At 41.8% G+C, this 72,089-nt stretch overlaps 1 protein-coding gene across 2 annotated transcripts; it reads left to right on the forward strand.

Moving 5' to 3' along the window:
- Positions 1-261: 261 nt before the first annotated feature.
- Positions 262-59,117, forward strand: OGDH (oxoglutarate dehydrogenase). Of its 2 annotated transcripts, XM_063139567.1 has the most exons (24): positions 262-330; positions 8,308-8,553; positions 19,462-19,650; positions 23,413-23,515; positions 31,234-31,278; positions 34,828-34,943; positions 38,034-38,188; positions 41,021-41,167; positions 41,564-41,654; positions 42,460-42,639; positions 42,881-43,009; positions 44,480-44,659; positions 45,434-45,586; positions 47,222-47,324; positions 47,727-47,855; positions 48,658-48,808; positions 49,310-49,437; positions 49,552-49,730; positions 50,142-50,213; positions 50,582-50,704; positions 52,553-52,625; positions 54,459-54,622; positions 55,379-55,533; positions 56,122-59,117. In XM_063139567.1, exons 2-24 carry the CDS (start codon positions 8,332-8,334, stop codon positions 56,240-56,242), a joined length of 3,108 nt encoding a protein of 1,035 aa, XP_062995637.1. In that variant the 5' UTR covers positions 262-330; positions 8,308-8,331; the 3' UTR covers positions 56,243-59,117. The 2 variants fall into 2 exon arrangements, with proteins under 2 accessions (XP_062995637.1, XP_062995638.1); XM_063139568.1 differs by lacking the exon at positions 31,234-31,278.
- Positions 59,118-72,089: the final 12,972 nt, after the last annotated feature.

Raw genomic sequence — 72,089 nt, forward strand, 5'->3', positions numbered from 1 at the left:
GGTTTACAAAAATTAAAACCATTCGAAGTATAAAACAACAGTATACAACAGTATAAAACCATAATATAAAATACAATATTGTATTGTAAAATACAATATAAAATACAAAGATTTCAACCTCTTGGCAGCTCTCACGTCCAACCCTGGAAGGTAGGAAGAGCCCTCGCCTCTACACTTTTTAAATCTCTGTGGTCGCCTGTGGTGCGTGATGACGTAAGGCGGTGACGCTGGCGTGCGAAAGAGGCGTGGCCAGCGGTTGGCGCTGTCAAGCCCAGGGCTCAGAATCGTGGAGGGGGGGGAGGAAAAAAACGAACGTCGAGGCGCTGGCAGGTAACGGCCTGAGGGGCGAACTTTGGCGGTTGGGGCCGACATGAGGCGGCGTCGCAGGGCCTTGGCTGGAGCGGGGCGGGCGTGGACGCCGCGGTCGCGGTGGCCTTTGAGCCGCTGGGGCCGGAGTGTCCTTGGCGGGACGCGGTTGGGGATGGGATGTCGGGGAGGAGAACCGGACAGACAGACAGACAGACAAACGCTTCTCCCCCCCCTCCCCCACGAAAGCCTCACACGTGCACGTGTGGAAGCGCGAGCGTCCCCTCAGTTCCGAGCCGGCTGCCTCCTTTTCGCCTGAACTGACCCCCACCCCACCCCACCCTCAGTTTCATTTTTATCCCCTGTTGCCCGGGGACGCTGGTGAGGGGCCCCGCGGGGTTGTCTGCCCTTCATTAGGCCCAGAACATAAGTGCAGTGCAGTCTGTGTGGGAGAAAGAGCCACGCGACGTGTTTATTTAGACTGCCCTTTTGTGAACCGCCCAGAGAGCTTCGGCTATTGGGCGGTATAGAAATGCAATAAATAAATAAATAAATAGATAATAAAAATAAAAAACGAAGGTGTTTTTTTTTAAGGTGCTCGTCAAGATGAGGTCTTGAACTAATAAAATAACGCCTTCACTCTTTTTTTTTTTAGTTATTATTTTCATTTGTTTACTGTGCCTTTTTCCCAGGAAGCTTAGGGTGGCTGGGAGGTTATGGGAGTTGTATACCAGCACATCTGGAGGGAAAGGCCTGGGGAAGCCTTTCCCAGCCTGGTACCCTCCAGATGTGCTGGAATACAACTTCCATAATCCCCCCCCCCCCCAGATAGCATAGGATAGCACAGGCTTATGGGAGTTCTAGTCCAATGCATCTGCAGGGTACCAGGTTGGGGAAGACTGGCATACATAGCCCCTCTTTACCTCCTTCCACCCATTCCTCTTTTATCTTCACAGGTTGGGGAGGGGGTATGTATCTGTGATCGACAGCATACTGTTTTTGTAAAGTAGCTTACAAAAATTAAAACAAGTAAAATGGCAATAAATATATACAGGACAGCCGCTGGGTAAAAATGCAATGAAAAGAGTCTGAAATACTTAAGATAATAAACATTGTTTTACAAGCCTGGATAAATAGAAGTTTTGCCTGGCACGTAAAAGACAACAAAGTAGGCACCAGGCATTCTTCCCCGGGGGATGACATTCCATAGCTGGGGTGCCTCTACTGAAAAGCTGCTCCCATTTTTGTAACTACCCTTATCTCAGGTGGAGGGAGTATTTGAAGAAGGGCATCAGGCAGCCGATTTGGTGTGTAGGAAGGTTAGTATGGGTGGCTATATTCCTTCAAATTCTTGGGTCTCAGGCCACCTGGGACTTTAAAGGTGAATTACAGCACTTTGAATTCGACCATGAAGCATGTAGCCAGTGATGTTCTTTTCAGTTCTTTTACTGACTGGTCCAAGGTCACCCTGTGAGCTTCATGGTTGAGTAGGGATTTAAACTGGGTCTCTCCTGTTTGGTCTGACGCTTAACTACAGCACATTTGTTGTCACTCTATTTGAAAGTTCCCTATGCCCAAGATTCACATACATATGCACACAAAGGCACAGATAAGGTGGCAAGTACTATTTAAAAGATAATTATTTTACTTAATGTGCTACAAATGGGCGTAGTGTTTTGTAAAGTGAATAGCAAGAAGAAAATTCTTTCTCCGAAGAGCTTACAGTCTAATATTTGACATAGAAGAGGCAATAGAGGAAGTTACTGGGTGAGGGGAGGAAAATGAGATGTGGAATGCATTTGGTTCAGTTACACATAGTTGGAGTTTAATTTCAGTAGCAGAAGAGGACTGGATGGCAGGGAGTTATTGTGCCAAAGGCTTCATGGAAAAAGGAAACTACCTCAAAATGCTCTACATACACAAGCTGTGATCAGCTGAGACTTCCTGCTTTATGCTTGTATGAATTGCTATCATGAGTTTATGTTTTTTTAAAAAATTCAGGAACAACTAAATTTGAAGTATCTGCTACTCCTGAGTTTGTGGTGATAATTATTAATTCAATATAGAGTTTCTGTTGAGCTCACAATATCTGTAAACCTCCCAGAGAGCTTCGGCTATGGGGGGGTATATAAATGTAATAAATAAATAAATACGGGAAGGGAAATGTCAGAAGAAGAGATGGTCACAATGCATTTATGAATGCACAATGTGATCTTCAATTCAGGTTTTCTTTAAGATATTGCTGACTCTCTTATCTATGAACGTTGATACCAGAGGAAAGGCTATAAACTCCTTTTTCAACTACTTTGTCCCTGGACTAAGTAGTTGAAACATTATCTACCAACAGGTAGCATATTATCTACCAACACATTCCCTGTACAACTCTTTAGATAGTCATGATTGGAGAATTCTTTCTCATACAAATTGGACTTTCCACCTTGGACTGAGATAACTTTTCCAGTCCTCTTGACACACATTTGGTAAGTGTACTAAAGCCTGCGATTGACCCATATTTTCTTCCCTTTGCATGAACGTCATAAATAGCATCTTTAGAACAAATGCGCTGAAGAATTTTCATCGCAGGGGCTGATGCACTATCAAATGAATCCAGCAACTGTACTTCATTAAACTTTGTTTAGTTGCTGGTTGCTTAAAACAGAATAATTCCCAACTAAACACGTCCATGGATGGCTTACGGAAGCTGTAAGAATATGCTTTGAAAGATCAGCATGAAAGTTAGATACACTACAAATAATTAATTGTCCTTTGGGGGCAGGTGGGGGGGGAAACTAGATTGAGAATCAGAATTCCAATTCTCAATCATTTATGGGTGAGAAATTATTTTTTGTTAAATGGCTTTAGAAAGTGTTGATATTTCCAGCTTTTGTGAAGCCAGCTGGAAACAAATGTTTAAGGGTTGGGATGCTGCTCAATTAACTACTAGTTACTTGATCACAGTAAATGTTGTCAAATTCCATGAGATTAAGAGTTAGTGTTAGCCTATGTTTTTAATTGCAATATGCGTCATCTGCTAGAAATAGAAGGATTGACACCCCTTGCTTCCTAAGACTGCAGAAGTAAGGGGTCACATGTTCATAGACAGTTTCATTTAGGGTTGTGTGAAACAAATTCACACAAGCTGATATTTCTGTGGTACAACTTACGAGTATCTTGGTCCCAGAATTACCACCATCAACTGCATCTGCAGCCAGGAGGAGGGGCTTCTGCATCATCTGGTGGTATGAACTCCAGTATATGTAGGAGGACCTGGTTATCTTCTAGGAAAAAATGCAATCAGGCTTCCTTGTACACTTAAAAAAAAATCCAAATGTAATAGTGGTATATGTATCAGGGCCAATTAAAATAATGAACTAGCTTTTTTAGTTTAACAAAACGTTTCCCTATAGTAGAAGATATTAAAATGAAAGGGGTGAAGAAAATAAATTGATGGTAAAACAACAACAACAACCACACACATGGCGGAAGCCCTGCGATCTTAAAATGGTGATTCTAGAAGCAATTCGCAACAAATGGTGCAATCCTATGCATGTTTAGGAAGAAGAGAGTTATACAACTCCCAGCATTCCCCAGCCAGCGTGTGTGTGTGTGTGGGGGGGTGTTCTGTCTAAACATGCATAGGATTGTGCCCTAATTCAGTTAGTTTGCGCTCAGTGTAAATGTACCCAGTGTATACTGGGACATGAAAAGAATGATTGCTTTCTTTCAAGTCATAAAAGCCTGCAATTATTCAACTCTATCTGTAGTAGTAATTGGAACACAGATCCTCCTTTTATACAGCTTTACGGAAATGAATGAGAAAGTCTGTAGGACTTTACCCTGACATTTTGGTGATGGGAAGTTCCAGATTGGGAATGCAAGGCAGCTCTTCTTCCCAGGATGCTTCTATTTCTAGTCTCAGCTATTGAGAAATTAGAGGTCACTTTAGAGGCCTCTGTGATGACAATGAGAGAGAGATGCCTACCGAGCTTTTCAGCTTGGGGATGGGGAAGACAGTGAATTTTTTTCAACCAAGTGTAAAATGGAAGAATAGTGTCATGCCAAAAGCAGGCTAAAGAGGTTAGTCATTGCCATTTTAGATTAATTCCAAAGAACCTATCCAGGAAAATCACCAGAATAAGCATTCTCACTAACATAACCAGTTAGCATGCTCACTAACATAACCATAAGAACAATGAAAACAGATTGCTGTGCATCTAGCAGAACATTACCTAAGGGCATATCCAAACTATTTGATCACACAGTTCATGTCCTTTTTGCTCTATGGCATCTGAGAATCAACAGGGCAATTGTTGATTCTTAGATGTTTGTGAACCACCCAGAGAGCTCCGGCTATTGGGCGGAATAGAAATGCAATAAATAAATAAATTGGAAACTGTATATGCTATATCATGTATTTAAGCTCTAAGAGAATCTTGAAACTGCTTCCATAATCTCAAGGGAACTTTAAAGGCTGTGCTCTATAGTTCATTCTTTTATAGAAAAGTAGAAGTATTATAAAATCTGAGCAGTTTAAGACAATGTATTTGGTTGTTGGTCATGTATTCATTTTAAGAAAAGTGTTGTGTTTTAAAGTGATACCTGAATTTAATACAACCACATCGTATTTCAAAATTATCAATTATAGTTAATTATCATAAACTGTGGATCGTTGAAATGCTATAAATAAGTACTGTTCTGTAACGAGAAACAGCAGAAATGGCAATTGCTGCCTATAAGCACTAGTAATATTTTCAAACCAGAAAGTCCTGGTTAGTGCCTTTCAAACCTAATGCAAACATTTTTTAAAACTGATCAGACCTAAAGGGCCAGGATGCACTTAAATGCGTCATCTAGAGATACATTTGATTTATTTGAGTAAGAGGGGAAAATGAAACATCAGTTAGCCTACGCCTCAGGTGAATTGTATTGAGCTGTTGGCTATTGAATTGACTTTTATGCAACTTTGTATATCTCTTGCACTGCTGAAAAGTTCCAGTCCTTTGGCTCTTAGACTTTGAACTGTCCTTCCTCACTCTATAAAAATAACTTGTTCTTGCTATGAGCTGATACATCTTGATACAACACTGTACAGCATGATATAGTACTAATTGTTCTAATGCTGAGGTTATTGGTACAATATCCAATGTTGCCTTTACACCATCAGGACCTACCGCTAGTACAACAGGAAGCCAGCACTTTCGAAACAATTGGAAACGAGCCAAAACTCTTGTTTCTGGAATAGAACAGGTCAGCAGAGCTCGTAGAAGGGATGTCCCATTCCAGAAATGAGTGTTTCAGCTCGTTTCTGGTGTTGGTCTAGGAAACGCTAATTTCCTGTTGCACTAACAGTGGGTCCTGCTGGTGTAACACAAACAGCAGAGGCAGAGCAGTAGTTTTGCATCCTGCCCCAAGCTTATATTGGGCAATCCCCCAGCCTCTTCATGGAACTTCACATTGGGGGGGGGGGACACAATATTATCTTCTACTTTAACCCTCCCATGTTTCCCCACCACTTCTTTTCTTACCACAAAAAAAATTGAGGAATAGCTGCGCAATGCCTTTTTATTGATAGCATTAGGAGCCATCATCTGGAAGCACCAAGTGAGTTAATTAAACTTACAGAGGTGTCCTCATTTAACCAGTATCAATATAGCCCAGAGTGAGAAGCACTCTGGTAGTCTTTTTTTCTTTTCTTTCTTCTGTCCATATGCTTGTATCTTCTTATCAAAGGAAAATGTCTCAATCTTTCAGCCCGGGGTTTATTTCTCCTTCTTCTCCACGCATGCGCCATCCTTATTTCCCTTATTCCTAAAATTCACTCCTTTCCTAAGATTCCACATTCACAGTCTGAAATTGTAATTATATACAGCTTGCCTAAACCATTGACTTGCTTCCAAATACCTGTTGTTTTTTTAATAACATCTCCCAACAATAAAATTTCCTAGATCCAACTTTCTTTCACATAATTTAGGTAAGTTCCTGGTAGGGGAGACATTTTCAGGAGTGGTTGGGCATGTTCTCTTTCATTATGACTCATCACAGGAAATGTTGAAACACATGTAATAGAGAAACAATATTTCTCCATATTGCTGTTTGAAAGAATATTCTTGATCCTCTTTTAACCATTATGTTCCATTAGCTTAGTTCTCATAGTTCTGTGAAGTGACTTAAAAGTACAGCAAAAAGGGATACCGTTGCTAGACCAAACTAGGCCATGAATATAATTAACTTGGGTGAATTATACAGCCAGAATTGATTTTAAAGGAAAAGGGAAGCACTGTTAATAAAACTTGCCAGTGTTCTCTTACTAGGAATGGAATAATGGATAATGTCTCCAAGATGGGTTTCTATAATTGAGCTGTTTTGTAGTCAAAATTCCGGTAACAGAGTATTGTGCAATGTTTTGCATTCATCGGCTTCACATTAGATTGATATGGAAACAATGATGCACAGCATCAGAATCCAGACTATGAAATTATTGGAAGTAAGGCTTTTATTTTGGAGTTTATAAATTACTTGTTTGGCTCTGATCTTCTCCCAAAATTGTATATTAGAATTTACTACTTCATAGCACCAGATTTTTAAATCCTATAAAGTCAGAGTGCCGTTTCTTCATGTAATAGTCAAGCAGAGTTATTGTATAAAATAGTTTGTTTCATGATATTCTTTATATTGCCTTGCATTATGTGACCTGATGGTGTTGCTTGCCGATTGCACTGTAGAAGCTATTAGTGTTAATCTACTTTGAGACCAGCAGAGAGCTATTCTGAAGGAGAAGATCTTCAGAATTAATCCGTATGAAATTTGGGTTGCTTTGACACTTTACACCTTTTAGTTAACCGAGCAATAGACAATGCAGTTCAAGAGAAGAGCTGAGGTTTTTAAGTAGTAATTAGTGAAATGTAGTCTTGTCTATGCCAAACTTCCCCATTCCTCTGGATTCTTTTAATCAAAGTTTTGATAAAAACTTCTACTGTATTTAGGCTCCCATAATTGTAACTGTATCTTCCAAAGTGTGACATTGGCCTGATTCTCATGTTACAGCAACCAGAGTTTAAAAGAACCTGGATTACCATGAACAAGCCAGCATTCTAGTTCACACAGCTCTCTTGACTCCTTTTGCAGGTGGGAGCAGCTAAACAACCCATGAATGTTCTGACCCTGGGTTGTGTGAAGTTTGAACTAGGAACTCTGGCTTTCTGTCCACCAAGGAATAGCATATTATTCCACTGATTACTAGATTTGTAGTTTCTTTGTGGGAAAGCTTGGACTGGTTATAGTGGTGAAAGTTGGATGCAGGGTGGCCAGCAGTCTAGAAAATACAGCACATGTTTCACATGCAGAAGATCTTGGCTTCCGTACCTGACTTCTTCAGTGAAAAGATAGCAGGACTTGAAGAGGTAGTGTAGACACGCTTAGACTGATTCAGTATAAGGCACCTCATTATTTTCCAGGAAGCAAGTGGCAGTCCAGCATGCTGAACTCGATGGATGTTTGATCTTATCCTTTTTATTTTTCCTGTGTAGAAATTGATTAGGGTGTAATTGCCACAGTTCCGGTTAGGGCTTATTTTAAAAGAGGGCTTAAGTTAGAAGTGGAATGACTTTTCTACCAGGTATCCACCATTGTAATTCTTAACTCTGGCTAATGATGTTTGCCACTATCACAATCCAACAGAGATTTAAGTTCATCAGAATTATTGGCCTTTGGTATACTTAACTGTGCATTGTATCTTATGTATTGACTTCAAAGATTAATATACTGTCCTTCAACTGTTTATATAAAAAAAGCTAACATTGAAGCTGTCATTTTATTTCTCCAACGGCAGGTTTCCCTTGGTCAATTTTGTTACTGGTATATAAAGTAAACATTGAAGAAGTAACTTAATTATGGCACTCTAGTATAGACTTCAGAACTGATAGTAAAATCAGATCAATTTTATTATCTTTGCAACATGTTGATCTTTATCAGCTAAATCATTCTTTGTTCTTCTCCCAACAGGAACCTGTCACTACAGAACAAAAAATGTTTCACTTAAGGACTTGTGCTACTAAATTGAGGCCACTGACAGCCTCGCAGACTGTTAAGACAATTTCTCAAAACAAGCCAGCAGCGCCAAGGACGTTTCAACAAATCAGGTGCTATAGTGCACCTGTTGCTGCTGAGCCATTTTTGAGTGGGACTAGTTCAAACTATGTGGAGGAAATGTACTATGCTTGGTTGGAAAATCCCAAAAGTGTACATAAGGTAAGGAGCAGCCTCACTAGAACACAGCCTTTTCTTCTACATTTTGGTGCTCGTGTCTTAGAGCTGTGACTTCTCAGGTAAGTGCAGTTTGCCAGAGTAGGGACTCCAGCTTGAAGAAGATCCTGGCATCCTTATGAATCAACTTCAGTATCAATTTTACGGAAACTAAAAGCTCTTGCTGACAAAGGACGACACTGGTGAAAGAGTCAACGCTGGAATGAATTTAACAAATTTATGGCCACCTTTCCTGCTGAAGAATTATCTTCATGGCTCTGGCTCCAGACACAAAGAAGGATAAGCTGCTCTCCTTGGGTGTTCCGCTGAGGAATTACTGAGCTGTTGTTGGTTTTCTTTCTAAAGTAATAGAGATGTGTCTCCTCTTCAGTAGGAGAAATGCATTCAGATTGGTTCTGTTTATATCGTTGTGTAAACCCAAACCACATTCAAGGACCAGCATGAGGTGCAGTGGGGAGGTGATTGCTAATCTTTTTATAGTAACCTCATTTCTGTACTCCATGAACACATCAAAGAGATTAAATTAGAGGTCTGAGGTTTATAGCTGATCCTGTTTTTCTCGTGCTTTGTTTGTGCTAAGAAATATAGGCCCCATCTCAACTAGAAAAGGTTTCTTCCCTGTGTTGGAGAAATACTATGTCTTGGACTTGAGGCCTGTCATTTAAACATGTCCATGTTGTATGCTCTCAACTTTGAGCTGCTGTGTGTTCACAGCTCAGGATGGTTGCAACACCACATAGGACCTAGAATCATAGAATAGTAGAGTTGGAAGGGGCCTAAAAGGCCATCGAGTCCAACCCCCGCTCAATGCAGGAATCCACCCTAAAGCATACCTGAGAAATCGTTGTCCAGTTGCCTCTTAAATGCCTCTAGTGTGGGAGAGCCCACAACCTCCCTAGGTAACTGGTTCTGTTGTACTGCTCTAACAGTCAGGAAGTTTTTTCCTAATGTCCAGCCAGAATCTGACTTCCTGTAACTTGAGCCCATTATTCCGTGTCCTGCACTCTGGGAGGATCAAGAAGATATTCTGACTCTCCTCTGTGTGACAACCTTTTAAGTATTTGAAGAGTGCTATCATGTCTCCCCTCCATCTTCTGCAGGCTAAACAGGCCCAGTTGTTTCAGTCTTTCTTCATAGGGCTTTGTTTCCAGACCCCTGATCATCCTGGTTGCCCTCCTCTGAACACGCTCCAGCTTGTCTGTGTCCTTGAAATGTGGTGCCCAGAACTGGATGCAATACTCAAGATGAGGCCTAATCAGTACCTCATGCGATTTGGAAGCTATACTTCTATTAATGCAGCCCAAAATAGCATTTGCCTTTCTTGCAGCCACATCACATTGTTGGCTCATATTCAGCTTGTGATCTACAACAATTCTAAGATCCTTCTTGTTTGTAGTATTGCTGAGCCAAGAATCCCTCATCTTGTAACTGTGCTTTTGGTTTCTATTTCCTAGATGTAGAACTTAGCATTTATCCCTATTAAATTTCATTCTCTAAACCTTTCTCAGGGAAAGTAGTCCCCAACTCTTGAAATAAGACAGAATGAAAGCCAGGTGACTTATCTGAAGGTCAGAGAGTGCTGGCATACAAACTAGATCTGCCAGCTCACTGTTCAACTAGCTAGGACTGGACAGAGTTACCAAGGCAATGACATAGCGTTACTGGGCAAAATGAAGGTTTGGCACAATGCCAGTTTGAGGTGGTTCAAGGACAAGTATTATAGCAACTTAAATTGTATTTGAGTGCTAGTTTTAGTGGAAAGGCAGGATATAAATTAAATAACAAATGTGGGAGTGAGGTAGTCAAGAAGTGCAGAGAACTTGAATGTAGCTCAGAACAATGCAAACATATATCATTTACATTGACTTAACTTTTGATGACTGTCCAGTTGAAATAAACTAATCCATATTAGTCTAGTAATGGAATCCTAGTAAAGAAAGGAACTTAAGGCAACACTAAACATGATTGCTGCAGGAAACCCTGATAATATATTGGTGCACAAACATGTGAAGTGTGTACATGTGTGTTAAACACTGATGCCGCCGGGTCTGGAAAACATGTAAACATGGGCATTGCTTCTGGCATGATTGCTACAGGAAGCCTTAGCAGCAGTGTGTAATGTGGTGCCATGTCCTTAATTGCATGTATAATTTAAAGCATTGTGAGCAAAATAAATGCTCATTTTCAGAAGCTGCATCTGAACTCCCAGATTTTTTATACAAATCTTTCTGGTAGTAACAAGATAACCATTTTGCAGTTTCACCAAGAATGTTGTTTAGTCTGGTGTACGTGCAGGGTTGGGCATATATCCTTCAGAGCTATTTTGAAAAAGATTTGCTGTGGGATAAAGTTTAACCTTGAGCTATTTTCTTGCATGTGTGCTTAAATGGCAAACAGGTGAATGCTCATTCATGAGCACAGGCATTGTCTAGTTGGCACCAATAACAACTGCACAGTCAAAAGTGTATCACTTTCAATAAAACAAGTACAAAATTGGCTTTCATCTCTCAGGAAACATGTCCTTTATACACATCCTTAAAGTGCTGTGGAGAGTAATCATTAAAATAATCGCTTATCTAGCCATCCATTTTAAATATACCATGCGAAAAAACAAAAGAAATGGTGCCAAAATAAGCTATGAAGATGCAAAGAAATTAAGGGGTATTTTTTATTATTATTATTATTGATTGATTGATTGATTTATATAGCACCATCAATGTACATAGTGCTGTACAGAGTAAAACAATAAATAACAAGACCCTGCCGCATAGGCTTACATTCTAATAAAATCATAATAAAACAATAAGGAGGGGAAGAGAATGCACCAAACAGGCAGTATAAAAGTCAGAACAAAATCAAGTTTTAAAAGCTTTAGGAAGAAGAAAAGTTTTTAGCTGAGCTTTAAAAGCTGCGATTGAACTTGTAGTTCTCAAATGTTCTGGAAGAGCGTTCCAGGCGTAAGGGGCAGCTGAAGAAAATGGACGAAGCCGAGCAAGGGAAGTAGAGACCCTTGGGCAGGTGAGAAACATGGCATTAGAGGAGCGAAGAGCACGAGCGGGGCAATAGTGTGAGATGAGAGGGGAAAGATAGGAAGGAGCTAGACAGTGAAAAGCTGTCTATTTCTTTCCGGATGCTATATTTATTCCTAAATGAATAAATAAATCCTATTTACCTTGAAAGTTAATGTTAGGTTTGTTGGATTGTGAGTTGTCATTACATGCAAACCCAGAACTATGGGTTAACTATGAACAACTCATGAAAAGAACCTATGGTTTGTTGTTGGGTTGTGAACTGTGGGGTTTTTTTAAAAAATCATTCGTTATTATGTATGAACCCAGTATCATGAGTTGTTTTGCAAGGCTATAGAGGTAGCAAGCAAAAGACCCAGCCTCTTTACATGCCAGTTCTGCAATGCTGCAAAGACAGGGAGGAATCTGGTAAGGGAGAAGGAAAACGGGTCAAGAGGGCTAAGAAAATGAACCATGGTTTGTTTGAACATTTGCCAGACCTGTAAGGCAACAAACCACTGTTTAAATAACCCATAATAATCCAACAAAGCAACCAGAATACTTGAGAATGTTCAAAATACTTTGCACACATTGTCTTGTAATCTTTACAGCAACACTGTAGGGTAGGTCAGTATATGATCCCTGTGTTGCAGGTGGAGGCAGAGGCTAAGAGGTGATGGCTTGGCTAAGGCCACCTAGTGAGCTAACAATAGAGGTGATTTTCAAACCAGAGATATCTGATTGTAACTCAGTCTATGACTCACTGCACTATATTTTGTAACTTGTCTTATTCTATCATGTTTACCCACAAAGTTGTAATTTTTGATGTAATTACTAACAATGTATGAAATGTGTTGAAAGACATTTCTAACTTTAAAGTTGCCATTAGAAATGTTGTGTTACTTTCCAGCAGCAGGTGCCAGTTAAAGTGAAATAAGAGAATACTCTCCAGAGGCCTCTGTGATAACATAGTGTCCCCTGGAGCATCTTGCTATTTAGTGATGGGAAGGGTCTTGGCAGAAGATGTCCAAGGAGCATTGTTGCTCAGGCCAGCTGCTTTCAGTTAGGGATGTTGCACAGACAGGGCACAAAAATGAAGACTGGGTTTACTGATAACCTCTGCCTTCTTCCCTTAACCTTTTCCTTTGGTTTCTACCTTTCGGCTGACTTTCTCGCCCACTACCATTGCCACACTCATATTTATTTAAGAAATTTCTTACCCACTTTTAATTATTTTCAAAGAGGGGAAGACAACGAGATCAGGAATGCTCATGGCAGTGGGTGCAGTTCAGTGAAGCAGCAGGTAGTCCAAAGATGAAGCCAAAGAAGATAATGTGCAGGTCAGAAAAAGGGAATTTCCCATTGAAGGGGACACAAAGAAGAATCTTTGAGGTTCTAACATTCCAGTGGGGAATTCCCACTGCCTGATTTGCACACCCTTTCTCTACCCCGCTCCTAGTGACTTTGCTTATTGTTGCTATGATTTGTTTGGAAGGATCATTTCCCTACGTCACTTACTGTTCAGACTCTGCGGTTTCCTCTATCAGTTCCTCCATCTCTTCAACTTGACTTGTTTGTTCTACTGCTTCACTGAACTGCCCTCCTCTCAAATTCAAGTTACCTTAATATTAGTTCTGTTAATCTTGCTAAAATGTTTGGAGGAAGGAAAGACCTAAATGGTAGTCCTTTATAAAATAAGAACATAGCTAGATCAGACTAAGGTCCATCTTGTCCAGCATTCTGTTCACACAGTGGCCAACCAGCTACCCATGGGAAATCCACAAACAGGATGTCCCTGTTCCGTTGCAAGTTCACCACAGACTTCTAAAGCAGGAACTGTTCTAGATTTTTACCCTAGCAAGTGGTGTACATAGGCATACTGCCTCTAATACTGGAGGTAACATATAGTCATCAGGACAAGTAGCCATTGATCTCCAGGAATTTGCCCAATCCCCTTTTTAAGCCATCCAAATTAGTGTCCATTACCTCTTCTGGTAATGAATTCTGTAGTCCAGCTATGTGCTGCATCAAAAATTGCTTACTTTTATTTAACCTGAAGCTCCCTCCAATCAGCTTCATGGGATGACCATGAAATATTATGGTCTAGTTATGAGAGAGGGAGAAAAATGTCTCCCTGTCCATCTCCACACTATGCATAATTTTGTACACCTCTGTCATATCTTGCCTTACTCGCCTTTTTTTTTATGTTAAGCAATCCCAGATGTTGTAACCTTTCCTCATAGAGGAGACGTGTTTTTCTCTTTTGCCACCTGGCCAACCAATGTTGTTGCAAAATCCTGATGTGTACATGTTCTAACAGTTCTTGTGCCTCTTTTTTATGCTCTAACAAAGCTCTCATATGTTCAGCCCAGGATATAGCTTTGCCTTTTCATGAGCAAAATCCATCTACCACAATCTCTCTACCTCCCCTCCTCTTTTTGCCAGTATTTCTTTGTCAGACAACTGCCCTTCCACATCTTCCTTTGACCCCTTCTAAACAACAAAATTGCACCATGTTTTAATTTCTCCCATTAATAGTTTCTCCTTGATCATTCCAACAACTATCAAATCTCTTACTTTTTTCTTCCAAGCTACTATAATGTGCTATTTATTCCTGCTGCCTTGATTTTGCTCTCTTCCAACTCCTCTTTTGTTGCTCTAAAATTGGATTTCTGCCTGCACTCTCTCCCCCTGAAACTACTCATGATCTCATTATCTTATAGAAATGTCTCTACTCCCCTTCTCTCCTCAACCTCTCTGCCACATTTGGTACTATTGACCATTCTCACTACTCATTCCCTCTGTGCCCTGAGTTTCTTCAACCCTGTTCTCTTCCTATTGACCTGGTTCACACATCTAATCTACAGTGGGTTCTTATAATGGGTGGATGCAGGGAGGCTTAGTGTGACGTCCGAACCTGGAGCAGCTTTTCTGTCATGGCTTGCTTTTGCTTTTGAGAACCTGTGGCTTATAGTTCTATTGGGTGGTTTGTTGTGATGTCCGAACGTGGCTGGACGATCTTATTGTGGGTTGTTGGGAACATCTAGAGAGCCACACAGCAGGAGTGACAAAAACACCTGTTGCTCCTTGCGATCTGCTGCCACTATTCACCCTCATCCCTTCTTAGCACCATTGACCTCAGGATAGATTTTTAAAAAATGTTTTCTTAGAAATCTTTTAAAAAGGACACCAGAGTGTTCTGAGCAGATTCACAATTTGTAAATAGTATTTTTTTAAATTTCTTTAATTTTAATTTCATTCCAGTGCTAGGAATTTTGCATAATTTCCCCATCTGTTTTACTGTTGTGCCATGAAATTTGCATATTTTTAGTGATCCATTTCACTTGTCTGCCTTGAAATTTGCATATGTTTACCTAATCACTCTCCATTTGCCCTTGAAATTTGTGTAGGTTTATCCACTCAGTTTCTGCTGTGCATTGAAATTTGCAAGTGTGAAGAAGGGCAGGGAATGGCAAGCAGCTGATGGCTGGAGGAAAGATGGAACTTTAGGGGCAGGGAAGAAATTGAGAAGGAGGGCAGGGAATGGCAAGCAGCTGATGGCTGGAGGAAAGATGGAACTTTAGGGGCAGGGAAGAAATTGACAAGGTCATTGACAAGAGGGGGATATGGCTATGCTGGGTTCAATAGTGGAGAGGCAGCCTGCACACTTGCGCAAGACCCCTTTACAATAAAAATAAACGTTTGTGAATATATTCCCATATTCATAAGGACTCAAAAACGTAAATTCTTTTGGGGATCTGATGCAGGGGGAAGGGAGTTTCCCTCGTGAACCGGCAACCCCAGCGGACCAGTTACAGAAAGGATGCTGGCATAGGGAACAAGGATTTCTGTTGCAAAGACTAAAGGATATGTGCTGACAGCAGCCAAGATGACTGAGAAGGACTTATTTCTCAGTGTGGGATTTAGTAATTGGAAAACTAAACTTTCTTATAGCTTTTTAGGCATGGTCAAATTGGCATGTGATTCAGTCATAATTATTGTCAAAATCCATTTGTTGAAGGATTAACACGCAGAAGAGTAAGACATAGGCACTGTGGACTCTCCCAGTCACTGTATAAAGATGTTTTCATTAAAATGTGCTGCTTTGCTTTTATTTAACTTAGCAACTGCGTAGCAGTTACAGTTGTTATGGTATATTTGATTATTACAGGGGCATACAAGAGTCAGCTTAGCCAAAGAAGTTGTCAAGTGTTTGCAAGTTGCATTTGTCCTTTTGTTCGTGTAAGCCAGAAAATATCTAGAGCACGCTTTTGTGTCATATTAATTCCTATCTGCAAGCCTTGTGTTACCATCCTTTGTCCACACATGAAGGAAAGGGGTTATTACCAGTTCAATTTATTGGGCAAACTCAACAGATAACATGTTTATCTATTGGGATGAGACTATACAAACTAAAATCCAGCATGGTTTTAATTGTGTGGAAAGGCTACAAATCTAATATGATTTGTAGAGTGGTGATCATTTAACAGTTGTTTGTGATGGAAAATGTCAGCCTTCTCCTACTTGAATTAAGTAGAGCATAGGTCATATATTGGCTTTCATTTGCGCTGGTATATTTATATGTACCAGATCAACAGCCCTTCACAAAAGAAGTGCTTTCAAATCTTCATATCAGTCATATATTTGAACAATATACAGCAGTTAAAAACTGCACATTTGTCTTGTTAAAAGTTTTTAACAAGAACTACTGAAGGGTTGTCCTCTTGTAGGACAGCTATATCTCCACTGACCCCCTTGACCCTTTTTTCCCCTTCAAATGTTCTAACAAGTGAGTCACACTTTCCACTCTGCAATGACATCAAGTGCTGTCAGGTGATGACAAAACGTTTTTGGTCTTTCTTAATCTTCTGTGATTGATTAAAGAAAGTGCCCTGCCCTGCCCTGCCCTAGCATGTGTTTTAATTACATACTTTTTTGTCTTGAAAAATATTGTATGCACAAGACCTGCTGTATTTCAGGTTATCTTAAACCAACAATACAGTCATACATACACAAACAACCTAGATCTCTTATACTCCAGGTGATACTGTCATGACTGAGCATTGTTTATTGTGACATTGTATTCTATTAAAACATTCTGCTTGTTTTGGAAATCTACTACTTAGCACTGTTATAACCATGAGTTTATCATACTAGCAAAGGCTGTTCTAGGTATAAGAATGTAAATACAGCTATAAAACCTGCCTTTTCAACCAAGAAAGGCGAGATGGAGAGGCTTATTGGAGAGATTTTAGAGAACTATGCTCTTTGTCCTCTGGGTAAAGAACATGTAACTTATCAGTTATTACCACATTCATGACTGTCTATTGAGAAATGTGTGTCAAAATAGAGGATAAAGATTTTATGGTAAGACCGTTGTGAGTCCTCCTCATGAGCTATGGCAAAAGAAATAAGATACATCCCTGCCAAAGCAGCTATATGTGAATTGTTGTTTAAATTGCCTATGGCCAGAATCCAATGAGCTGCTTCAAAGAAGTCTGAACCTTCAGCAAATCAGTAGAAGCTTCTTCTTTTTCCCCCCCTTCGAACAGCAGGCCACTGTATCATCAAAAAGGGTTTATAGAACTTGACCTCCATTTCAAAAGAGGTTTGCTATCTGGCATGGCAAGGCTTATTCAAGAAACACATCCAAATCTCAGTGGATCCATAGAACTAGTCATGTAGTCCTTTGTTATCAAGGCCTGTGTTGCTGCATGTCTGGATCTTTTCCAAACACTCTCCTTGTGTAGTCTCGTGGCTTACAATTTACGTAAGTAGAAGATGCTGGAAATAGATTCAGTAGCATTTGGGCAGGATTGATACTACAGTATTAAATGGACATGAGCTCCAAAGAACCACTTGCCAGGGAATAATGTGCTTTCTTCCAGGGCTAGTCATATATCCACATTGAAGTTCTTTTTGTCTCCCAAAATGTGTTGGATGACTATCACTGTAACCACTGCTTATGCTGTACTTACTGCTATCATTCGCTCCAGTACTCATCCTGGATGACCTCCATGCCTATCGGCTTGAAAGCAAAACAGGATGATAGTTTCTGCATACTCATGGGTCTCTAGATATGGAGGAGTATATTCATTTGTAGAAAGAAAGCTTTTAAAAAATCTTCAAAATGGTATAACATCACTATTCCCACAAGTCTCAGAATGCCTTAAAAGAGTCAGGGATACCACTTTATTAACAAAATTGATTTGACTTTGCAAGATGTTTTAAAAATGAAACAGGTTTATTAAGAAGCTGACTCATTTTCAAACATTACAGCAGCCTTCCCCAACAGGTAGTCTAAAATATCTGGAGGACACCAACTACCATCAGCACTTGCTGAAAGATTTGGTTATTTGATCAAAAAATGGAGCTCAAGATGGCTAAAAATCATAAGAAAATGCAATAAAACTTGATTAAAATAATAAAAAACCAAGTACATTAAAAACAGAGTTAAAATGCACAATGAAATAAAACAGCATCCACCCCAACAGACCAGGTTACATGCCTAATGTGTGCTTGAATAAAATCATTTTTTGCCAGCCAGTAGAAGGAAAGAAGAGTAGGAGCCACCTTGGCCTCCCTCAGCAGGGAGTTCTATAGCCTCGGAGCAGCCACAGAGAAGTCCCTTTCTGTCACTGCCACCAAATTTGGGATGATGGGAGTTTTAGTCCACAGCATCTGGAGGGTACCACATTGGGGAAGCCTGATTTACAGCCTTATGTCTTTTTCCTCAAACTTACAATTGTATGTACATTTGCTTTTGTTGCTTTTTATTATTATAATTTTAAAACACTTTTAAAAACCAAAACTGTCCTATATGTCATGTGTGGTGCTATGATATGGGCAGGAGGCACAGTTCCTCTGTGTTTAGAATGTATTGCTAAATATCTACTAATACTGGTCGCTGAATGCACAGAACACGCACTGCCATGCTTGCCTGAGCTGGTCTTCTCATCAGGCCTGGAAACTCTGTGTCTTCCTGGGCTAATACTGACTAGGGTGACCATATGAAAAGGAGGACAGGGCTCCTGTATCTTTAACAGTTGTATTGAAAAGGGAATTTCAGCAGGTGTCATTTGTATATATGGGGAACCTGGTGAAATTCATCACAACAGTTAAACCTGCAGGTGTCCTGCCCTCTTTTAAATCTGGTCACTCTAGTATAGCTCCTGCACTTTATCTGTTGTGATGAAGAGGGAATTTCACCAGGTTCCCCATATATACAAATGACACCTGCTGAAATTCCCTTTTCTATGCAACTGTTAAAGATACAGGAGCCCTGTCCTCCTTTTCATATGGTCACCCTAGTACTGTTCCCCAATGAGCTATCAGTGAGGCAGGGCATCTGGGAGGAAAGGCCTGCATTGCTGCCTAAAGTAGTTCTGATTTCCTATGCTTGTTCAGGATCCAGATTTTTACTCTGAGGATGGCGTCCATGCTGGATGTTCATAGCCTATAGGGTTTCTTCTTTTTTTAAAGGAGAGGTATAGCAAGCCTTGAAGAACGAATCCAACTTTTTTTTCCTGGTCTTGGTCATGTGCTGGTTTGTGCACTGGCTGGAGCTTTATGTATTTAAGAAGGGATGCTGCTGTGTGCCTGGTGAGGGCGAGGAGGGTGTGTGTGATGGCAGCAGGCTAGAAGCCTGCTGGGAGTATTCAGGAAGGGCTGAGCAGTCCTCTGTGAGTAGCTTTGGTGTGTCTGTGTTTGTCACTGGGCTAGAGTTCTAACTGGAGTGATGTTGGATGCTTGGATTTCTCCCTGCGGTGATTTAATTCCTCCACCCTTTTTTGCACTTACATTTGACATGTTGAAAAAGGTATGTAAAGCCGTTTGAAGATGTGATTCCCTAAACTGAACTTCTCTTTTTCTTTTCTTTTTTTAGTCATGGGACATATTCTTTCGCAATGCCAATGCTGGAGCTGCTCCAGGTACCGCTTACCAAAGCCCCCCTCCATTAAGTACTAGCCTATCAACACTGACACACGCACAATCTCTGGTTCAAGCACAGCCGAATGTAGATAAATTGGTGGAAGATCACCTTGCAGTCCAATCTCTTATTAGAGCGTATCAGGTAACGTTATTTTCTACTTTTCTCACAAGTATGTTTCTGCTTCAAAATAACCTTGAATCATCAGTTCAAGAATTTAAGATTGGTATGACTTAGGGGAAGTATCGACCAGTGTGTGCCTCACTTGTAATGTCTGCTGATGTGAATATTTATTTATTTATTTATTTATTTAGAATATTTATATACCACTTCATGGGTTAAGCTGAGCCATATATATATATATATATATATATATATATATATATATATATATATGAATGATACATTGAAATCCATTACTAGGTCTTAATACGCCAGTGAACGGACAAACTCTATAAATGTCAACCCTTGGCCTTGAACAGTAAGATAGCTATTCACCATGCTGAAATGAAACAAAATGTAGAAAAAGCCAATATGACTCTTTATGGTAAGCCATAGCTGGTCTGTGATGTCAGAAATGGGAAGAAAGACATTTGTGGGTCCACCCTCTAGAATGAGAACTAGTGGCTGCTGCAAGTCTGCTCCTTTCATTTTCAAGAAGAATTGCATTACGTAAGTCAGCTGGACTGTGGCTACTGAAGTGTGAGAGGATAGCTTGGTCCCCTGCAATTGCCATAAAACTAATAACTGCTTGCAACAGCCAGCAGCTGAGGGCTCCATCTCTTTTGCTAGTTGTTTATGGAGAGCCAGGGTTTGGGAAGAATTCTAAACTTTTCCTTAGCCAGAACACTTGGAATAAGATAGACTAAATAGTCATGTCAACATCTTGTTGTGCTCTCAGCATTTGGCAAGACTGCTGAAATGCTGATCAAACTTATTAATCAACCTTCGTTTTATTTTAGAAGCAAAGTAAAAGAAATATATAATAATTCTTACTGACCAGAGAGCCTTGGCTATGGGGTGGTATACAAATGTAATAAATATTATTAATATTATTATGAATAATAATATATCTTACATGCTTGTAGGATTACAACTAGATAATGTATATGAAGCTCTTTGAACACTTGACAGCATGTAATATAATTATATCAGATTGGTGCCATCATTGGCATCTTACTGCTTAATCTGAAAGAATGGAGAACAAGAATGCAATGTATAATGGGGCTTATGAAATGTATTTGGCCATTTCTAAAGCTTATTGCAAGCCTATCACATAAGGTAAAGGCATTTCTATCTTCGTGTTTAGACAACATGGACCATTCCTGATCTAATTCACAACCTGTAAGAAGTCTTCATCAGTAATGTTTTGTTACTTGAATTTTGAGCATATTTTTTTTAAAAAAAATCTCCGACTTTTTAACCTCAAACCATGTTCAAAATTCAGTGAATTGTAACAGTAGCAACAGAAATCCAGGCAACCTTGATGTATCTAGCATTTGTCAAAAACTGAAAGTATATCTTGGCTTGCCAAAATATACAGTACAAATATCATCAGCCTGACAAGTTAAGAACTCACTTGGCCAGGTTTCAGGAAAAAGAAAATGTTGTATATAGCAGCAGGCACTTGTGTACAACTGCAACTTCTGCAACAGTTCCATTAAAGATAAAGCAGACTTAAATTGTTTTAATAGCTGGATAATAGCTATTATCTATTATCCTTCCCCAAGAGGCTAGTCTGATGGTGACATTTGTTTTTGGAGAATGTTTTCCAAACAAGTAATCATGGGTTATGTAATACCCATTGTATTCAAAGCTTGGTAACACTTTTCTTTGATACCTATAATGTTCCCTTGATGAAAACAGGCTTCCTGCTATATGGTGTTCACACAATCGTGTGTTCTTACTGAAATGGTTTAGAATGTGTTGGTAAAGGAATGCATTAAAATTATGTCATGTTTCAGAGAGTTTTACCCTTGAGACAACTTTTCCCCATTGCAATCCCTTTATTTTGACTTTTTCATGTATCTCACTATTCATGTTCTGCCAAAAAGGAAACTGGTAAGTCTAAGTGCATTCACTATCCAGGAACTATAATTATTTTCTGCATAAGCTAATACTGTACTTGAAATTATTCACTGGTTAGAAAGAGACTCTGAATGAACAACTGACTGAATCTAAATCTGAGCAAGTTTATGACTTACATTACTGAGGAGAAAGTGATAGACAGGGCAGTGTTTTCAATATGCAGTTTCAGTCAGTTGAGTTCATCATTCAGAATGTACATTTGCTGAGACCAAGATTTTAAATAAAACCATTCATATGTGATATTAATGTGTCAGCATCTTGGGGAGAAACAATAAACCAGACCTTTAAAACAAATGTTTATTCCAGGGTGCAAATAAGAGTTGCCACCACTCCAGTGGTTAGCTCTTCTTCCCTTCAGGCCATCAGGCATAGTCTCCTTTACTCAAAGGAGGTTTTTCAATCCTGCCACAAACCTAGATCTCAGTTCTTTAAGTTCCTTCAATAACAATACTTACGTTACATGGGTATTGTAAAAATGTATTTTGCTTTATATATGACGGGAGGCTTAAATCTGTCAAAGCCATTACTTCTAGAAAAAAAACCTACAAACTGAGAAATGGTTCTTAGACATAAAAGGAAAAGGGAAAATGTTAATAAGTAACTCATGCATGTTTCACATTAATCATATAGGTTTATTTAAGCCCCAGAAGTTAGAGGTTACTTAAGCCATACTTCTGGACAGAAATTTGTAGTGATCTGTCTCCTATTTTGCATCTCTGTCCTGTCTGATTGAATAGCCCACAATAAAGACACTTGAGCCCAAGGAAAAAATTACCAGGCAGCAAGCTTGTTGTTTGAGAGGGAAAATTAAAAATAGTTTATTCTCTTGGGGCTTGGACCTAATGGGTTTTTTAAAAATCCAAATGAATAAATGTAGGGAAATAGAAAAGATACCTTAATGTTTTGTTTCAAACAGAGATACTTCCAGACAGATCATCATGTCTTAACTAGGTGTGCCCAACCCCTGTTTGGTTGAGGAAGCTTGTGCATCTGAATAAACAAATGAATCACACTACTTCACCCAAGATTTTATCTAATAAATATGAACTTCAAAATTGCATCAGATATGTAGAATAAGGACATGTAGCCAGAGATGACTGGGTTTTATCTGTGTAGATATAATCCCCAAACATCAGAAAATTCAAAAATTGTAATAACATCAAGGGATCTAATCTGAACCTAAATAAAAACAGTCATCTTCTCTGGTCAGTTGTCTTCTGGAAATTGTTGTTGTTTATTCGTTCAGTCGCTTCCGACTCTTCGTGACTTCATGGACCAGCCCACGCCAGAGCTTTCTGGAAATACATTTACAAAAATTAGCTACCTGTTAAAAGATGTATTAGGCACCGAAGAGCAATTACTTTGTGCCCTTTCCCCATTTCTAAATTAATATATTTAATCACCTTTCTATCCCTAAGGGTTTGTAGCATTAAATATTTTCACTGTTACTTTAAAGAACAATTAGATTTGGCGTTTGGATTTGCTGTTGAAATGGAGCAGCATAGGTCTAGGTAAACTTGATGCCATGGCCTTGAAGAAACACTGCAATGCGAAAGATGCTTTTAAACCAACTTTCTGACTAATTTTGTTGTTGTTTCTAGGTCAGGGGTCACCACATTGCCAAGCTTGATCCTCTCGGCATTAGTTGTGTAAATTTTGATGATTCGGCAGTAACTGATTCTCCAAACGTCGGTGAGAATTATTCTGCAAATTAATTCTAATGTAATTTTAACTTTTATACCCTTTTCCTTTCCATCCCTCTCCCCTCACCCCTCTTTTGGTATCCACTTTCCTTTTCATTCCTGGCCCATTTCATAGATTCGAGGGCATCATGTAGCACAGCTCGACCCACTGGGCATCTTGGATGCTGATCTGGACTCTTCCGTTCCAGCCGATATTATCACTTCCGCAGACAAACTGGGTGAGGGCTCGAAGAGCAGTTAGTGCCGCATTGCTTGAGCTCCTCTGTCCCTTTCACAGCTTCTAGATAGAATGCTTCACTAAGTCTGAAGGGAAAGGTCTTAAGTTTCCTTCATAATGATCACTTTTTAAAAATTAAATGGCTGCAAAGATGATCTATCCCTTGTCACTTACATTGTAGCCTCAAGCTGTTACATACATGGTACAAGACAGCTTGCTCTCTTCTTCTATCAGTTCTTATTAATTTAAGTTTTGTTGGAAATGGCTCTAATTAGACTAGTGGTGCAAATTATTTGTGTTTCTGAGAAAATGAGGAATATTTGGGGGTCATCTGTAGCTTGGGCTTCCTTCCTTGCCTTTAGCATCTCTTGACCTCCGGTGTTACAAAGACCAGAAGGGCTCTTGCTTGGAGCTTTGGTGACTTGTTTCACCAGCTTGGAGCTCTGCTGTGATCTGACTGTAGGGGGAAAGGGTCTGGGGGATAATTTTCAAAAGCCTCCAGGTACGTTTCATGGTGGCATTTCCTCACTCAGTTAAGTTGCAATCCTTAGGATTTTAGGGCAAGCTGCTTAGCTAAGAAGAGCTGAATATTTGGTTTCAATTCTAACCAATGGCTCTGTCAGTGATCATGACAAGGAAGCTTTGGAATGTATTCCCACATCTAATGAGACTGAAATTATGGGAACCTGGGCTGAAAAGTGCATGTGTGTTCAGATGAGGATGTGTGTTCAGGTGAGGATGTGTGTGCTGAGCAATATTTGGAATTTGGTTCTTTTAGTACAACCCAATCTGCTCTTTAAATTTTGATCACTGTAGTGTATTGCCACTTTTTCGAGAGTAGTACAGGTTATGGTGGCTGAGCTCTATTGATTGCTGGTGCTTTCCACAGGTTAATCAACCTGGCTCCGCAAGCGCTTCTAAGTAGCATGCTTCTAACTTAGAATAGAGAAATAATAATGACAACTAACCTCTTTTAAGGTTGAAGTGTGATTAGAATTTTTTTGCATGTGATGATGTAAACAATTTTTCTACTGTTGAGACATTCAGAATTGACCTGATCTTAGACTGTGTGTTGGTGAAATAGAAGGCATCCAAGGAAGTTAACAAAACAACTGTGATGAATGTTGCTTTACCCATGTCTTTAAACGATAGAGAACACGTGCAGTGCAGTTCAGCTGATTAGACAGCAATCTTTGAGTAGCAGTTGTCATTCTGCCCTCTCCGTTAGGCATATGTTCATGCAGAGGTGTCAGCCATGAGGCCAAGGGGGTCTTATTAGACCTCAGGGGATCCCCAATGTGGCCTGTGGTACTCCTACATTCCACACAAACTACTGAACCCTCTTCAGCAAGCATGTCAAGTACATGACAGTCAGGTACAGCACGTAGTACAGTATATTGTAGAGCATAGTACTGATGGAATGGACATTTTGGTGAAAAAATATATAAATGTGGCTCCTGTAGGATAGAGAATCCAGCTCTGCAACCCATTTTACTTCGTCAGTGCTTGAGAGTAATTATATTTCTATAGATTACTGTTAGTGAATGAATGAATGAAATCTTTATTGCTAACAGCGAAAAGCCATCACAACTTGATATATTAGAAAGATAGAATACAAGTAAGATGATGAACTGATATAAACACGTTAGTAGTCTATCAGTAATACTACACCTTGGTAACAAGGATTTATTTAGATTAGTGTTATACTATTACTAGTTTCTTATCAGTGTTCATATATGAATCCTACGATTTTAATTAATATAGCTGTGCAAACTCAGTTTAAGAAGTGATATATTAAAGAGTAGTACAGTGTTTTTTCCTTCTATAGAACAGTGGCAATCAAAGTGTTTTATTATCCATGATGTAGCAGTGTCTATTTCTGTCCATTTTTGAATAATCAAGGCTGCGTGTACTCTCTGCACCACCAAAATAAATAAATGGGAACTTCTGTACTAAAGCGACTGCTCCAAGGAAAAACTGAATTCTGCAACTTCTATAAGTTGTTCACATTAAAATTATATAAACTGCAAAACATACAAATACATGCAGAGTTTTGTTTTGCTGGGTCATAGGAAAGGGGAGCGTGCCATGCAGGTCACTGTTAACTGTCTTCTCCTTTCCTCCTTTTTCTCCTTGTGCGATTTCACCAGGTGTTGTCTACTAGCTCCCAGATTTGCTTTCACTGCTATAAGGTCTAGAAAATTAATTTTAAAACCTGCCATTCTCAGGATGCTTAAATTTTATGCAGGGGTGACACATCATGGAGTACATAGGGAGCGGCCTTGTACCATATCAGGCATAGTATTTTGTCTGGTAGCAGCTCTCCAGAATATTAGGCCTGAGGTCTTCCCTATCACTTGTTACCTGAGCCTTTAACTGGGAAAGTCAGGGATTGTTGGCAAATCAAGTGCTCTGCCACAGAGCCGTATTCTCACCCCCATTGCTAAACAATGAATAACCGTAAATGTAACTGGTAAGGCTTTATCTTTGCTAGACTGGCTTAAAACTGGGTATTCTGAGACAGTCAGAGTTCCATCCTGCTGTTTCAACTGTTGGCAGGATGTTACTGAATTCATATAATAGCAGCAGAGCTTTGGTTCAGAGAACGTTTTTCTAATTTCAGGATAACTGGGCACAACTGAAAACCCTGAATCTGTTGCAGAAATAAGAATTGTTCATAGAATCATAGAGTTAGAAGGGGCCATTTAGGCCATTGTGTCCAAACTCCTGCTCAGTGCAGGAATCCAGTTTAGAGCATCCCTGACAGATGGCTGCCCAGACTCTGCTTGAATATCTCCAGTGACGGAGAGCCCACCACCTCCCTAGGCAGTTGATTCCATGGTCTAATTGCGCTAATCATTAGGAAGTTTTTCTTGATGTCCAACTGAACCTTAAAGCCTATTATTTCGTATCCTATAATGTTGGATTAATAGAGAACAGCTTGCGGTGTCTTCTGAGTGACAATCCCTTGGGTTCTTGAAAAACAACAACCCATCCCCAGTCTTCTCTTCTCAAGGCTAAACATACCCATTTCCTTCCATCTTTCCTCAAAGGACTCAGTTTCTAGTCCCCTAATCATCTTTCTTGCCCTACTCTGAACTTGTCCCACTTTATCTGTATTCTTCTTAAAGAGTGGTGTCCAGAACTGGGCCCGGTATTTGAGATAGCCAGCACAGAGTAGAGCGTTCTCAATAGAATAGGGCTGACCTATCTTAGTGATCCCATTGCATTCATAGTTGATACTCAAGCAGTTTCATCCTCAGTGTTTTCTCATCCTTCCATCAAATCTGCAGAATTGTTGAAATGTTTATATAAGCATTTTAGTAGGATTTTTTAAAAAGAAAAACTATCTACAATGACTTTTTTAGAATACTGCCAGCAATAGATTCCTACAGGATGCCCTTTAGTAGACCTAATACGACCTAATACACACATATTTTGTCAAATATAAATTGGGTGGAGAAGTGTTCATCCCTTTTTCCTGCCATATATTTGAGTGGAACTCAATACTTTCCCTGCTGCCATTTGCATGCATTTTGACTAAAAAGGTGCTAACTCATGTGCCATTGACATTTGTTGCAATATGTGCTTTGGTATATGTACTCAAGACAGAATTTAAAAAAACATGGTAGTTTGCTGCCTATTGTTGGAAACCTGCAGCAAGCTAATGACTTCAAGTGCATGCACAAGCCAGGTGTTTTTCCTGGGGTGTATCTTGCAAATAGCTAGTGCACTCTGCCCTTCACCCCACTTTATTTGGTTTTCAAGCTCTAGTTCATTTTTAGGAAAGGGGGTACTTTTTTAGCACTTCCACATAGGATGTTTGGACAGAAAAATTAACATAAGGAGACCTACTTCCAGGCAGGAGTTGCAAAATGCTGTGTCAAGGGATAGAGTGGAGCCCTTCTAATCACATCTGATGGTGAGGAAGGAGCTCCTTCAGTCAGCTGTTCCACAGAGATTAAAAATAAATGTGTATGTAGTACTGGAGTCACAGGGAGACTAACGTAATTTGTGCCTCTTGGAAGATAAGCCAGCAATAAACTAATCTTAAATAGACCTGTTTCCCCCTGGGATTTCCTTTTGAAACTAACTAGTGTCTTAGTCACATATTTAGGATGATACTAGCTGATCTGAGTTATACAAGGATAAAGGTCAATTTCATATTCTTACTGTAGAGTGGTTCTAAAGTTACTAAAGTCTTTGTCTGCTGATTAGCAATACTGAAAGAATGAGTTAGTTACTATTGTCCTTTAACACCGGGAAGTGCTGTGGTAATGAGATTTTTATGCTGAATACAGGCTTGCTGCTGTAAGCTAGATAATGTCCATTTGGGATTTATCAGCTAGTCGGGTAGCTTCTGTGAAAGATGTTTGTATAGGTATTCCTCTTTTGTGTAGCATTGCTTCAGATCCTAGCAATAAACGCTGTGATGTGTGCCACAAATATTCCTAACGTGCAGTTTGCAGGAAAAAATGCTGACTTTGCACTGACTTGCTGTTGTACCTGCATTATAAAATGTGAATTCAAACAGGTAGAAAGTTATTGTACTCCTAGATATGAAAATACTAGGGGCAGTCACCGGAGGAGGGGATTGATAGTATCGGCTGAAATGTGGCTCATATTTTAGTTTGAAAAATGTTGACTTTAATTTTAAATATTCTAACAGTAGAACTTCAGTGTGATATATTTTATTTTTTTACCTCTTGGGTAGAAGTATTTTATTACAGATAAGAAAATGTACTTTTGCATGTTCATGTCTAATTGAAAATATTGACTTATCCTGTTTTTTCCTTGTGTTCACACAATTTTTTTTCTTGTTAATGGTCTTCCCACTGTGCAGAGATCCTTTTTAGAACAAGTGTAGATTTCTGCTGCTATAAAAAAAATATACATAGATTTGTTATTCTTTTTCCAAATTGTCTTAGGTGCTACGCCACAAGATGTATTACCCACTTCTCAGGCCAGTAGGAGGTAGCTTATATAATAACAATTGATTGGGGACTATCTGTAGGCACACCACATCCCTTTCTGTATCCTCTCAGATGTCTTCTGCCTCAGCAGAAAGTGACAGAATGGTTATTTGTTGGCTTTTTTCAATCAGCAGGCCTTCAAGGTCTAGTGAAGATATAGATGATTCCATTTATATAGCCCAATATATATATATATATATATATATATACACACACACACCTTCCACTCTTGTGAACCAGTGCTTAGTTGAGCTTTAAACAAGATGGTGGTGCTTTCAGCTGCTTTTTCTTGCTGCCAGCTGTTTCCACCATTCCTGGGACCCCATCTCAACATTGCACAGAACACCAAGACTACTACACTCCATCCCAATCCTTGCATGCTCTAGTTTACTGCATGTTGGTCTCTAGTCTACTATAACAAATCTATCTTAATTCTTTTGGCATCCTGTAAGCAATCCACCAATAGGATTTGTAATCCAAAGTGGAGCCCCTTAGTAGAATGTTGAAAGGACCATGAGTTACATCCAACCAAAATGAAGATTTGCTACATTTTAGATTTTAATTTGCAAGTTGGTCCTAAGAAGTCTTGAAACTAATCTTCTTTACAGGTGGGTGACTTCAGCTTCCTAGGCAGAGGTATACAAGGCCACTTAGGAATATGCTGTTCTGGACTAAATTGGTTTGTTCTGTTTGGTAGGCTATCATCAATTCAGTCCTCCCACTGATGCAATTTGTCCCACATAGAGGTGCACTACTTTATTATGAGCCAACTTCTGGAGTAGCACCTGAGACAGTCTGCGTACTCACCTGTGATTTGCTTTCCTCAGATTCTCTCAAGTGCCTCTCCAACCCACCATCTGCAACAATGGCAAGGAGCAGGGGCAGCCTATGCAGACCTTGCAGTGAGAGGCTTTGACTTGTTCTGATGTCATGGAGTATAGTGTCTTTCACAGCATTGCTCCTTTTACCTATCAAAATGTTTTATCTTTTTATTCATTGCTCTAGATCTGTCTGTCTGGGGATCCTGGGGTGAGATGAGTGTCTATCTAGAATACCTGTGGTCCTCTCATTCAGTTCATAGTTAACAGTGCTTGCTGCTTTGGAAGTACTTATTTGGGAAGCTGCAGGGCAGGCCATGGTGTTCTTGAGGTGGTCTCCCATCAATGTGTGTGTTAATTCTCCCACTACTAATCTGAGAGGAGTATAACTCATCTTGTGGACTAACACTTAAGAGAATCTGAGCAGGACATCTCACAGGTGAGTAAGCAGCTGCCTGCTCTCTTCACTGATGGCTGTTAGCTGGGGGAGGGCGAAAGACTTCAAGTCTGTGGCTTACTCATGTTCCACTTTGAACCCCAGATTCCTCCTTAGAGTCCATAAGCAGCAGATTCTTAAAAGCTATTGCTCTGACTCTACGTCTTCAATTGGTCTTAATACCCAGAAGCATCCTCTGCATTGAAAATGGCCCCTCCCTGGAGGAAACGATCAAAGCCCTCTCCTCTTGGAGCTGAATAGAAACTTCCCTATGAGTAAGAACTTAGCTGGTCTTGAAATCCAGACCTTTCTCAAACTGCTCTGCAATATCCATACTTCCCCGATTCATTCAGCACAGGATGGTCATTAATTCAGGAGTTAAGACACGACTGAAATACACTTTTGCACAAAGAAGTCTAGATACAGTTGCTTACAACTGCATACAGAGGACAGTGTTTACACTTGCATTCTGATTTAATGATCATCCTGTGCTGAAAATTTTCTCAGAGGGATAGATGAGTATGCTTAAGGAGATGCCTACTCAGCTCTATGAGATAAAAGGACTTCAGTGTTTTTCTCCTAGAAAGGTACATTGTGCTTCTGGGCATTAAGGCCAAATGAGAAAGGTGAGATACATCAACAGTGACTTCAGTGGTACACAACCAGCTGCTGCTTGGTAAAATCCTGCCAGTAAATTGTTCCTCCTTAGGAGTTGGCCTCGAAATCTGTATTACAGCCAAGCAAAGTTTAAAGCAAAGCCATGGACAGCAAATCCCACCTTCATAAAACTAACTACGAAGATGAGAGGAAAGCCAGAGTTGCTGGTGACTATTTCGTTAAATCTAGGCTACACAGACTCAGTTGTGAATCTGCTTTCAGTATCTTTGTCCAATCTATCTCACATAGCGTTTTGAGGATAAAGTGTGTGAATGTTATGTATGCTGCCTTGAGCTACTTGGAGGAAGAGTGGCTTACAAATATGGTGGTAAAAAAACACGTAAGGGTAAGCTTCTTCACCTAGGACAGATAAGAGATTCTTTAATAAAATGTTTCACTTGTGATTTTTAACTAGGAACCTACCTTAGCAACTCCTCATTTTCTGGCTTAATCTTGATGTGCTGTATTATTTTTCATTTGCATATTTCACTTAAGGAAACAGTGAGGAGATCTTAAACCACGTAGCTTAACTGCTATCTATCCACTGTAACTTTCATGCTTTTTATTCTTTGTACAGTTTATATAGCTGGCTCCAAACGATTCACTCAAGGATTTCTTCCCCCTCTATTAGTGTAGGCATCCATCATTCTAACCCTCTCTTCTGTGGTGGATTTAACTGTTTATGTGTGGGTACTGTTTAAAAAGTTGACTTTCTCTTATATTACTACTTTCACAATTCTTGGGGTTGTTTGTTTTTTATAAAAAAAAACAACTAACTTTGACTGGGTCTCTCTGTCTTCTCCTTTCTGCATCCCACCTTTCCCTCCTTCCCCAGATCTTGCAGTATTCAAGGAGCGGCTGAGAGTGCTAACAGTAGGAGGTATGCAAATAATGAGCCCCTAACCCTTCTGGAGACTAGGACTCTCTGAATAGTTGACTCTGGGCAGGTACAGCTTAGGTAAAGTTACAGCTTGCCCCATGTTGCAACAGTGTTATGCCTTTTTCTTTCCAAAGTGATTTTCAGTGTTGACAGTGAAACAGATGTGTGTGATCAAAGTACTTCGTCAGTCATGCTCCCAAATTATTTACCCTTTGTTAGCCATCTTCCCTATTGTTTGCTTGCCTTTGTTTTGTTGCCTTGAGTATTTCGGAAAGCATTGTCATTCTTTACCATGCTGGATTCCACTAAAATGTAATCGTTACTGGACGTTCATCAGAGCATATGTCCAAGTGGCTGATACAGTGATACTTAGGCAGATTTCTGTCAATTTACTTTGTTGTGCAAGATGATCCACGCAGGTGCATAACTTTAGGCAGTGAGATTCATCTAAATAATTAGGGTTGGTTATTTTTTCGGCCATGCTAAGAGATTGCCATCCCCTTGTAATCCTGCACTGTATGCTTGTAGAAGGGTTGGGCAGTTAGGTGCCCAAATTCTTTATTGTTATCTCCTAGCTGAAAATATATATATTTTATCTAATGATTGAAGGGAGCAATATTAGTGAAAAGAGTGGGGGTGTCCCACACAATATTGATCAACAATGTTTAGAATTGATCAACTTCTCTGGGCTTCTTCCTGGCAGACTAATGTGTTATGATGGATAAATAACACTTGGGAAGTGAAGCGTATTAAGAAAATTCTCCCTTGGTGCATGTATAAGAATGAATATTCTTTGACTTTGCTCCTGTCACATGACCCTTTATATTTCTTTGAAAAAGTACCGAACTTTGACTTTGATCTGGATTTGGCTGTAGCTACTGTATTTCTTCGATTGTAAGACGCCATTGATTGTAAGACGCACACTAATTTCAGTACCACCAACAGGAAAAAAACCCCTAAGACACACCTGCGATTCTAAGACGCACCCCATTTTTAGAGATGTTTATATGGGGGGAAAAGTGTGTCTTAGAATCGAAGAAATACGGTAATTGGATTGCAGTCCCACTGATGCGATTCTAATTCCCCTAATTCAAGGGGGGGGTATGTGTGGCCCTCCAGATGTTTTGGCCTACAACTCTCATCATATTTATATCTTACATAAAAATTCCTGGGCAGTGATATTTTCTCCCCCATCAGCATCTTTAGTATGGGATGGGAAATGCACAGCTAACTGACAGACAAAACACATTTACCCTAGCCCAATCCTATGTCCAGGTTGTTTGCAAAGTGATGTTCTTCAGGCTGAGGGTGAGTTGCTTGTGAACTCCTTAAGTATTTCAGATATCTGCTCTTTAAAAAGGGGAAGGGCAGAATGGTATGGGAATTAACCAGCCAGATGTTTCTCCTAAGGACAGAACTCCATGTGATAAGAGGCTGTCACCAAAAATGGCAACAATGTCTCCAGCCCTCCAGATGTTGTTGGGCTGCAACTCCCATCAGTCCTAGTCAACATAGCCAATTGCGAGGGATGCTAGGAGTTGCGGACCAACATCTGGAGGGCCACAAGTTTCCAAGCCCTGCTATAGTGTTTTACCCTGTTTACCCCATTTTGTTTCCCTGCCCCCACTCCTACATCATTGTCTACTGCTAGTGGGAGAGCAACATGGGGTAAATGTGACTAAACATTGCAGAGAAAGGGAGACAACTCAGCATTGGGTGGCTGTTTTTCATCAGGTATCACATGAAGTTCTTTTTCTGCCAACCTGCTTCCAAGATTACATAATCGTCTACTACAATGGAGCAGAAGTGTGTGATAAAAAGAAAGAAATGCTTTGGAATTGGCCTATTATAGGAAGAAGAATGGAATGGCTGTCTATATGACCCTTCCCACCCATTGAGATCAACAATAGAAGCTGTTCCGTGCGCTTTGGCACCAAAATGTTTTGAATGTTAGCTGTTTTATGGTTTAAAATTTTGTATATTGATTTTTAATGGTCAGTCTTCTAATCTTTGTAAACCGCCCAAAGAGCTTCGGCTATGGGGCAGTATATAAATAATAATAATAGTAATAATCTGAAGTGTAGTTGGCAGGAACAAGAGAGAAGGGCCTTCTTCACTGTGGTATCTAGAATGTGGAGCTCACTGTACCAGGCAATCCATTTATGCCACTCATCAGCAGGCTTTTACCATCATCTTAAGGCATTGTTTTGTCAGGACTTTAGCTGGTCTTTGTTTTTACTTTTATCTCCCCTCTGGAATAGGTAGTTTGTTGATTTGCTGTTTTTTATTGTTTTCTGTTGCGATTCAAAGACACTATTCAGACGACAAACTGAGCCAACAGTGGTTAAGCATTTTGAACCAAACATTATGGCTTAGTGTGACATGTAAACCATGACTTAGAGTGTCATGTAAACCATTCCTAACCGTGGTGGCTACATAACCACGGTTTAAACACGCTTACCAACCATTTACTGCAAAAGAGTTAGTGGCCTAACCGTGGCTGAGCATGTTGTCGGAACAGGACCATATTGTCATCCTATTTGAAATTGTTCCTAATTCTTTTTAGTTATCTACCTTGAGTACATAATTGAAGTGGAAAAGTGAGAAAGGAATTTCAAAATAGATAATTTTTGTCTGTTGTAGTTGCCAGACAGTCACTAGATGTTAAGTTAATAGCCATTAAGGAGTTTGTCTTTAACGTTACAAAGTTCTTGTGAGGCTGCTGTGCAGAATCCACTCCTGTCAGTTCCTGCATCCTTCTTATAGACATCTTTCTGGCCCTTGGAGCTATCAAATCTTCAGCTAAAATATCTTCAATGTTATTCGAGCAGCTGATACTAAAGTATTTTAATAGCAGTGATAAGATGGTGGGCCTGGTGTATGGTAGTAAGTGTATCTGGTAACTTTGCCTAGTAGATATTTAAATGGATTTTTGAGAAATAATTTCAAGATTTGCAGGAAGTAAAGCCTTTTTGAGGCCTGTAGAGTGAGCTTTAGTTGCATAGAGACTTGTAAAGTCTTTCTTCCCCTGGGGTGAGCTATTCAGGAGAGTCCTCTGCAGAACCCTAACTCCAGTACATAATCTTGCTGCTTTTCAATCTTTTGGTTCTGGGAATTGGTCCTTTAACTCCTTTATTTCCTGCTTCAGTTTACTTTTAATTCTGAATACGTGGTGAAATGTGGTATCAATGTACGTTCGCGATACCTTTTATTTGTTTCCTTTGTTTATGTTCTAAAAATGTATGCATATGGGTCTAAAATTCATATTGATTCCTCTCCTGGATTTAATTACCAATTTTCATGGCAAGTATATTACTTCATTTATATCCTATGTGCCTTATAATAACTTTTTTGTTCTTGCTTACCTCTCTGTCATTTTAATTACTGCTTCTTTTTTTTATTCATACAAACCTCCTTCATGCTTATTTTGTGCTGCTTTCTTGTCCCTTCCCTTCTTCACCAAAACCTGGTTCCTGTGCTGCGGCTGTCTGCATTGAACACCCTCCCCCACTTCTTCTTTGCCTTCTCCTATCCATGAAAATCCTGCAGGGTTTTACGGCCTGGATGAATCGGACCTTGACAAGGTATTTCACTTGCCCACTACCACGTTCATTGGAGGAAACGAGTCTGCTCTCCCACTTCGGGAAATCATCCGCCGTTTAGAGGTAAGAGACTGGAGGCCTAAAAACTATTCAGACATAATTCCTTTCCTCCCTGCTCCTAGTCTATGCCTAGCAATAGACTTGTGTGCTTCTTCCTTGCTTCTCCCACAGCATATTTAAAATGGCTGCACAAGCCACATTCAATTAAATACAGGATCTCCCTATTTGGCATTCCACCTCTACATGCCAAGAGTGGGGAGGAAGATAACCAGAGGCCCAATCCCAAGTTCATTACGTGTCAAGTTTGCACGGGGAAGTAATGTAAACATCCTTCTAATCACGAGTAAAGTTGTTATCCTAAATAACATTTTCTGCAACTGCTTTTGTAAACATGTTAACAGTGTAGTCCTGAAAATGTTGTTTTAAAATAATGATCATCTTCAACAGCAGGGCAGAAGCGATATATTTTTACTGGTAGGGAGTCTAGGAACAGATCTGATACTGCAGGGAGAACATGAGGCTCAGTACAGAAGTTCTTACTACATGGAGCTGATCTCCTTGTAAGAAAAAATGTCCTACTATCATACCATAAGTGTGGCAAAAAAACAAAAAAAATGACACCATACATGTACCCTATTTCTTCGATTCTAAGACGCACGTTTTTCCCCATATAAACATCTCTAAAAATGGGGTGCGTCTTAGAATCACGGGTGTGTCTTAGGTTGTTGTTGTTTTCTGTTGGTGGTACTGAAATTAGTGGGCGTCTTACAATCGAAGAAATACGGTATTTCCTACATCTTTCGGTAGGAAAAATACTGTCTGTGAAGCAACCCTCTGAAAGACACATTGCTTAAATCAGCCTTCCCCAATGTGGTGCCCTCCAGATATTATGGACTTCAGCTCCCATCAGCCCCAGACAGCATGGCCAATGATTAGGAATGCTGGGAGTTGTAGTCTGAAACATCTGAAGGGTGCCAGGCTGGGGAAAGCTGGTTTAAATCCTCTGTCATAATGCCAACACTAATAATAATGTACTGATCCTAGTACAATTCGCAGGAGAGCAGACCTAATAAACTCATTTCTCAAATAGTTTCATTCCTTGCATTGTGGGGAAAACTCTGCTATTGCCATTAGAAGCAATACTGCCATCAGCTGCTTTGAGTGATCCCTTTTTGTGTGAAGAACTTGAACAAACTGGTGCCACATTAAGCAGTTTGCTTTGAGCCCTTCATAGGGCTGGTGGTGGTGCTTTTGATGACATCTTCTGGAAACCACCAGAGGAGCTACCTCCTCTTAAGGAGCTCCTTAATTAGGAGCTACCTGTTCTCAGAATATTGTGGAAGCCCAAGTATAGAGTCACCTGCTAATAACAAGTTATGTTGTATCCATAAGAATTCAAAGCCTATGTGAATCCTTCTTTGAGAAAGTAGATATATGGCCAAGGCTTTGGAGAGGTAGGATGTTGTCAAGAATAACCTGTCCCCGAGGTACTATTTTAGGGAAATATACTGTGGAGAATTTGATCCCTGGTCTGCCTTTTTTGGAAAGACAGTAAAATAGTAACTTAAAATATGATTATCCAGATCTGCAACAACAGATGGGAAAGTGAGAGCAGACTTTTATAGGTGCTCAACTCCCCAAACTGCTGAATTGTGAAAAGTATGTAATATGAAAGCTTAAAAGTTTTAATGGCCATTCCTGATGGAAGCAAGTATCTCCCTCTGTTTTCTGGCAGTGATACAGTTTTTCTTGCCAATGTGGGTGCCTCTTGCTCAGCAGAGCAGAAGAACAGCTGCTGCTGACTCTTAAAAAGAAAAGGAAGGGGGTGGGGATGAGAAAACCCTCAAGGGCAGTAACACTCATTCCGTGTTCCTGCTGTAACTATGTTCAAGCAGAATAGAGACGAACACCCAGTCACGTTACCAGCAGTGGCTTTTTCCCAGTCCACCATTGTCATCTCAAAATACACCTCCCTTCATTCTGGGCTTTAGGGTTGCCTTCACCCCCCACTCAATAACCAGGTTCTAATTTACATACTTCATAAGGCAGCACCACTTTCTGGTGAAGGAAATAGAACCTTGTGTCCTCTGCCTGTGTTAGTTCTCAGTGTCATGCTTGTGCCTAAAAATAATTTCCAACAAGGCTGCTTAAAGGCCAGGCTTGCCACCACTTGCCAGACATTCCGTTGATGCTCTGCTTGCATCTCATGCAGTCCCCTTGCTTGGTATTAGAGTTTGAACATAACAGATTTAAAGTGCAGCAATTTCTGGGATGTTTTAAATTGGTGGTTTGCAACCGTCTACCTTCAAGGAGCAGTTTACACTTCAGCTTGTCTATCAAGGAACCTCTGTGCATTGCAGAGGATTACGAGGCACGCTTTAGGATATATACTCAATTTACGCAGGGCCTTAACCATTGCGCCATGTAAACTGAGTGAACTCCAAAACACACCAGCAGTCCACTGTAGTTGCACATTGCAGAGACAGGTTAGTAGTAATGATCAAGCTGTCTTTTTCAGGGAAGCTTGTTTGATCTTCTTGCTTAGGTGCCCCTGATAAATTTCCAAGATTTGAAAATCAGTGTCTTAGCTGAAGAACTTGGATATATCCTACTTCTGGTGGCAGGGTTTTAGTCCTATGTTTGAATGCAACCACATAGTGCTTGGTCACGACTACGTCTACTGGAAAGTAAATCTAATTCCAGAGCCAGTGCAGTGCATAGTGTGTTACATTTGGATTGTCAAGACCTGGGCTCAAATCCTTGCTTATCTGTGAAGCTTCACCAGATGGTTTTGGGCTGCTTTGTTGGTCTAATCCAGTGGTGGGCAACTTGTGGCCCTTCAGATATTGTTGAATCACAACTCCTATCAGTCTAGCCAATTTAGCCCGTGGTGAGGGATGATGGGAGTTGCCATCTAACAACATCTGGAAGGCCTCAAGTTGCCCACCCCTGGTCTAACCTGCCTCACAGAGTGTTTGTGAGGGTAAAATGGAATATGCGCCATCCCAATTTTCTTAGAGGAAAGGAAAGATATAAATACAATAAATAAGGTTACATTTACACTTGACTACTTGTATAAAGTAATTTAATTTGTGCTTGGAATTCGTCAGAACTCCTCCTGTAACTTGCGTCCTCCCCTTTTATATTAAACAGATGGCTTACTGTCAGCACATTGGTGTAGAATTCATGTTTATTAATGATCTGGAGCAGTGCCAATGGATAAGGCAGAAATTTGAAACACCTGGTGTCATGCAGTTCTCTAGTGAGGAGAAGCGCACCCTGCTGGCTAGACTAGTCCGATCAACAAGGTACTTCTTCATCCTGATTTAATGAAACTTATTGAAATTATAGGCGGCGGGAGTGTGTGTGTCTGTGTGGTAGTACAGGCCCTGAAGTCTCCCAGGTTTCATATTTCATGGAAACATATTAGGATCCTACCAGTTTAGGTGCATGTCCCAGAAGAATGAGAGTTTGTTCAAGTGTTGAAATTCTTGGCAAATCGGAATGTAAAGAGGCCAAGACATTTTGCTCCATACCGCATGCCTTTCAAAGCACATTTCTCTTGGGAAGTGTCCTTTTCCTTGAGCAAATAACTGTTGCTCCACCTAGGATTAAATTGTATATTATGGAGATCTTCCCTATCAAGAAGTCTAAAGACTCTTAACCAATAGTAGAGAGACAGAGATTTTTCACTGAATAGGAAGACCTACACTCTCGCCAACTCAGGATGACATTCCATGCATCCAGTGAAATGGGCTCTGGTCCACAGAAAAGTATGTCTTAAATTGTTTTAGTCTGAGATGTTGGTGAGTGATGCCGCTCCTCCTTCTTCGTATACCATTTTATAGCTTTGCTGTTTTAGGCTGCCATCCCATACACACTTACTTGGGAATAAGTGCCATTGAACTCAGGGGGTCTTGCTTGTAAATAGCCATGCATAGAATTGTGCTGTTAGAGATTAGGCACTACTTATGTACCACTCAGAACTGGAGTACCCACCTGGTCTTTTAAAATGAAAACAAAAAGTTACACAGAACCAAAAATTGGACACTAAAGGCATCTCCTCAAAAGCAATTTCCACCTTGTTGTAAACCTTGTAGTTTAAAAACATTTTGTGTTATTTCTTGGAAGGCTATGCACCTTATAGAATCATAGAACAGCAGAGTTGGAAGGGCCCTACAAGGCCACAGAGTCCAACCCCCTGCTCAGTGCAGGAATCCACCTTCATTGATGCTGCCACGTACATCCTTCCTGATGATATTTTTCCAGCTAAAGCACAATCAAGAGTATGACTATCCTCTTCCCCCTTCCCTCCAACCAATTACGGGGGATAGATTATTGCATTGAATTTAGTAGCACTGAATTTAGCCTAACACGAAAGGAAAAGTCTACTCTTTATTTAGGAAAGCCCTCAAGTGTTGGCTTTTTTCTCTGCTCTAAGTCTGTATGCGTGTTTTCTGCTGACTCCCTAGATGACTTGCAAAAATACTCTTCTGAATCTTTATGATTTTTCCGTCATCCTGTTTTTACTCTGGCCTTCCATACTCTTGAGTCATAAAGCAGGATATTTGAGAGATCCAGAAGGATGTGACCCTGTTTCTTTATTGCGGGGGTGAGGACACTTTAAAAATGTACTTCCTTTTGAAAACGCAGCTTGCCGTGTCATGACAAGATGTTGCTGCTTCCTCTACATCTCTCTGAGTGATGCTTTTTATGCTTCACTCCAATGTGGCAGATGTTCTTCCTTTTAAACCCTCCACATCCTCTTTGTCCTTTACAGCCCATTACATACTACTGGTGTTCCAATTCATTGTGGATCCACATCCATAATGCTTTAGGTTAGGGATGCACAACCTTGTTAGCCCAGAGGGCTACATATGATGTTTTGGGTTATGGACTGCGTAGACACACACACACACCAACAGTCTTGATACAGATCTTGCTCTTTCAACACAGCTAGCTGTGGCACGAAAAGAGCGATCTATGTGAGGCTCTGTTGGAAAAGTAGTAAAGAGTACATGTGGTGTGGAGCAGTGAATTCAGCAGTGGTGGGAGGATCATAGCACCCTTGGGTGGGACACAGTAAATGCCTTGTTGAGGTGCAGGTTTTGCACCCCTGCTTTGCGGCAAAGGTCTCAGATCTTGAATACAGATTTATAGAATTATAGAATAGTAGAGTTGGAAGGGGCCTATAAGGCCATCGAGTCCAACCCCTTGCTCAATGCAGGAATCCACCCTAAAGCATCCCTGACAGATGGTTGTCTAGCTGCCTCTTGAATGCCTCTAGTGTGGGAGAGACCACAACCTCCCCAGGTAACTAGTTCCATTGTCGTACTGCTCTAACAGTCAGGAAGTATTTCCTGATGTCCAGCCGGAATCTGACTTCCTGTAACTTGAGCCCTTTATTCCGTGTCCTGCACTCTGGGAGGATCGAGAAGAGATCCTGGCCCTCCTCTGTGTGACAACCTTTTAAGTATTTGAAGAGTGCCATCATGTCTCCCCTCAATCTTCTCTTCTCCAGGCTAAACATGCCCAGTTCTTTCAGCCTCTCTTCATAGGGCTTTGTTTCCAGACCCCTGATCATCCTGGTTGCCCTCCTCTGAACACGCTCCAGCTTGTCTGCATCCTTCTTGAATTGTGGAGCCCAGAACTGGACGCAATACTCTAAATGAGGCCTAACCATGTCTTGTTTCCCCGTTTCAGATCAAGAGGGAGGGCTCACACAAAGATATCTCCATATACACTCCTCTCCACTATCTCTTCTCCTTTGTTCAGGCTGCAATAGGAAATAATAGAGAGAAGAGCAAATGGGAGTGCAGAGATCACAACTGTCCCTGCCATTTTCTCCTTTCATTGGAGAACATTGGAACAAGTACTGGGGGAATGGATACCACCTCTTTACCATGCTTGGCTTCCACATCTTAAAAATGTAATCCATTGTCCTTCCTGAGCAAATTTTTAAAGATATTATCACACCTCCTTAAAACCCTCCCTACAGTTTTGTCCAGTTGAATTCAACACTCTAATGTCTCTTAGATAGTAGCATATTGGTTTACAAAACTCACTTAAAATTATCTCGCTAAGACCTTTCTGGGTTCTGCTGCAGTTGTCTTAAAAGTGACTTATTTTCTTCCTTCCAGATTTGAAGAGTTCCTGCATAGGAAGTGGTCTTCTGAAAAGCGTTTTGGTTTGGAAGGTTGTGAAGTCCTGATCCCAGCTTTAAAGACAATAATTGACAAGTCAAGTGAGAGAGGAGTAGATTATGTTATCATGGGGATGCCTCACAGGTAACTTTGATCTTGGGGTAAACTGATTATCCGAAGGAAGTTAAGCTTGTAGCGTGATGAAGATAGGTTGGTGTACAAATTGGACTTGAATCTGGCATGTCATCTTTGCAGTGGTCTTGTCTTTGTGTTCTTGGACAAGCTACTCTTCTCTGAGTCTCACTACCCCATTTTAAAAATGAGAATGATCGATTACTATCTCACTGGATTGCCATGAAAGCAAACACAGGATCATAGATTGCCACATGAATTGTGCATAGTAATGGTAAGAATTCAGTTAAACCGGAAACGCTATAATCCTTTTTACTGCAAGGGAAGGTGTGGCAAAATGGATTAAAAGAATTTTGTCTGCATATAAACCTGTGCAGTTTCTTGCTAAATATGGTTTTGGTTTTCTAGAGGGCGCCTGAATGTGCTTGCAAATGTTATTAGGAAGGAGTTGGAGCAAATTTTCTGCCAATTTGATTCCAAGCTGGAGGCTGCAGATGAGGTGAGCTAACTCCTTAATCTAGATCATGTATTCCTACTCCACAGGGCTCTTGCTCATACTGGATACACGACTTTGAAAACAAAAGCAACGTACGTGCCCCCTTTCCCCTCTGAACATTCACTGTCAAAAGTCATATGTGACTCAAAAGCTTGCTTCTGGCACTTTTAGTAGTTGTTCAATAGGGCAAACTCTGCACTAAGACGTGGGTTATCATAACGTCGTCCAGAACTCTAAAGCAGCTTTTCATCAAGGTTAATATTGTGTCATGTTCTTGTAACTGAATGTCAAAGTGAACTTCCCAATGCTCTAAACTTAGCCTTTCGTATAAGCCTGACATTCAGGAGTAAATAATACAACTTAAGATTCCATAGTACTTTGTCCTCCTCCTCCCATTTGGTAGTAACTATATAAAGGTGAGGCTTTTGAGATTTTTAACACTCCTCAAGTGATCTAAAGTAACAGCTGAGTGTTGCTGCAAGATTAGTAATTCCTCACAGCAACTGGTGGGCCTATCTGCATATGGGATAGAAATGTATACTGAAATCTCATTCTAGAAAGAGCCATACTGTAAAATGTGAGTACAGGTGAAGACCAAAGTAAAGCAGGTTTCTCACCACCAGCACCACCCTTTTCTCCATTCTGTTTTGTATTCTGGACAACTCTGCACTTGCTCTGGATAAACAGTCTGTGCACCTTGGGCAAGGTTCATTCCCTCCCAGAAGATAAAATTATAAATATTTTGTAGCTACCTTGAGGCTCTGAAAATTCACAGTATCAGAAATTCAGACTTGGTCTCTCTTCTCAGGGCTCAGGGGATGTAAAGTATCACTTGGGAATGTACCACCGGAGGATTAATCGTGTCACTGACCGGAACATCACTCTTTCATTGGTTGCAAATCCTTCCCACTTGGAGGCTGCTGATCCTGTAGTTCAGGGCAAGACAAAGGCAGAACAATTTTATTGTGGAGACACTGAAGGGAAGAAAGTAAGTTGACATATATAACCTGTCTGGTCCTTTTCTTTTCTCTGGGCATGGGTGGCCAGACGGAAGAGAGATTCTTTTTTTCAGGTGCCAAAGTAGTACTTGTAACTCATACTGCTTGTTCCTTCTCCAGCCAGTAATCTCTTCTTCAGTCGCATTGTTGTAACCTCTACATTCAGCTCTGGGCACTTCGTGCTTCAAGATTATTGACAAACCTTTCATTTGTTTGTTTTGGTCCTCAAAGGTGATGTCTATCCTTTTGCATGGAGATGCTGCTTTTGCTGGGCAAGGTATAGTTTATGAGACTTTCCACTTGAGTGACCTGCCTTCCTATACAACGCATGGGACAGTTCACGTCGTAGTGAACAACCAGGTAAAATCTGGATCTTTGTTATGAGATTTTCTTGCTCCTTTTTCCAATTTCAGAGCAACTGTGATTAGGAGCACGTTGATCTTCTTAATGATTTGTGTCTGTGTTCCTGGTAGAACTTCTGTGAATTTTGTTTTGATTATGAAGTTTTAAGTTACAGCTCAGTACTGTTACTGACTTCCTGTTCCTCCCAAAACATCTGGATGGGCAAATTTACAGAATATGCCAGGTTCTTTTTCTTCTTTCCCCCTCTTTTTTTGTGGTTCCCTCCTTGATGGTGTTGTGTTTTGTTTGTTATTGTATTTGCAAACTAAAAGAAGAATAACATGCTAACTTCCTGGAGTGATGTTGGGTGAGCTGTAATAGTTGAGTTCATAACCAAGGTACTGCCCTTTTATAATTTGACCTAATTCATTGTTGGGACATGCTTCTAGGAAGGAAGCTCTTGTTGAATAAGAATACTAATCTCATTCTAGAAAGAGCCATACTGTAAAATGTGAGTAGAGGTGAAGGCCAAAATAAAACAGTTTTCTCACCACGAGCACCGCCATTCTGTTTTGTATTCTGGACAGTTCTGTTCAGCAATTATCAGCCACCAGCAGCTGGAAGGTGGGCATGAAAGCAGAGAACTTAAACCTAAAGAACTCCACCCACCATCTTCAGTAACTGAAAATCCCCAAATTCTCAGTGTTATGGCAAGCTCCAACAGTTACTCTGACTTTTGGTGGAAAAGCTATCATCATGTAGAGAACGAAAAGAGCTGCAATTATCAGAAGACTGAAGGCAGGGTCTTAAAGGAATACACTAGCTAAGTTAGTGATGGCAAGAGGAACTGTAAACACAAGAAAGGAAAAACATGTGGGCCAGAACCATCTTCCCGCTCCCCATCATGTATACACACATACCTACCTGTGTTTCTTGCAATGGATTTTAATTGCAAGCTGCTTTGGGAGCCAATTTTTGCTCCAAACTGTGTTATAAATATAATCTGCTCAGTGGATCCTGGGCCGGATTGTATTTGGAATCATTGCCTAAGCAGTCAAGTACTTATGCATAAAGTATTTTAGGTCAATGATGATGAATTAGTGGAGACCAGAGCTGCTCTGAAATTCCCCACCAAGGAAGGCTAGGTTGTCCCTGTCTCTGTTGTCCTTCTGTTGGCAAGCAAAAATATTTTTATTGAGGCAGGCCTTTGGCATATGAGCTGGTCTGTTGCTGAAGAGGTTTTGTAATTAGTTGTTGTTATTATTGTTGTGTTTTTAATTATGTTTTTAATTTGTTTTGATTATTATGTTTTAATTGAAGATTTTATTTTTCATCCAGATTTTATTGTTAGCTGCCTTGAGCACCATTCTTTGGCAGAAAGTCAGCCTATACATTTAATTAATTAATTAAGTCCTCATATAACTCTTACCAAACTCTTAATTGTTTCCACTGTTACTTTCCTTAAATGGTTTCTATTGTCTTCTCCAGATTGGATTCACTACTGACCCCCGTATGGCTCGGTCTTCTCCGTACCCGACAGATGTGGCCCGGGTGGTTAATGCACCCATTTTCCATGTCAATGCTGATGATCCAGAGGCTGTGGTGTATGTATGCAATGTGGCAGCGGAATGGCGAAATACTTTCCACAAAGATGTAGTGGTGGATCTGGTAGGTGGTTCTGGTTCTTTTGAGTATATTGGTAAATCTGTGTATGAGCTCAAATAAGAAAATATTTAGAAGGAAACATTAGCTCTTGTGGCAAACATCAAGCTGAAATCTCGGGGTCATTTGATTATTTTAAATACATTTTAAGCTACTTATCAGAACAGGTTCACGGAAATTATTTGTGAAGCTCTTCTGCTGACATATGGAATCAGTAATGGGAGCATTAAAGAGGAAGATCTTCAAGGCCTGCCTAAATGCCAGTGTTGAAGACGCAAGGCATAGGCTAGTTGGAAGAGAGTTTCAAACTTTTGGGGGCAGTGCTCAGAAGGCACCATCTCTAATGCAACCCGGTGTGGGCATCTCACAGGGGGAATGAAAGAAGCAGAAGGTGCCTCCATCCGTTTTTCCACCACCACCCCATGTCATAGCCCACTCCACTCAGCAGGGTCCCCCAGTCCTCTTTGGAGCATTTTCAGGAAGGCTCTAGGAGCCATTGGGGACAAGAAGGGACAGGAAAAAAACATTTCTGCCTGCCCCCTTCCAGGTGCAGACTTCTGGATCCAACCTCTGAATCAAGATTATCATGCTTGTGTTGCTAACATTTCAGTAAATATTGCTTCTGTTTTATGCTGATTGAGGTAACGATTAGTCCCTCTGGAGTTTTTCATATCAAGCATTTGCAAATAACTAATAAGCTTGAAAACTAATTTTTGTTTGGGAAGATGAAATATGTAGGCTTACTTAACAGAGGGTGTGTTTTTCCTTCAAATGTGCCAGGTATCCTACAGGCGAAATGGACACAATGAGATGGATGAGCCAATGTTCACCCAGCCGTTGATGTACAAGCAGATCCGAAAGCAGAAGCCTGTGCTACAGAAATATGCTGAGACACTAATTTCACAAGGAGTGGTAAATCAGTCCGAGTATGAGGTACTTACATTTATGGTTTGACAATCTGTAGCCGGTGACCCATCAGAACCTCTTAGAGATGCCTTATAAACGTCTTTCCTTTTTTAATGACTGAATGGAGGGGAGGAGCTCCACTGAGAACAAAAGTGCTAAGTAAAAAGCACATAAAACAGCTGCTGTCTATCTTTAGTATATGGGCAAGATTGTCACTACTTTAGACTGACTCCAGGAGGTAGCAGCAGCATCTAAAATGTGGAATAGAAGGGAGGGAAAGGAAGTTATAACTGTCAAAGTGGAAACCGTTATTGCGATTGGGAGCAAAAATCAGGGTGGGGTGCACTTTTCCATGAAAAACATTCGGTGTTGACCCAGGGAGGGCCGTCAAAGGTTGCTGCAGTCAGTAACCGCCCTCTGAACCGCCCAGAGAGCTTCGGCTATTGGGCGGTATAAAAATGTAATAAATAAATAATAGTACAGATGGGAGGAGAAAGAGGGGGTGGCGTCTAGATCCGTTTGAATCTCCTGTGACAAAAATATTCCTGGCCCCATTTTGGCACAAAAAAAAAGGAACAAAAAGCAAAAGGGCTCCGACCACAACCCAGATCGTGCTTGGAGTGGGGGCAGGGGGAACTTGGCAGTAGAAAAGGTGGGTTCTGCCATCGAGCCCCCTGAGATACTGGATGGAGCCACCCAGAGGACCAAGGGGAAAGTGGGGTGGAGAAGAGCCACCGATCATCTGTCAGGTGCACAACCACGCACTGTGGGTTGTTCACAAAGCAGCCCATAGTGCATAACTTGTCACCCGCACAGGGTTGTCGTGTCGTGTGAACTCACCCATTCATTCCCTTTCCTTTCCCAATTAGTCCTTAGATTGAATCAAAGCGAGTGACTTTCTTCCATCCTATCTGCCATCCAGGACACAAAGGACCTTGTGCCTGTGCTCTGTCCTTATGCTATCAGGCTTCCATGGCAGGATATGGACAGTGTGCATACACGGTGTTCAGATTTTGGGGTTTTCCTTAACACATGTGCGCCCGTGCACGCGCGCACACACTTTCTGCTTATCGTGGTGTCCCCTGGGTTTGCAGACCTCCCTTCCTTTTTTGCTCTAGGATTGTCCTGTTTTATTGCCATACTGTTAGCATAGGGTCATGCCCTTTCTTTTAGGTACGGATAGTAAATAGGTTAATAGATGAGCACCTTGATATTCCACATTCAATCGCTATTCTTACAGTTTCTCGGATCTTTGACACTTGGTAATGCCCATTTCTGTACATATTTACATTGCACAGTATAACATAGAAATATTCAGGACACAGCCAATACTAGACAATAGCCTTTCAATTCTTCGTCATGGGTGGCAATGTTTCCCTAAAATTGTATGGCTTATTGAAACCAGTTTAGTGACATTTGTGCCCTAGTACAGGCGATGTGGCTTCTCATATAGTGATTACCCCTGTCAGAAAACTTTTTCTGCTGGCTTGGAAAATAGCTTTCATGACCAGTAACGCCCTCAGTTTAGTATAGAAAAACTGTTGTCCCAGGCCCAGTTAATACCTGCAGAGGATGTAGATATAATGATTACTCCTTGGATGCTATTTACCAGAAATGAACTTGAAGTTGGGCTCACCTCTACATTGTGTTTATGCATTTCAGGAGGAGATTTCCAAGTATGATAAGATCTGTGAAGAGGCCCATGCCAGGTCCAAGGATGAGAAAATACTTCACATTAAGCATTGGCTAGATTCTCCATGGCCGGGTAGGTTACTGATTGCTTCCTAATGGCCTCAGTTAAGCAAGAATTCTTCTGCCAATAGATTACACTTGCAGTTCCTGGCACTAAAAGGAGATATTCTTGCCCAGTACTTCTAGTACTGAATATTCAGTACAAGGACCAAGTGTGGCAAGCTTTGCACACTTGGTAAACAAAATGGTCTTGCATTGAAGAGAAGGGCACTTTCTGAACAGGTTCTGTCCTTTGTACAGATGCTCTGGCAAGAATATCCCTTTCGGTAGTTTAGCTCAGCATGGTTTCTTTGCCAAATTCTTCTCAAAAGGAAATAGGCAAGGTCACTGTTTAGTTATTTTTCCAGCAGTGAAAGCTTGTTTCTCCTGTGAATGTCAGCTTCATCCTTTAAAGAGCTTTCATTTGCTTCCCCAGGTTTCTTCACTCTGGATGGCCAACCCAGGAGCATGATCTGCCCTTCTACTGGTCTGAATGAAGAAGATTTGGCCCATATAGGAAAGGTGGCCAGCTCAGTGCCTGTTGAAAACTTCACAATTCATGGCGGTACGATTTTCTAGATGTGTAGTTTATGTAGGTTTCCCTTTTCAATGCAATGAAGGCCTGCACAAGAGAAGGCAACACTGAGCTTCTTTGAGTAATAAGCCTTAAGACAACCATTTGGGTCTAGCAGAAGTGATAGACTCTTAGACTGCAGGATGAGCAAGGGGAGCAGACAGTGGGAACAATTGGGGAAAGCAACCTACTAGTGAAGAAGCTGTTAGATGTTCCACTGTGGTGACAGGGTTGGGTGGGGTGGGGGAATACTCAAGAGTCATGTTACAGCACTAAAGCTCTTGTGCAGCCCATCATGAGCGTAGGTCACAGTGGGCTGAATAATAGCGGTATTTCATTTCTCCTATCTGCCTTTAAGGACTCCATGTGTACAATATCTTTTGCACATTTCCTTAAAGTCAATTCTGGATAGAAGTTGAGCAACTAATGGAATGTTCAGCAATTTGTGTGCTCTGCTGACTCTTTCGGCCTTCATGACTGTGTAGCCATTCCTCATATAACATGTCACAGTACATTTTGGCTTGGCTTAATGCCAGTCCATTTCATTTACAAATTAAGGTGGAAAGGTCTTCAGAACTGAGCTTATTTAACTTTGTTCCTTCTCCACATTTTTTTTCTTTGCACTCTCATCTTCTTTTTCACTACTTTACCATATGTTTGCTAAAGCAGCATCTTTCAAGGCACCCTAGAAAGCCTTGAGCATGTGTGTAAACAGTGTTGCCCCAGAATCTATATTTTGGAAGCAACCATGCTAATTTCTTCAAGGCATGCTGAAAACTCTTTCTCTTTGCAGGCTTAAGCAGGATTCTAAAAACACGTGGGGAGATGGTTACTAATAGGACTGTAGACTGGGCTTTAGCAGAGTACATGGCATTTGGCTCTCTCCTGAAAGAGGGAATCCATATCCGACTGAGCGGACAGGATGTCGAGAGAGGAACGTTCAGGTAAAGTGTTTACCTGGCTGTATTTTGCCAGTCCTTCTTTAACAGACTCCGAGTCTCCATAACCCTTTTAGGCATGCAAAATACCAATGTATGTAATATTAGCAGCAGGCCATAATTATAAGAGTTTGGTTTATTGCTTCTACATCTGCACACAAAATCTGGACTAGAGCAGTGTAAATCTGTTAAGGGCACAGTGCAATGTAGTTAGGTGATTTCAAAGGGTGCTTAGATGCACCTAACTCTACATAGGGCTGCACATGTCATTTATCTGTAGCACGCGATAATTGCCTCCAAGCATCCAGGCAGTGTGGCTATTCCACACTGGAAGAAAACCAGTTCTTCCCAACTTCAGTGCTGTGTGCCACAAATGACTAACCATAAGCATGGAAGGGCAAATGGATAAAAGGGTTTTTTTGATGACTAGAATCCTCTTTGCAAGTTTGCTCTAACTAATTAAATTGCACTTGGGCAACATTTCCATTGACTGTCTTTACTCTTCAGCCATCGGCACCATGTCTTACATGACCAGAACGTTGACAAGAGGACCTGTATTCCCATGAACCATCTGTGGCCCAACCAAGCTCCATACACAGTCTGCAACAGCTCTCTCTCAGAGTATGGAGTGCTGGGTAGGTACATCTCACTGCTCCCTACAGGAATTAAGGGGGGTCATTTTAATATTGTCTCCAAATGGTAGTTGATCATGTTCCAGAAAAGCACGTTTTTAATTTATGTCATTGCAGGATTTGAGCTAGGCTTTGCTATGGCCAGCCCCAATGCTTTAGTGCTGTGGGAAGCTCAGTTTGGTGACTTCCACAATACAGCTCAGTGTATTATTGACCAGTTCATCTGCTCTGGACAGGCGAAGTGGGTGAGACAAAACGGCATTGTACTTCTGCTTCCTCATGGCATGGAGGGCATGGTAAGGAAGCACTCTTGTTAATAAACAACCTTTTTTCTCTTACATTCAGATACTGGATAGGCTTGTACCTAGTGTTTACCCCATGCAAAATGCTTCTCTGCGGGTTGAAGAAGTTAGAACCCCATAAGCCTACTATGTTTTGGTTTATGGGCTGATTTGACACACTCGTTTCCACTACATGTACATGGCTAAAGCAGAAATGAGGAATAATAAAGCCCGGTGTTCTGGGCTTCTGAAGCAGATGGTAGAGTGAAAAATGTGGGTACATCTGTAAGACAGTGAAGTTGGGACTCTTCACTCAGAATAGTGGTTTTGTTTAAAATGTTGACTATTGCTGGTGCCCAAGCACTGTACTGTTTACCCAAGGAAAAGCTTTCATCCAGATCCTTGAAACGCCCTGTTTGTTTACAGGGCCCCGAGCATTCTTCTGCCAGACCAGAGCGATTCCTGCAAATGTGCAATGACGATCCAGATGTCTTCCCGGTGAGTTGCGTCTCTGAGAGCATGCTTTCTGATCCTTTCCTTTCTTCCTCCGCATGCACACATGCATGCCAGCCCTATTTCTTACAGTATTGAGAAGAGGTTTCTGGAAACTTCAGCAAGGTAGTACATGGAATGGCTGCTTAGTCCTGGGCAGTGAAGCCATTTCCCTGAATTTTCAGTGAAAGACTTGGTGCTATAATACCTGCACAACACAGGTCATACTGGATCCTTCACTAGTAATCAAAGAACTGTGTGATAGAAGCATATACTGTAGAACTGATTTTATGGGGGGTTCTGTCTACTTGCCTGTGATGCATGCAACTCTTTCCAGCTGTTTCTGAACTCTCATTGTTGTCATCCTCCTCTAGAAACTCGATGACTTTGATGTGCGCCAGCTGTATGACTGCAATTGGATTGTAGTGAACTGCTCCACGCCAGCAAACTTTTTCCATGTTGTGCGGAGGCAGATACTTCTCCCTTTCCGGAAGCCGGTCAGTATGAAGAATGACTTCCTTAGCACAGAAGGGGCTTGTGCGTCCCCCTCCCCCGCTAGAGTCCTTCCAGCTCTAATTAAGGATAAAAGCCCAGTGGAGCGCAACACATCATACAAGTTGGGATGATGAAAAGACTCTAAACCTGCATGCAGAACTTTTTGTTGTTGTTGTTCCCCTGTTTTATTACTGCCTCAAGCAAAGGCAAAGCTCTGTTGTATGAGAAAACTGAACCCTGTGCCTTTAACCAGGAAACAGAAGCAAATTCATAGAATCATAGAATAGCAGAGTTGGAAGGGGCCTACAAGGCCATCGAGTCCAACCCCCTGCTCAGTGCAGGAATCCACCCTAAAGCATCCCTGACAGATGGTTGTCCAGCTGCCTCTTGAAGGCCTCTGTAGAATGCTTCTTCAGTGGCTCCAGCCCTTGCTGGAGAGTCACAGAATCATAGAATAGCAGAGTTGGAAGGGGCATACAAGGACATCGAGTCCAACCCCCTGCTCAGTGCAGGAATCCACCCTAAAGCATCCCCGACTGATGCTTGTCCAGCTGCCTCTTGAAGGCCTCTAGTGTGGGAGAGCCCACAACCTCCCAAGGTAACTGGTTCCATTGTTGTACTGCTCTAACAGTCAGGAAGTTTTTCTTGTATATTGCAACCCAAGTATATTGCAACCCACCCAAGTATATTGCAACCCAAGTTGCAAAAAGTATATTGCAACCCAAGCCACTGTTGGTGGAATCTTACTATGCTGCAGCACTGTTACTTGAGGCGCTTCTACATGAGGTTTTATTGTGCACTCGTGATTGATCACTCACATTTTTTGTGGGTCCTTTACACAATGTTGTCAACCTCCCGGGACACCCTTGTGCTTTCTGGCCATTATATCAGCGTTATTCTCAGTGGGGTAAATGGGGTAAGAGACCTTAGTGTGTTTTGAAGCACAATAAATTTCCGGTGAATTTCTAGAATCCTGTTATATTGCAGTATACACAGGGCCATCTAGTGGCTGTATAATGAAACATATAAAACTTGCTCAGAACTTGCCCAGAAAGGTTCCTTGCTTAAGAGCTATGGCTCGTCTAAACGTATTGCTCCTCCAAATGCCTGCTTGTATGATCAAAGGGGTATGAGTCGCGATCTCTTGCAACATCACAGTGGATGCAAATTTTGGATTTCACACTGCTAGACTCCTAAGACTTTCACCGTAACACCACCTGCAATGTTGTAAGGGGCCGTGGCATCTCAGATTACATTCAGCTTCATTGGTATTCCTAAAAAGATTACCATCCTAGATTTCTTCTGTAGTCAGTTTGGCCCTCTGTATTTCACCGTTGTGTTTTAGCCCTTCATGTTGCTATCTTCTGGATCATTCTATGAGCATCATCACACAGGGGGAAATTATATTTGCTTCCCGACGCTTCTCTGCTATCATGTTAGTCCCTCATTACATCCTCTTTTGAAAGAGGAAGTAAACAACGTGCACGTGGCCCATTCAGTGGGCCGTTTTGATCACGCTGCTTCTCCTGTATACAGCAAAATAACAACCTCCATTGTTATTTTAAGTCAGACTTACTGGGGTGTTTTTTTGTGGTGCAAAGAAGGGGCGGGAGGCAGACAACGTCGTGAGAGAGACCTGCAAAAATCCGTGAGTGCCCAGTAACAAGCGTGCATTAAAACGGTCATCTGATGGAACTCTATAAGAATGATGCAGTTTCTTATATTAAAAAAAAATGAAGAAATAAGGTGATTAAAATGTCTATATTTACAAGCATGAAAATATATTGGTAAATATAACTATCTTGATGTGTGTTCTGTATTTGTCAATCCTTTTCTCTCTCTTTTTTTAGCTGATAGTCTTCACTCCAAAGTCACTGTTGCGCCACCCTGAAGCTCGGTCCAGCTTTGATGACATGTTGCCAGGTACAGCAGGCTTGGGACTGGTTTCAGGGAAGAATTTCTTCTCTTGTATTCCACTATCCGGGAGCATACAACTCCCCTGTTAAAACTGTTCCACTGGCTTCCAGTCTGTTTCTGGGCTCAATTCAAAGTGCTGGTTATGACCTATAAAGCCCTATATGGCTTGGGTCCAGGTTATTTGAAAGAACATATTCTCCCTTATGAGCCTGCCCGTGCTTTGAGATCTTCTGGAGGAGCCCTTCTTTCAGTCCCACCATCATCACAGGCGCTTGGTGGGAACATAGGAGAGGGCCTTCTCGGTGGCTGCTCCAGTACTTTGGAACTCTCTTCCCGGAAAAGCTAGGCTGGCTCCCTCCTTGATGGGCTTTTGGAAGCAGGCTAAAACTTTTTTGTTCCAGCAGACCTTTGGAGAATAATCTGGCCCTCCATCTATGTTAATCTCTTATAATAATAATAATATCATCATCATCATCAGGTGGAAGATATGTGACCTGATAGTCAGGTGAGGAAATGATACCCTTGCTTTGGGGCAACTGTGCCCCCTAATGAAACCTGAGCTATTTTTCATGTTGCCACAAGGCAGCAAGTTTATTGACAAGCTGTTAAGCTTTATCTCGAGTGAGGACAATGTGTGGTCCTCCAGATGTTTTGGCCTACAATTCCTATCCGCCCCAACCTGCAGAGACAATGGTAAAAGACAATGGAAGTTTAAGCCAAAACGTCTGGAGGGCTACAAGTTGCCCACTCCTGCCTTAGCTGAAGGCCTGCTGCCAGACCACCTCCTGTACAATTCATGTGGTAGCTAGAAATATAGCAGGGCAGAGAGTATGCACCAAATGGTTACCTTAGGGGAATACTAAAGGAACTTGCTTCCTTTTACCTGCTCCACATATTACCATGTAACAGACCTCACTCTGGTTTCTGTTTCAGTTTGTTAGGAGAATATAGGAACAACTTCCCATAGAACACTTTAAATGCTGCCACAGTGTTCTGTAGTAACAGTTCAATGGCATACTTGCTTGATCCATTGGGATTTTGTCCTGGTGATGTTGAGACTCATCCGTGTTCGAGAGGGGTGGGGGGATGGGCTGTAGCTCATTCTTACAATCTGCTGTTCACCAGATTGCCAGTGGTGAATGGCAGCTGCCCTCCAGTCAAATTAGGTTTAGCAAGACCGGTAATACAAAAGAGTGCCACATTGGCTGCTTTGCCTGCCTTTTTAGAGGGGACTGTGACCCTTAAAGAGAGGTAGGGAAGACTGATGTCCTCACCACCCTTAAATGATGCCCTAGAAGGCTGCTGATGGCAGTGGGCTTTGAGGAACAGTGCCTTGCTTCTTTGAGTTCTCTGTGAAGAGAGAGGCACACAGGAACTAATTTTCCATGGCTGCTTGTGTGTGACCCAGGTATCTGATGGCTGACCTAGGAACCCCAAGTTCAGGTTGGTCGGCTGGGGACCAAAGTTCTCCAAACCATTATTTGCAGAGCTGTTTTGGTCCTGCATTCATAATATTGGTGATTTAAGCAGCTCAGTCTTGTTCATGTAAATGTTAATGGCATCAGATAATAGTCTGGCATTTGTCCATCAGGAAAATTGCACTAGCATTAACTGTGACCTGTAAGTAAGCTAAGCATGTTCACCGGAAGCAACTGCACTTTACTTCCCTGTTTATCCCTGCATCCACTTCCTTCTCATTCATCTGTTTTTCCTGGGTTGAATTTTAGTTTGTAGGCTCTTCTAGACAGAGACCTGTCCTTTTGTACTCTGTAAAGTGCCATGCATATTGATGGCGTTATATAGCTAATAAATAATAACAATATCTGTGCTCCATTGTAGGCACACATTTCCAGCGTGTTATCCCAGAAAGTGGCCCTGCTGCACAGAATCCAGAAGGGGTCAAGCGAGTTCTCTTCTGCACTGGCAAAGTCTATTATGAACTCACTCGAGAGCGCAAGACCCGCGCAATGGAAGCAGATGTGGCCATCACAAGGGTGGAGCAGGTAGGGGCGTGTGTGGAAAATATATTTCTGTGACTTAGAAATATGGATCTGCACTGTGGCTTCCTGAGAACTGAAACAAAGTGTTTCAGATCCTAGCTTTAAAGCCAACGGAATTTTAGAAAAAGAATCTGCTGAGTTTCAAAGAGATGTTCCAAACCCCCTATCCAGATATTCTATTTCTACCTTCCAAATATTCTTCTAGAGAGAGTGGAACCCCACTTGGCATATTCTAATACTGCAGCTGAGCTTTGTGGGGTAAACTTCTAAAATGGAGCCGTTGCTCATTTGGGGGCGGGGGGGGCGGGATCATGAAAGGCGGCTAGCTCTGGTAACAGTCTGACTTAATGATAAGCAGCAGTTTGCAGAATACTTGTGGTTTCAGGCCAGCAGGGATTTCTACAGTGAGCATCTCCATTAGACCTTGGGGGCGTTGCTGCTTCCCCACCTGGTACATGAGCAAGGATGGAGGTAAATGTTTAAGTAATTACTTGCAGGAGAAAGGGGTGAATGCCAAAATGACTGCTACCTAGAAAGCCACCTCAGATTTCAGATAACATAATAATGCGGATTTTTTTTAAAAAAAAAAAAACGAAAAACCTTATTGACCGTGTAAGTGTCTTACTTGGTTAAAATGCTGTAGTCCCATTTCTTTTACCACCTGGATCTTGCGAACCAAAGTCTTCTCCACTGTAATTTGTGTATGATATCGGCAGCTCATAACCCTTCTGAACCAGAGGCCTTTTCTGTTGCTTGTAGCTATCGCCATTCCCCTTTGACCTCCTGTTGAAGGAATTCCATAAATACCCAAATGCAGACCTGGTTTGGTGTCAAGAAGAGCACAAAAACCAAGGATATTACGACTATGTGAAGCCTAGACTCCGCACAACCATCGACCGTGCAAAGCCGGTGTGGTAAGTAACCTCTTCAGCTGGTCAGATGAGATGGGGGATGGCAAGCTTCATATTATTATTATTATTAATAATAATTTATATAGCACCATCAGTGTACATGGTGCTGTACAGAGTAAAACAATAAAATAGCAAAACCCTGCCGCATAGGCTTACATTCTAATAGAATCATAACAAAACAATAAGAAGGGGAAGGGAATGCACCAAACAGGCACAGGGGAGAGTAGATATAGGTATGGCGTAGGTAGATGTGTATATGAACTATGCTTCGCTCTCAACTACTACTCAGTGATGGTGATGTTCTTGGACTTAAGGAGATTACCTTGATTCCTGCTTGTGGGGTATGCCAAGTGCACTGGGAGCGCAGGAATGGTCCAATCCAGGAAAAGAGGGCAAAGTTGGTGTGGGACCAACTCAACCAAACTACAGAAGGGAACGGAAGCCTAGCTGTTAGTTTCTGACAGCTAACCCAGGAAAAGAGGTTTATGAGGCTACAGATATAAGGGCCCAAAGTATTTAGGTGACTGGAGATGAACACTTGAACTCCAGTGACAGATAAGCATGCAATCTTTTCTGCTGTCCTTGCTCTAGGTATGCTGGACGTGTACCTGCTGCTTCACCAGCTACAGGCAACAAAAAGAATCATCTGACGGAACTGCAGCGCTTCTCAGATACTGCCTTCAACCTCGACTCTTTCAAGGGCTTGTCTTAGATACACTTGGAACTGGTTCCGCAGTGCACTCTGTGTATTTCTGTCTGTCTGCTCACTTCCTTTCTATGTCCTTAACTATAGACCTTGTAAACTAACTTAAGGCGTCTATTATTAACCTCTTGTTTGCGTTGAGGAACTGCCTCTTCAATAACCCTGTCCAGAACGCTTGTGTTAAGTTCTCTCTTCTGTATGCTGCAGCTCAAACCTCTGGAGCAGTGTGGTGTCACTCCAGCACAAACCTTTATGAAAAACCTTGGGCCTTGCCGGCTCCACTGCTCCAAAACTTGAGGCCTTTGGAGGGACTGGCATTTGCCTTCCAAGTGAGTCTTCATGTTGGAGACTGTGATGACTCCAGGTAATGCACGAGTCATTGTTTCGAACGCAAAAGTGATTCTGGAAGCAGGCACTGCTTTTAAATCCCCAACACAAATATGCCCACCTGGAGAGGTAAGAGGTGTGGTGGTCGTTTCACTCCCCTTGTCTCCCTAGAAATGTTTGATCTGGCCTAGCTCTTCGATTGTGTCATGAGTTCCCCGTTCCTTAAGCACCACATCCCTAGCACTGAAAATCCTGGGCTAGCACCCTAAATCACTGCTGCTGATTTCTGTGGTTTAGCAACCTAGCATTGTCCATACTGAACACACAGACACCCTGCATTCAGTCATTCTTCTGCAGAAGGTTTATTCCCTTCAGTGAAGAAGATGGAATTACCAAGCCAGGCACTGATCTGGTTTGGTTTTATAAAACTGCAACACTTAATAATCCTTTATCACATCTAAGGGTAGGAATCTGTTATTTAGTGGAATCTAAGGGCTCTGTTACATAGTCACCATAGCTATAGCTATATGGGCCTTCTGGTTTGCTTCACTTTCAGGCTGTGACTAGAGCTTGAGACATCTATATTTGGAAATTATGAAAATTCACTGGGTTCCCACAAACATGTCACTTATGAAAAAAAAACTTGATATAGATTCTTAAATCTTACCAAAGTGCATCCTTGCTTATCCTATAATTCTGTATCAGGAGCAAAGCTGCATTTGAGACTCTGTTCTATTATTTGAGCAGAAGGGTGATTTTTCCCTTCACAGTGTATGATCATATTGCACTTGCTTTCCTTTGTTCCAGACAAATGGGGTCAATCTTTGGTCTACACTTACTTCAAATTTTTCCTCCATAGTGATGGTTCCCCAGTGTTGTACTTGGAGTTTAGCAATGTTTTTAAGGATTACTTATGCTTATGGAATTGGCGGATGGGATAAGTTTTTTTTAAAGGCTGGAAAAAACATTGTTGTCCCTATAAAACTTTCGAGGAGTCCTAGATCATACCTAAGTGGCATTGTTGATATGTAGCCTGGAAGAATAATTTTTGTGTCAGTGTTTCTGACATGCACATGGCTTTCTATTCAGATAGATAAATGTGCCCGTAGGCTCAAATATAGATATAAAAATCCAATCTTCCTTGTTGCTGGATTGAAGTGTTGCTTGCCCTGTGGTATAGAGAAAGGAGCTTATGGTATAAGCTCCTTGCTCTATGAGTTTATACCATAAGCAGAAGTTAGGACCACATGAACCTTTGATTGGAGCAGTAACTTCTACCTACTTCTCATTGAGAAGCCTTGTAATTCAGGAGAAGACCAAACACAGAGCCCATGTAGTGGGGATACTGGTGAAATCAGTAATATTTTATGGCTTTAAGCAGAGAGGCTTTGAGGTAGTTCCAAACGTCTTTTATGTGATTCTCTCCCACTGTAGCCTTCTGCCTTTCTGGGATTTCTCAGGTGTTGGGGGTTTCTAAGCTTTGAACACATATCCTGCTGCCAGAACAAGGCCCATCTCAATAGTTAATATCATAACAAGATAGCTCAAAATTTATTCCAGATGAGCCTGAAAGTTTCTACTTCACAGTGGGTTATCTTGATTGACCTTAGCAGTGCTGATGTCCTTCATGTTCCTCCTAAAATCTATAGCCTCAAGAGCAACCACAGTTCAATCCACAGTCTTTGTGGCCTTTGTGCCAGGGACTGTTGATATTACTCGGTTCTTTTTACCCAACTGCTGATAATTGGCTATTGCTTCCAGTCAAAGTCATTATGCAGTGGTCTGCCAGTAATAGAATGTACCTCAGTGCTTTGGCTGTCGCTTCCTTTTTTCTCCATGCAGCCAGCACAGTGTCACATGGTGGCAATGGCGGCAGTGACTTGATTGGCAAGGATGCTCAAGAGATAAAATCCTGAACATAGCAGTGCCTGCTTTGGAGCGATCATACAGCACATGCCAAGCTGCATTTCTACCTAAGTCTGTCTATTCTGTTTCAATTCCCTGAGCTTCGGAATGTGGTCTGTACATGCTGACACATCATCTTGGAACCTCCCATCCCTCCCCCTCAAAATCTGGACTCTTTGGCTGTCTTCAGTATCTGCCTGGCTGACCTCTGGGCATTTCTGAGAGAAGCACAGCTTCTTCTATCTCCTCCCTTTCTTCTGTGTGTGCTGCCAGCCGTACCAAAAGCGTGTGCCATCTTGTGAATAAAGACTTTTCTATAATATAAGCATCTGTGCTGCTTCACTAGTGGGAACAGCACACTCCAAAAGTGATTCGCAATGTTAGAGGGGTAGGGCCGTCAAGGCGGTGGTTTTATGGTTACTTGTGGGACTGCAATGTTTTGTTCTTTAGCTCTGCCGAAGAAAAAAATCCTGGTGTCTAACCTTTGCCAAAGCTAAGGGCTAGTGGGAGAGGAAGGTTTTCTCTTCTGAGATAGTGCTACCCTGGAGCTCCCCAAAAACTCACAGCCTGATTTATTTATTTTGGTTTTAAAATAAAAATCAAACTGAGATGTGTCTGGCTTAAACAATAAAGCCTGATCCCTTCTGGCTAACGTGTGTCCATCTTGCTCAGTTGTCTGGGGTTCCTTCTTTCATCCGGTGCAAATAACACAACCCCTCTTTTGAGGGCAGGTGGAATGGAAATCCATTAGGGCCTGTACGGTCTGTAAGTTTGCATAGTGCTGTATAAAAGTTTTATAAAATGGCTTGAGCAATGGCAGGTGGAATCGTGGTCTATGCTTTTCTGAGCTATTTGTTACAGCTGGTTTACAATGAGCCCACCTCGCCCTCGATTGGATAGCAGCAACCTCCAAGTATCTATCTAAAAGTTCGAATGCAAAGATAGAGTAACTGTGGTGGACCTCCAGATGTTGTTGGGCTGCAACTCCTATCAGCCTTAGCATAACCAATTGTAAAGCATGTAGAAATTGCAGTCCAACAACATCTGGATTGCCCACATGTTCCCCGTTCCTGCTCTAGAGTCGTTTTGAAGTGGCTCTCCTTACATGAGGGTTGTGTGGTTTTGGTACGTGCTCTAAAGGCTGTCCCTTCTCCACAGCCTTTGTGGGAAAAGGCTGGCCCTTCAAGATGAATGTTTGGCTCTAGCCCACCCAAAAGGCGATGCACATCTTTGCAGTAACCCCTCAAAGTCCAGAGGTTCAATATGACTACAGTAGCCTTAACCCGGAACTGAAGTGTGGGACTGATTGGCCATTAACAATAGCATTGCCTTAAGGGAGGTCAAATGTACCTGGAGCAAGTGTTCTCTCATTCAGAAATCCCAACAGCAGAATTGCAGATACCTCTATCCTTTAGGCAAGGTAAGTTTGTCTCAAGGTAAGTACAGTATCAGTAATAGCAGCCACTACTGGACTTCAGTGCATCATAATTGGCCTAACTTGTTCAAAGCAGTCGGTGTCCGTAATAGGATGCTCAACGAGTGACTTCCACGTTTCTCTCATTGACCTTCGGCTAACAAGCGTCAAGGATAACATTCCGTTTGTTGATGCAAGTTTCTTCAAAAACCGAATGTAGAAAGTAGCTAATTTAAAAAGAAAACTGAGTTTCTCCTGAAATAATATACATATAAGAAGTTGGTTCATTAAGTGCATTAACAACATTATACGATAAGATCGTGGGCGCCTTTTATGTACCTCATTATCTTATCCTCAAGTCTTTCTCCTTCCCCATCTGTAATATGGGGGAAATAGCATTAGCTTACCAACTGGGGTAGTAAAGATTACAGATGGAATTTTTCATCTGTTAGTAGCAACTGACATCCACTAAGAATAGATCACAAAGCTCAACAGTGTGGATTTGAGTCGATGCTGTATCGAAGTGTCCTTTTCAAAAGAAGTTGCTTATTGGAAGGAAATACAGGGTAACTGCTATCTTATTCCCTACACAAGTACAAAATGGGGACAGCAGAGGTTTAATTTAACTGGTATAGAAATGAAATATGTGCTATTTGAGTCAATGGATGTGAATTCCCCGTGGTTATCACACTTTTAAATAACAAACATTTTGCAAGAAAGTTATGACCCTGGCTTTCAGATCTGGTCTTGGTACACTCTTATTCATGCCGTTATAACCATTAGGGCTAAAGCACTGTAATATATTCACTATGGATTTTACCATGGTGTCCTTTGCCTAGAACAACAGATGTCCCTATAGATTTAGAGCTATGTAATGTTTTGTTTTTATATCCTGCTCTATCCCATGGGTTCAGAAAAGCTTACAGCAGTTTTTCCAGACGTTAATAGTTCTGTCCCGGGGGCCTGGCAATCTAAGGAAATCATATCATTTCAAGGATGCGGCAAAAACAAAATTAAAAATGACATTTGTGTGCATTTTTAATGCCCACACTGTGCTATAAATAACTATTCGGAAAGGCAGAGCTCAGTCCCAGGTGTGGTGCTCGTCGGTTGAGGTCTCTCACGGAGAACTCTGAAATGGTAATGCTTTCTCAATATTACCAGCATTTCCACCAACCTTTCAGGCATAATTCAAAGTGTTGGTCATGACATTATACAAGAGTACTTAGCTATCTTGAGACATGCAGACCTGGAAGATGTCTCCCCTGCATCGCATCAATATGTTTAAAGCCGCCCATGAGCCTTTTTTAAGAAGCTCGAAAGAGTTATAATGTGGCAGACCAGATGCTTGGAGTCTTCATGCAATGGTTCGCCAGACTATCATGCAGGGCCTAGATGTCTGGTCATAATGAAACCACTAGATGGCAGAAGAAAATTAGCACAGACCCGAGATGGTATCTCTTTTAATGGGTCCAAACAGAAAATGTCGATGCCTGCTTTTTAGTTTTACAGAGCTCTTCAACCAAAATGTATGTTTATGGCATGAAAAGGTGAAATGGGGCTCCAGACAAAGGGAGCTTAATGGAAATCTCTCTTCCTATAGAGAGGCTTGGTGGTTGATGAGTTAAAATTAAAAGGATCGTCTTGCCAATTCCATGCTTCACTTACATAAATCTAAAGACTCCTTGTGTTGCCTTGACCAACAACTTATTTGAGAGGAAACTGCTACGGCCGTCCTATCAAGAGCAAGAAGAGTAAGGACTGGTTTTTCCTGCTACTGCTAGATAAATGGGTTTGGCTGTCAGTCATCACACTAGTAATGAGTAGGTGATGTCAGAACAGCAATATAGACATATCAAAGCAAGGAAACGGAGGCAGGGCAGAACTTTGGAAGGTCCTCTAAGGGTAGCATGCACTCTCTCAAAACTGAATTTCAAACCATCACCCAGATCCTCCTTCTGAATCTACTTTATTTTGCGGCTTCCCCTAATGCAATACTGACTGATAATTTGTTTCTCAAGTGAATAGATGGAGATTCTCTTGTGCAGTTGTACGATCTGTACAGATTGGTAATGTACAATCATCAAGAAACTGCAACGCCTAAACTGCAACGCCTATCATCTTTCACTTGCTGTGCTGGTAGGGCTGGCAGGAGTTGCAGTCCAACAACATCTGGAGGGATTCCTCATCCTTTATCTATGGAGTTCGGCAGAAGGTAGATCAAGATCTACTGGTAGATCTCTGAGTGATTTGCAGTAGATTAGCAAGGATTTCTAACTCCCAATTGTCAAACGACTTATGCCTTCAGTGTATACATGGTGCTTTAACATAAGCAACAGAGGCCTCAGCCTTGGAGAGTTTGCATTTAGACTTTGGGCAGGCAGGGTGAGGCATGGGTAAATGAAGGGGTGAATGCCATCATGCGCGCACTTGCACGTACTTAATTAAGCTTAATGTGTGTGCGATGTAATTTTACATCACGAGTAAGTTCATGACTGAGAAAGGGTTAGCTACACCCCCTTTCCTGTAGATATAACTGTTCCCTTTCAAGAGTGTAACCTAGCTAACCCACTCGCTAAATTGCCTGTCTTCCCCCCAAAAAAATTCCTTAATTTTCTCCCCCAAAGATTGTTATGTTTTAACTGGATTGCGCCCTACTCAATCAACTCCAGTAAGACAAGAAATCTTTTTTTTTAATTGTTTTTGTGTACTTTTTAAAAGCATTTTTGTAGTTGTGGTTATTAAGGGGAAGAAGGGAGAATCGTGAGACTTATTTAAAAAGCACAAGACCTGGCAGCCTGATACAGGAAAAGGAAGAGTAAAGGTTTTTCAAAGTAAACTGCCTGCTTTTTACTAGCTGTAGATCACAAGTGTTCTCCAGATGTTGTTGATCTGCAGCTCCAGTCAGCTAACAGTGGGAGTTGTAGTCCAAAACAATTGGAGGGCTACAAATTGCCCACTTCTGTCCTAGATCATATGTCCGTATAGCACAAGAGTGAAGAAGCCATGGCCCTCTAAATGTCTTTGGGCTTCCAGCTCACATCCCTGACCATTGACCATGCTGGCTGGTACTGATCAGATTAGAGTCTAACATCAGAAGGGCAGTAGTAGGGTCTTCATCCCTGGTCTAGCACAGTATTGCCTACTCTGGCAGGAGTTCTTCAGTGTCTCTGCCAGATGGTCTTCTGCATCATTTCATAACTGGCGGTAGCAAGGTTTGATCTTCTGCATTGGACCTGATTGATCTGCATGCAAGGCATGAGCGCAACTTCTGAGTTATTGTCCCTACCTGACTAGAGCTCAAGATGGCTGTCATTCATTTTAGTGGAGCGGGAAAGTGCTGTTTTGGTCTACAACAAGGTGAGAAAGCTGCAACCTTCCAGATGTTTTAGGTGCAACTCCCATCAACTCCAGCCAGCATGGCCACTGGTCAGGGATGATGGGACTTAGAGGCCAACAATATCTGGATGGCTGCACATTCCCTATTCCCTTGGAGTGCTTCACCCTAAGGCCTAGTTCACATGTTCTAGTAGGTGCAGATGCATATTAAGAGTATAGCATGGTGCCTGCTTCTCTGCTGTAACATTTGAAGCAGCTGCATATGTCTGCTTTCTTCCTTGCCACATCAATGTTTGGGGATATGTTACAGGAAGCAGTAGGTTGCCCCAATTTCCCACCATATATCTCTCAACCAGGCTAAAGAGGGTAATGCTGTACAGCAGCCTCCCCAAACCTAGGGATGTCTTGGATTGGGGGCCAGCCCTACCATTGGGCAAGGTGAGGCAGTCACCCCAGGCAGCAGATGCTGGGAGGCGGCAGCAAGGTGCTTAGAGAACTGTCTGCCTTGCAGTCCACTCTGCACCCCCTAAATTAGCCTGTGGCCTTCAAGTTCAGTGGAGAACATTGTCCCATCGTTGGTGTTGAAGATAAATTCATCTGCCAGTCCAGTCAGCTTTTGTACATGGAATGGGTGCCATCTTGTCCTTTGCTTCTGGCAGCAAAATGTCTTGAGCTGGCCCTGGTTGTACTGCAATTCCCATCATTCCCAATCCAACATATCTGGAGGGTACCAAAATGGGGTACCCATTTCTTACATGGAAAAAAAGACTGGCTAAATAATTGTATGCTTGACCTTTCGCTTTCCTTAAATATTGGAGTTTTAAATGGAAGAAGATGCAGCATATCCCGTCTCTAGGAAAGAATCCTATGCTTCTTCTACCCACCTTTGCTTTTAAAGTAGGTTGACCATCTGTCTTACTTTAATGAGGACATTCCTCTATTTGAAGGGCTGTCCGATCCAGGTCAGGTTTAAAAATCAAGTATCATAAGAAGGAAGAGCAGAAGTATCCCCATCAGCTGAGAAGAAGACACACATGCCACGTTGCAGTCTTCTCCACTACGATGAGGTCTGCATTTTATTTCTATTTTAACTAAAATAATTATAAATTTCCATCTATGCATATCAACTATTATATGCAAAATTCATGCAAATCCATATCCTGGTTTTCGGTTGTTGTTTTTTGGTGACCTGTTTCCTCTTTTGCGGTGTAAAAGTGGCAACTCCCTTTAGAGCGAAGGAAATGCGGTAGGGAACATGAGGGGCAGACATCCCAAATTGTCCCCTAGATTCTGCTTCTTAAGAACATAAGAAGGCCCATGCTCAATTTAATCTAGCATTTTGTTCACACATTGGCCGACCAGCTACCTGTAGGAAGCTGGTTCCAACAGGTAGAACATGAGCATAATAGCACCCTCCTAGTCATGTTTTCCAGCAATTATAATATGAAATTCCTCTTGTACTCTATAATGCAGGAATGGACAAATGGCAGTCTTAAGGGATGTCCTGTGTGGGTGTGTGGGTGAAATTCACTACTCAGATGTAAAAGACGCACACTTAGAATTCAAGAATTCTGAGCCCAGGGATTGGTTTTTTGTTACCAGAACTGAATGAAGCTCACAGTCCTTGCAGATAAAGATACACTCCTGGTTCCCCAAGCGCTCTTCAGTAGCATAATCTGGGAGTGGGGGGTCATTCTATCGCTACTATAGTTAAACCACTGGGAGCAAGAACCTCTTCTCAACTACAAATCACCCAGAGATCTACCAGTAGATTCAGATCTACCTTCTGCCCACCCCTGCTCTAAGATTATGGATATTGTTCCCATAGCAACTGGCTGCTACTTTTTAGGGAAGGGAAAGGTACCACCTGGCTAGTTCAAACCGGCATTATGGATGTGTGTGTGTGTTTTGTCCAAGCACGGATTCTGAGAGAATTGGGTTGTTGTTTTGAATGTGTATGCATCTAAGTGTGTGGACGCTTTGCAAAGGAGCAAGCTAGTATAGAAATCGCCAACTATTTTGTGAATGGTCACAATAATTCATTGTCTACATTCTGCAGTTCATTTCCCTCTGCCCCACTATTTATAGTCCCACACTCCCCACCCACCCCAAATGGGTGTGGGTGTCTTTTAGCCCTCTAACTGAAAGAGGTTCAATGCCCCCGTACTATGTTTTCCTCCATGGGATTAATTACAGCAAATTAAGCAACACGTGCAACTCTGGATGCTTCCAAATGAAGAGCTCCTAGATCAGAAGGCTGTGCAGCAATTCCGCCTTCTTTTTTTTCCTTAATGGGTTTTTGACGGTGCAAGAAAAGACTGAAGAAGCGATGGGTAAGCACAGGAGGGGTTACAAGTGGAAGATGGTGACATCTGGAAATACACACACTCACCATGAATGAGGCAGGGCATTAAAATCTCAACTGGAAGCACCCTTGACAGTAATTTATCACATCAAAATTCTGAGCCTGTGTTTGTGTGCTGTCAACTGAATTTAGGAATGTCAGATGGTCTGTTCATCGAGCCCAGTATTGTTGACACTAACTGGCACTGGTTCTTCAGGATTTTAAATGGATGTTTTCCAGCCCTACCTGGAGATGCCAGGGATTGAACCTGGACATTTCTGCATGCAAAGCAGGTCTTCCGTCACCGAGCTACAGCCCTTTAATGATAGGCAAACTGTTACATTATAGTTTCCAGCCAAAATGCACGAGGCTCTTTTCCTTCCTCTGAGTGTTGTTAAATGCCTGTTTCCTGCCGACAGCTGGGGGCATTGCTGCTGCCTGCAGAGATGGTGCATTTCATGGGCAGAATGAGCCACTGATCTTTGGGTGATGCTTTTGCCTAGACAGTTTGCTTGGTGATGTTGCTGTGCATTACTCGAGGCTGTGCATGACAATGCTCATTCCTACATATAGTCCAATGGAGCCAGGCTACTGCTGCCGCTGTGTGGGCGAGATTCCGAAAGGCATTGCTTTGTGCTGCAGACTGTGAGCAGACATGACTGTCTAGGACACACTCAAAGTGCCTCTGGTGAACTCTAAGGAAACTGCAGCTGCCATCGGCTGGCAAGATGGCATCCGTCTCAATTGCAGCCTAGGAGATTTTTAAGGTAGCACTGAGGCACTTCCTTTGCCGGGATCTATGCACATGTATTTGACATTGATACTTACATCAGGTTCTTCAGTGCAAATTTGGAGTGCGGCATCTGTACTCTCTAGCTATCCATCCCAAGACATTTTTCCACCTGAGGCAAAGGACAAGCTCACACACACACACACACTTCACATTGCACATACAGAAACCAACTGGATAGGCAGAGTAGTACAGATGACAGGATAGCATCCCATTCCCCCGGGTGACCTGACGAAAGCAGGCTAACTTAGGGAACGCAGGACTAGCTGCACACATCTCCGCCCTCCAGCACTTTGCCATTGCTCTGTGCCAACCAGCTGCTTCATTCTGCCCAAGGGTAGGGCCAGTTCTTTATCCATCCTATCTGTCTTCTATAAAGAATACCAAAATCAATAACAATATAATAAAACCCACCAGCAACCGAGCCAAGTGAAAACAAATGAAAAAGGCCTGGGGAAAATGAAGGGCAATTAAAAGACAGCTGAGTCAGCACTGCCCAAATCTCTCTGGCGAGGGCAGTCCCGAAGACACGGTGCCACCACAAAGAAGGACTGATTTCTGGTCCCAAGCTGCACTCCCACTAATAGTACTGAAAATTGGAGAAGGGTCTCCAAGGCAAACCTCAAAGAATGAGCATTATTTAGGCAGCATTCTAATGGGAGCAGGGCTCATTCTCCTTAATGATATGAACAGTAATGGAAGCAGCCCATATATTTTCCACAGGCTGGCCCTAATCTTAGGCAAAGCGAGGCACTCCCTCAGGCAGCTGATTTTGGGTGTCCTGCAAGGGAAGCGAAATGTTACTATAATTGTGGTGGCAGGTTCCTTCCAGGGAGAGGCACTTGTGGAGTTTTCTGACTCAGGTGCCAAAATGCCCGGCTGCCTTTTTTCTTTGCGCATGAGTCAATGAGTCAAATCCAGACGAACTGGATTTGACCAGCCGCTCTCTCACATGTCTCCTGAAAACATACAGGAACCACTGGTTAAAATGCAATGCAGTGCACATGCAGTGGAACTTCAGGGGCAGCACTGGGGGAGGGGTTCGCCCTCTCAACAGTTTATGGGATGGAAGGATAGGGCAGCCCCTTAGGCATTGCTGAAAGGCAAACATCCATTTGCAGAACATTTGCATTGCAAATATGCACATAGGTGCAAATGTAGAAATAATAGCTATTATTTAAATAGAAATGCAAGACATCTCTCCATAGTATGGAAGACTGTGGACAAGTGAACTGTGGGCCTTGCTTTTTGGCTGCATAAGCAACAGCTCCCATACCTGAACACTGAAAATAGAGGGAATGATGTTTTTAAAAATATTCTTGTTTGCCAGGCCAAAACTATGTATGTGTGGTTATCCTTCCTCACCATCATGGAAGAATGCTTGTTGCGTGGGGGAGGGGGGTTGTCTGAGCATTTAATCTTGTCTTTCAGAATATCTTTAAATCTGTAGACACGATGTGGTTTGGCAAATGAATATGTCAAAAACTCACAATCTTCGGGAAAGACATGAGAATTGTTTCTTGGCGAAGTTTCAGTTTCCTATGGTTTCTCTGCTTTGCGCTATAGCATAACTGTCCTCAAGGACAGTGGATAGTAAAATTATCTTCACAATAGGCAGGCTTCATGTGTGGCTGGCGGTGCAAGTAACAGTGATCAGAATAGGGAAGTGTAGTTCCTTATGATGCACTAGTATAGCTGACACCTAGAGAAGTCCCATCAATTTCAATGGGACTTCCAGGAAAGAAGTTACCAAAGATTGTGTATGTTACATGCATGGGTGCACATGTACTCATTCATCCAAGTATCAGCAAGCTTGGAGGAACCTCAAGGTTTGCAGAAGGATGAAAAGACTAGGGGTAAAAAATAATAATCCTAAACTGGGGAGGAGGACTCCCCAAAACAGCCCAATGAGAACTGAGCATGTCCAGTAGGCACAGAATGTTGATTGATCTTTTGGGAGTAAGGAAGTGGGGACATGGGTGGGAGGGTAGAGTATCCTGGGACAGGGCATGGCTGGCTAGTTGGGACCTTAAACAAGAGCTCCATACTGCAACATTTTGTTGCAGTTCTGCTTTTATAACAATAATACAAAACTTAAGCGGCACTTCCAAACCAAATTACAAAGGTGTTTCCCCGAACTCAGTGGGACTTACTTCTGAGTCAATATCTGTAGTCTACCATTGCTAATCCCCAATCTAAAAACAGTGCAATACACTTGTTATAATAAGGCAATCGTAAATAAATATCAGGATGTTAGCAAAGAGCCGTCCATTTAAACAATTCAGTGCGAGTAAAATCGGTACAGGCCAGTGGCATGAACTGAGCAGTTTTTATCATTCCTAAGTCATGTGAGCATTTCACAAGTGACGACTCTGTCCTGTGCCCAGGAAAGCTTCTGAGATGTTGTGGGTGCGTGTTGCCTGGGGTGTGATCTCTGCGTGTGCGAAAGCGAGTGGGGGAAGTTGCTACAACAAGGAGAGAGAGAGTGATTTGCGGCATCAGAGATGGAGCAAAGAATGGGCCCGCACCATCCCTTCTGCTTCACTGCTTTGGCCTACCTGGTGATTGCGTGCCCGGACTTTGTCGTCCACTGTGGCAGGTAGGCACGAGAGCTGGCTGGCTCCTTGTGACCAGCCACGGAGTCAGACACCCTTAAGGGCTGTTGCGCTAATAAGTGCGGCAAGGCCTAGGACAAGGAAAGGCAAGTGGAGACTTGCTGTCACCATGGCAACAAGTCTTCATCCAGCCTGCAGGAAGGGAAGCGGGAGTCTAAGCGCATCCTCACAAGGAGACCATCCTCCTTCCCCCATCTATGCATAGAGCTTAAAAGAGACCAAGTCCTGCTGACCTTGGTCTGTGGCAACTGGGTCCAGAACGTCCCTAATTACCAGCTGCCTCGTTTACCATTTGCATTTCTGATGACATCATTGTAAAAGGAGAGTGTGCTTTGATTTTATAAATGCACTTGCCAAGGGACCCAGCTTTGCACGGGTTGGAACAGCCCTTCATTTGACACAGCAAGAAGCTTTTTTAAAGTTTACTTATCATAAGCAAACTAAACAAGCAAACTAACGCAGCAGTCAGGGTGGCACACCACTGGCACCCCTGTCATGGTGACCCCTATAGAGGGAGGAGTCGAATAGTTCCCTGAGGGAGGATGCCCCACAGCAGGGAGGAGGGGCAGATGAAAAAGTCTGTCCCTTGGCCTACTAATCTCCCCTGGTTTCTAACTGTATGGACTGCAAAGCTATGTGTTGGTTAGGACAGTCTGCCCCTAGCAGGTGAAGATGTTACTGCAGGTTTCAACCTTTAAATTAGTTAAAATCATTTAAATTAGTTAAAATCAATTAATGCATTTTAAAAAACAAAATAAACCTCAAGGGCACACTGCTAGAACCCCCTTAGTATGCATGTCAAATTTCAGGTGCCTAGGTTTTACAGTGTTGGTGCTATAATATAGACAGACATCTTTTATTATAGTGTGGTGGTTCACAACCAACAATAAAACAAACGTAAAAGGCATCTTCAGTGTAAGAGAACAGTTAAAGCTAGAAGTGGGCAACCTGGTGTTCTCCAGATGTTTTGGACTGCACCTCCCATAATTGCTGACCATTGGCCATGCTGAATGGGGTTGATGGGAGTTGTAGTACAAAACATCTGAATGGTACCAAGTTTCCTACCCCTAGTTAAGGCACTTACAAAACCACTCATGTTCCAAACAGCATGAAAATGGAAAGTTAAGGCCCATACCTTAACTTCCATGCCATGTAAGCAATGCACGTGGGAGGGGGGGCAGGAAGCAGCACCCCTTTTAATTATCCTGAGCTTGTTAAAAGCAGTTTTAATTCTGCTGACAGTTTATATGGTTATCTGTCTTTTATCTGATTATATCTAATTTTTGCATTTTACATTTTACTTTTTATTATTCTTTTTGTAAAACCGCCCTGAGAATATATTTCAAAAGCGGGATAAAAATGTTTACACTAAATAGTCACTTATGATAAGTAAAAAAAAAAAAATTAAAAAGAAGGGAAGTGATTTGTTTACTCTGCAAGCACAACATGTTGACACAAATGTGCCTGTGATACCTTGTCGCATAAGCTATCCTTCTCACACACACACACACTTTCAGCTGATCCAGGAAAAAATGGCCAGCCGGGGTTTCCACTGCAATGACAATGATAAGAGAGCATGTTAACAGGGCATGCTTGAAACCGATGAGACCTGTGGTTGGTTGCAACATATGGTGCATAACCTGAAAGCGCAGACAGGGAGGAGAAGTTTAGCAAGTCTGTATCGTCATGTGACTTGTTAAGCCTCTCCATAACCACTGATGATTCTGCCTTAACCCATCCTAGTGCTAAGACAGGTACTGGCATGTCCTCAACTGTGGCTTCTGCTCAGAAAGGGCTGTGGGCTGATGAGGTCGGGGAAAAGAACCACGGACTGCAATCACAGGTTTGCACACCCTAGCACATAAAGCTGCGGAAAGGGCAAAGGCAGCACAGGCAGCCAACCGGCCAAGGAAGAGTAATGGAGCTGAGATGGCAAGAGAAAGTGTGACTCCACAGTGGCTCAGTTGTTGCCAGGCTATGGTCAGTTGCGGTCCGTCATCCTGGCACTGAAAGGGCAGTAAAGTAGGTACCAGGTGAACCTTTCCGAGGAGAGTATTATGCAACTGGGGTGCCACCAGGGCCGGTGCTACCATTAGGCCAACAAAGCAGCCGCCTAGGGCGCAGACCTCAGAGGGGCGCAGTACTGACTTTTAAGGATCACAGTTTTATAAAAATTAGCTGTTTTAAGAAAAAACATAACAAGTTCAAGTGTTGTGCTTTTTATTTTATTTTTTACAAAACATCTGTTCTTAAAGATTGAAGTTGGCAATTCTGGGGGTGCGGGGATGCAAGTAGCTCGCCTTGCCTAGGGCGCAAAATAGTCTGGCACCAGCCCTGGGTGGCGCCACAGAGAAGGCCCACCCACTTCACCTCAGATGGCAGGGATGCCTGCAGGAGCCCTTCCATTGAAGATTTTAAGGTAAGGGGAAGGTACATAAGGAGACAGGTTGCCTTTCCGGTTCCTTATGTTATCTGACTTATGAAAAGGACTACTACCGTTTACTTTCTTTGACCCGCTTTCCCATCATTTCCTAGCCAGCGTAGCTTATTTAGACCGGCCACCCCTGCTCCAGACGTGTTGGACTACAGTAAGGAGACCATATGAAAAGGAGGACAGGGCTCCTGTATCTTTAACAGTTGTATTGAAAGGGGGATTTCAGCAGGTGTCATTTGTATATATGGAGAACCTGGTGAAATTTCTTCATCATCACCACAGTTAAAGCTGCAGGTGCCCTGCCCTCTTTTAAATCTGGTCACAGTATAACTGCAGTATAGCTCCTGCACTTTAACTGTTGTGAAGAGGGAATTTCACCCGGTTCTCCATATATACAGATGACACCTGCTGAAATTCCTTTTTCAATACAACTGTTAAAGATACAGGAGCCCTGTCCTCCTTTTCATATGGTCACCCTAGACTACAGTCCCCATCATCCCCCAACCAGCATGGCTGATAAAGATCAGTCTCCCCCCCCCCATATGTTAGACTACAATTCCCATCATGATGGGAATTGTAGTCCAACACGGCGTGATCAAGCCTTTCCCTATCTTCCTCCCCGGAGATGTAAGACCGCCCGGGCGCTGCCGCCCCTTTAAGCGATTGCACGAGCGCGGTCGCCACTCTT

This window comes from Elgaria multicarinata, chromosome 12, assembly GCF_023053635.1.
Source record: "Elgaria multicarinata webbii isolate HBS135686 ecotype San Diego chromosome 12, rElgMul1.1.pri, whole genome shotgun sequence".
Classification (NCBI taxonomy): domain Eukaryota; kingdom Metazoa; phylum Chordata; class Lepidosauria; order Squamata; family Anguidae; genus Elgaria; species Elgaria multicarinata.

Excerpts from the sequence above, each read along its gene's own strand:
- OGDH (XM_063139567.1), top strand. The coding sequence starts at position 8,332 with ATGTTTCACTTAAGGACTTGTGCTACTAAATTGAGGCCACTGACAGCC. Across the intron at positions 52,626-54,458 it reads CTTTGATGACATGTTGCCAG|GCACACATTTCCAGCGTGTT; the intron begins GTACAGCAGGCT and ends GCTCCATTGTAG. Across the intron at positions 55,534-56,121 it reads GACCGTGCAAAGCCGGTGTG|GTATGCTGGACGTGTACCTG; the intron begins GTAAGTAACCTC and ends TCCTTGCTCTAG.